Source organism: Theobroma cacao, chromosome 8, assembly GCF_053813885.1.
Source record: "Theobroma cacao isolate CCN51 chromosome 8, ASM5381388v1, whole genome shotgun sequence".
Lineage (NCBI taxonomy): Eukaryota > Viridiplantae > Streptophyta > Magnoliopsida > Malvales > Malvaceae > Theobroma > Theobroma cacao.
Window position 1 is genome coordinate 29,406,558 of NC_142646.1, and position 72,089 is coordinate 29,478,646.

At 32.2% G+C, this 72,089-nt stretch overlaps 3 protein-coding genes, 2 long non-coding RNA genes and 1 pseudogene across 8 annotated transcripts in view; 4 read left to right on the plus strand and 2 right to left on the minus strand.

Moving 5' to 3' along the window:
- Positions 1–12,398: 12,398 nt before the first annotated feature.
- Positions 12,399–13,005, plus strand: LOC148761331 (uncharacterized). The gene is made up of 2 exons (XR_016028064.1): positions 12,399–12,531; positions 12,607–13,005. It is a non-coding gene; the product is annotated as an uncharacterized LOC148761331 (long non-coding RNA).
- A 3,196-nt stretch (positions 13,006–16,201) lies between these two features.
- On the minus strand, positions 16,202–17,772 carry LOC148761332 (uncharacterized). Its single transcript, XR_016028069.1, has 3 exons — positions 17,673–17,772; positions 16,955–17,030; positions 16,202–16,563 (listed from the first exon to the last, which is right to left on the minus strand). It is a non-coding gene; the product is annotated as an uncharacterized LOC148761332 (long non-coding RNA).
- A 2,397-nt stretch (positions 17,773–20,169) lies between these two features.
- Positions 20,170–20,892, plus strand: LOC148761333 (uncharacterized). Its single transcript, XM_088809290.1, has 2 exons — positions 20,170–20,541; positions 20,686–20,892. Exons 1-2 carry the CDS (start codon positions 20,170–20,172, stop codon positions 20,890–20,892), a joined length of 579 nt encoding a protein of 192 aa, XP_088665416.1.
- Positions 20,893–26,608: 5,716 nt separating this feature from the next.
- Positions 26,609–28,482, plus strand: LOC148761334 (receptor-like kinase TMK2). The gene is made up of 2 exons (XM_088809331.1): positions 26,609–28,026; positions 28,106–28,482. The coding sequence occupies exons 1-2, from the start codon at positions 26,691–26,693 to the stop codon at positions 28,189–28,191; spliced, it is 1,422 nt and encodes a 473-aa protein (XP_088665457.1). The 5' UTR covers positions 26,609–26,690; the 3' UTR covers positions 28,192–28,482.
- Positions 28,483–34,153: 5,671 nt separating this feature from the next.
- Positions 34,154–35,155, minus strand: LOC148761335 (uncharacterized; annotated as a pseudogene).
- A 31,583-nt stretch (positions 35,156–66,738) lies between these two features.
- Positions 66,739–72,089, plus strand: part of LOC18593061 (pre-mRNA-splicing factor ATP-dependent RNA helicase DEAH7-like) — a 6,325-nt gene continuing 974 nt past the window's right edge. Inside the window, exons 1-11 of one of the 4 annotated variants that reach the window (XM_007020095.3) lie at positions 66,739–66,965; positions 67,069–67,220; positions 67,504–67,598; positions 67,912–68,020; positions 69,241–69,418; positions 69,537–69,766; positions 69,861–70,037; positions 70,317–70,565; positions 70,840–70,901; positions 71,006–71,158; positions 71,249–72,089. The exon at positions 71,249–72,089 is cut by the window's right edge and continues 974 nt beyond it. In XM_007020095.3, coding sequence (XP_007020157.3) covers positions 66,836–66,965; positions 67,069–67,220; positions 67,504–67,598; positions 67,912–68,020; positions 69,241–69,418; positions 69,537–69,766; positions 69,861–70,037; positions 70,317–70,565; positions 70,840–70,901; positions 71,006–71,158; positions 71,249–72,089 — 2,376 coding nt within the window. In that variant the 5' untranslated portion in view covers positions 66,739–66,835. The remainder of the gene's footprint in view (positions 66,966–67,068; positions 67,221–67,503; positions 67,599–67,911; positions 68,021–69,240; positions 69,419–69,536; positions 69,767–69,860; positions 70,038–70,316; positions 70,566–70,839; positions 70,902–71,005; positions 71,159–71,248) is intronic. The other 3 variants (XM_007020096.3, XM_018126387.2, XM_007020097.3) reach the window with 3 other exon arrangements.

Genomic DNA, 72,089 nt, shown 5'->3' on the forward strand with positions numbered 1-72,089 from the left:
GTTTAATGAAATAATATTATTTTATTCATATTTTGAATATTTTATTAATTCATTTTTTTTTCTAGCCATCCACTTGTGCTACTTTTTCCACCATGCATTCCCTTTGACTTATCCAAGTCTTAAGTGAATTTTCAGATTTTTTCAAAGTTTTGGTGGAGCAAATTTTTCAAAATTACACTTTTGCCCCCGAACTTTTCAAAAATTACATATTTACCCCAAAAATTGAAAATTTACCCTAATGCATAATTTTCACTCCTCATACTCATTTCACACTCCAAATAATTAAATTTGATCAAAATCCTTTCAAAAATTAAAATTTTGATTTCGGGTGGTAAAATTACCATTTTACCTTTATACTCTAAAAAAACCGAAAACTCATATTTTTCACTGCTAAATCTTCCAATTGTACTTCAATACTCATATCATACTCAAACATGTCAAATAGGGCTAAGAAAATCTTTTCTAAAAATTTCCATTTTGTTCTCAAATTGCAAAATGACCATTTTGCCCCTAATCGGTCAATTTTTCGGATTGACTCCAAATCAGACCTCGAACTCCGAATTACCATTTTGAGTCATCCCTGGAATGTGAAATTCTCAATTTCATCTTTAAGATCTCGATTTTATCTTGTTCGATGTTTAATCGACTTAATTGTACTTCTAGGGACAATATCGTCTTTTGTAAATTTCTCGGGCTTTCTTAATATACAAACATTCTATCGAGTATGTGAATGACACCGTAATTACTTTATAGAGCAGGGTTTGATAGAATGATTAAAAAAGATATGAGTGAAAGCACAAGGTAGATCATTAGCTTTTTGAAAGAATATGAATGGCTTGCTCTAGATAGGTTTTTCTCTCTTTTTCTTCTCCTCCTTCATCTTATTTGATTCTTGATCAAATGATCTTTTTCTCAATTTTTCTCAACTTGAAAATGAGTTGGAGAAGCCCCTTTTATAGTTGAAGAAGCTTTAGAGCTGTTGGGGATGATTTGGTGGAGGAACTAGTCATTTTTCTTATCCTTTTCGTTTTTAATGGCTACTATTGGAGTTTGAGAATTGATTCTTCATTATTTAGGTGTTGGTTCTTCACGTTATTCCTAAAGTTCAGAACTCTCTGTTTCTTGAAAATCGATTCTTTATTCTTGAGATATCAATTCTTCTTGTCTTGAGAATCAATTCTTCATTCCTGAGATATTAGTTCTTATTGTCTTGAGAATCAATCCTTTGCTTTCCAAATATCAGTTCTTTTTGTGCCCATAAACCATCTCATTTTGTGTAGGTTGTTGCAACATGGGGTTAAAGATCACTTGGCCAATGTTGATGGATTTACCAGTAACGATGGCATAAATAAAGACTACTCTCTTTCGTGTAACGTCGCTGATATGTGTGGATGGAAACATCTTCACTGCTATAAAGTATAGCCAAACATTTATATCCCTTTTCATCGCATTGGCTTTAAAGGATATCAACTCACCTTTCAACAGCTTCCATTGTGCACCTTTTTTACAAAGCACTAAGATAATTTTGTTCAAATCTTGATGATCGCCTAGATATTGCCCATAACCGTCGTTCTTAATATTAAGAGCCTCGTAAAAGGCATTGATGGCGTGGCTATGAAAAGGTACCTATTTACCTCGCATAACGGCCACACCATCATTACGCTCAAACGCATTAGCATAGAATTCTCTTACTATGTGGATGACGGCGACTTCCGGTTAGGCACAGAATTTTTTCCATTGCCTTTTTTCAATACGGGCTTGTATCCCGAGGTGACGAATTAGAGCAATATCGAAACCCCCTTTCTTGAATTAGAACTTTGTTGATGAGGGAACTATTATGACATGCGACATCATCCATAAATACAAATTTGATTCAATTGAATGAGCTACTTGAACTAGCTCTTAATCTCTTTGGTGGCATTATCAACTTTTTTGCAATAAATCTCAAGAAACAACCAAAGCGAAGCAAAAACCAAACAAAGCAAAAATCTACAGCAACTATTTAATATCCAAAATCTAACAATCACACAATCACAATTATGAATTTCTCTAACTCTCAATCCTTTAACCAAATCACAAGAATAATATCTCTCAAATATTTTAATAATCAAGACAAGTAATCAACTCACAATTCAAGCCACAATTCATTCTAAAATCAAGTCACCCAAATAAAAATTCTCAACATTTTCACAATCAACTCAATAATCATGTACTTCCATCAAAAACTATCAACAAACTATTATAAACACAAATTCCTCAAAATTGCATAAAATCTTCCAAGAGAGATAAAGAGAACTTACTTGAAAAATTTGTAGCTTAAGGGTCATTTTCAATTATTTATCAATTATGTATCAAAAATACCCTTATAATCATTCAAGCTTTAAAGAAATCATGCACATCCAAAAAGAACAAGTCAAAAAATATTTTCATCATGATGCAAACTTGTTCAAATCATAAATCCCTATAAGCTCTAGGATGGCAAGCATTTTTCATATCAATTCAAGTAGTCAATTTATGTCAAGTTCATCATTAACCAATTGAACTATTCAAGGAAGTTCTACAATATGAATCAAGATTGTTCAACTGGTCAAATTATCGTAGACATAAGGAAATAAAAAAGTCAACTCTTTAAACTCAATTTTCCTTGTTTAGACTATAAGAATGCAAATCATCAAGTATGCTCATATTCCAACATATCATTAACATCAAATCTTTTATTTTAAAGATTGTGCTCAAAAATCATTTTTTTTCATAGAGATAATATGAAATCAAATTGTCAAAACAATTTTCACAATCAAACAAAAACAATAAAGAAAATGATGATATATTCAAGTTCAAGTATAAGTGCATAGTTTTAGTCTCACTGGTTCATGCTTTCTCCAACATCATGCAATTTGTAACACTTATCACATTTAAATCAATTTTGCAGAATCAAAATTTGTCAATAAAGCTAAAAGAAGAATTATGCACTCAATATTCAAGTAAGAATTGGCCAAGATTTTCAATCAAAGAATCAAACAACTTTTAGAAATCAATCTAAATCAAATAATCTCAAGTAAAATTCTTAAATTTGAAAGCATAAAGAGATTTTTGAAAAAGAAGTCACCCATTTTCATTTTGTGCATCTAGGAAGCAGTCAATCTTCAAGTTGTTCTTCCTTGTTCTAGCACACTTGATTTCTTTTCTCTTTTTGCCTCTTAGAGCTAACAAGGATCTCTACTCAAAGGCGGTTAGACCTACAAAATTGAAACCAAGCTCTAATACCAATTGTTAGAAATGTTAACTTAATGAATAAGTAGCAAAAATGTCCAAGAGGGGTGAATTGGATTTTTAAAAAAAATTTGGAGAATGAAAAACAAGTTGATATAGTCGATTATAATGATTCTCTAGACGACTATGGTTGTAATCTTGTTAGCCGACTAATTTCAATGCCTTTCAAACAATTTTGTAGTCGACTATAAACACTTGAGGATTGGTCTTAAACCAGAAAATTCATTTTGAAAACTTGTAAAAGATATTTTTAAGCAATTTGATAATTATACAAATCATAAGTTAGTATGCACAACCAAATATAAGCCAAATATCACTTTTGAAATACTTAAAACAATTTTCAAGTTTGAACCAACAAGACCAACTCAAAAACAATATTTCAAGAAGTTTTGTCAACAATAAATGAACAAGTCGTAATGGTTGAGAAAGATTTAACAATTAAGCAACTAATCAAATGGGTTTTCTTGAAATGAAATGAAGTGAAGCAAAATAACGAAATGAAGACACTAGGTAAATATCAAACTTTCTTCAAAATAAATTTCCTACTTGTGCCAAAAACAAAGTAAGTTAATTTTTTAAAATAGATTTTCAACAATAAATCATAAAGCATAAAAGTAAATCAAGACACAAGGATTTTATAGTGATTCGGTTTTTTCAAATGCCTACATCCACTCCCTTAGCTCACTATGGAATTTACAATCCACTAAAAATGATTCTTGTTTTTTAACAAGATGAAGCGATAACCCTCACAACGGCTTTTTCAAGAGATCAAGCAATAACCCATGGTTTTTAACGAGTTCAACTGCAAACCCATGGCTTTCAACAGTTCACCACAAACCCATGGTTTTTAATAGGCTCACCACAAACCCACACAATGATTTTTTTCCAAGATCAATCATAACCCTTACACTAACTTTTCAAGGCTAAGTTAGAACCTTTACAAAGATAGCAATAGTATCTCTAAAAGGTGGATTTTGCTGGTTTGGTACAATGGAGGAAGAATGCCTAACATTGGGTAGGAAGATAAGATATAAAGACGGAAGTAAAAGCATAAAGAAATTTTAGCTCAAGAAGGCTTGGTTTCTCTCATTTTCTTTCAAGACTTTGATCCTCAAGAGTTTGGCCTTTTTCTTTCTTCTTCCTTAACTTGAAATGCTTCCAAATGGTCATTTTTATAGTTGAAAGAGTGTTGGAGCCATTAGAGGTGATTGGAGCAAGAAACTAGTAGTTTTTCTTTTTAATTTTATGTTTAACGGTCATCTAAAGTCGAGTATAAAAGTTCTCTAGTTGATCCACTTCCAAAAAGCTTGTATTTTTTAAGTTTGGCTTCGTGTGGTCAACTATGGCTTCTTAATTCCTCAAATTTTGCAAGTTTGGCTTGGTGTAGTCGATTTTGGCTTCATCATGGTCGACTATGGCTTCTTAATTCTTCAAATTTTGCAATTGTTATGCCTCAGGGTCAACTATAGGGCTTATAGGGTCGACTATGGTTGTCTCTTTTCAAGTTTCTTTGTTCGTTCTTGCCCGTTTTTTCATAAGGTCGACTTGTTTTGCTCTAGGGTCAATTGGAGCTATGTTTTTTCAAGATTTCTTGACATTTTAACATATAGCTTTGGCCATATCGTCCCTATGATCAAATGTTGAGTTAAGATTGAACTTCATGACTTAAAAACAACCTTGGTGTTGTGAGGATCAACCATCTTTGAATGCTTTGAGATAAGCTTCAACACTTGTCAACCTATCTTGCAACTTCAGCATCTCAAAGATGAATATTAAAAGGACCATAAATAGAAATCTTTCAAGCAAATTTAACACTCATACAATTAAGTCATTCAAGCTTGTAGACATTTGTAGAACAAGTGTGTGATAATTCAATAGCTTAAAGAATTTACACAACTAAAACAATCAAGCTCATAATCATGTAAGAACAAGGTATGAAAGTTAAATCATTTCAAGAATTTGTCAAGGATCATTCAAATAATGTTCAAGCAAATTTGATCATTTTGTCATAATGAAAACTATAATTATTTTAAAGCTAACAATTAAAGGAAAGGAAAGATAAGAAATTAAGAGTAGGAACTCTTATAAACTCATAAATTTCCAATGCATTCATAGTTAAATTTAGTATTTCATGCATACATTTGTTGAGACTAACTCTCAAGGATCCAAAGCAATTTGGATACCAAATGTCAAGTGAAAATGATCTTTTTATGTGTGCAAGTACAAGGAGAAACAAGTCAAAAATTGAACACAAATTGAAAAAATGGGTGAAACCTACTTCCTTATTTCTTTTTAAATTTAAAGAATGTGTGATTGATTGTGAATTACTTACTTGAGCATTGAGTGTAGTTTACCTTGCATTTGTTTCAAAATATTCTTTTGAATTTTGCTTGCATAAAATTATTGGTTGCAATAAATGTGAGCATGAGATGCACTTAAACTTGAACATAAATCATTTGATGGGGATGATAAGATGATAATTTGAGCATAACAATATTTGACTACTTAAATTGATTTCATCAATATGAGCCTATAGGAGAAAAGTATTTGCCATGCTTGAGTTTATATTGATATATAGCTTGAGCAAGTTTATCACATGATAAAAATGCTTAAACTCGTTGATCCATTTGAATATTCATGTGCTTGCATTGAAATATCTTTCCTTACTAGTGAAATGTTCAAATGCTTAGTCTAGAAAAAATTCTTGAAAAATGCCTTATGTTCGTGCTTAAATGTTTATTTCAAGAATACCTCCTTTTTAAGCATATGAAATTGATTAAGATGAACTTTTTCAACTTCATGAGAAATATTCTTGGTTCATCTATCATTTTGGTCAAGTCACATGCTTACATGATATCTCATCTTACTTGACCTTAAGATTTGAAGTCTATAACTTGATTTGGGTTATGCTTTTGAATAAGAAATTTAAATTGTCAAGTTAGATTATGATATATATTATGTTGACATAGTTGAAGAATCTTTTGAATGTGCTTTTAAATGTTAACTATGTCCTTCATGAGCTTAAATGATTACATGATCTAAATACTTGTGTACATCCAACCTTAGCTTATAGGCTACCATGATGGACTTAGTTTAAGATGAAAAAAAATGGCCTATAGCTTGAGTTAGCAATGAATACCTAATGAGCCTAAATTAAATGTTTATTTCTTGAATCTTGACAATTGCTATTCATTGATGATTGGATGTTCACTTTAGATATATTCATGAGTTACGTGCCTAATTTTAAATATTTCATAATAATTGGTATCAGTCATGAATCATGGATCATTAAGAAATAGCATACATTAATGAAATTCAACGCTTGCATATTCTTGATAAATATATGTTCATTTTTTTGGAATTAAAATCTTCCTTGCATTTTAATAAACATAATTAAGATCATAATTAATGAAGATAGTCATATTATTACATGTGATCATGCTTGTGCCTACTTAATCATAATACCCTCATGTATGATAACAACAAGTGCATAATGCCTTGGCAATGCTTCATTGACCATGATATTATCTTGATGAGAAAACTTCTTATTGAGTTAATATTTTATACATATTTTGGAGAACACTCATTGAAATGCTTGCTTGAAAACTTTGTAGAAAATAGATTACCAAAAAAAACTTAATGATGATATTCTCATGATATGCCTTTGTTGAGAAAATCCCCTATTGAATTGTCATTCCTTATAATTTTGGGATTTTTTTAAATGTTGATTGACAGTGCTTGGACAATGCATGATTGAAAAAGATGCTTAATGAAAAATGATACCTTGGACAAGCATTGGAACTAATGTGCATACACTTATTGAAATAATGAGTGTTTGAAGCATATATTGAATATTTATTTAAATACTCATGCCTTACTAGTTCGTTGAATATATGAGTATGAGATCGATATGTTGAACATTCTATTTAAATACTCATTTCTCATATGATCATTGTTTATCCCCATATTTTTCCCATGATCCATCTAAGGGAAGTTAAGATTATGTTCTAACATGATTAACCATTTAATCTCTTCTCCTTGTTGGAATTGATCGAACAAATGTTTAAGGGGGAGTTGATCATTGACATTGTCCTATGATTCTTGAGTACTTGAAATCTTTAACTGGTAAAATCTCGACAAGTAGTGTTCATTTTTATTAATAATATCTCTTGAACACCATATTAACTTTGTGCTTAATAATGTCTCATATTTGTTCTTAAATGATGATAGCTGTACTCCTTACTACACTTAGTTGTGTCTAAATTTGTGAATACATTTGCATAATTGATTGTGTCTTTAAATTGCTTACTTGTTGATAACTTGCTTTCTTTTGTTACTTGATTATTTGTTTGAATGAATATGTGAACATATTAATATATAAAGTTGCACACATATCACTAAATCATGTTCACATTATATGAAGACTTATGAATGTTTCATACTTAATTATGCATGTCCAACTTGAACCTAAATGATAAAATACCTATACATTGCTTATAAATATATATCTACATACGGCATTCTTGATGATGACATATATTGTGCCTTGATTGCAATGATTGAATATATTTCTTCATATTTTAATTTAATATCTTGAAAAGAAATATAATATGACCTATTTATATATATTGCTCTTTGAGTATGTTAAACAAGTGTATTTCCCTATGCATTGCTTGATTATATATTGAATGGAAATATATATTGATTTAATGCTCTCATATTATGATGAAAGAATATATTTCTTGACCTCTTAATTGACTATCTTGCATGTAAATATATTTCATGACTTTGATTTGATGGTTAGAAATTATTAAACTTAATGCTTTTATATCCTTATTAATTATCACTAACCATTGTCTCTTGAGTTTAAGTGTTTAAATCTCACACTTCTATTCCTTTTTTATATAACAAAAAAGGAGAAAAGGTTTATGAACACATTGAAATGCTCTTATATTAGCTGAATTTTGTTTTTGAAAATATTTTTGAACTTCATGCATAAATTGAGGGAGAGAATTTTCAAAATTCATATTCATTTCTTATATCTTTCTCACTTACTCTTAAATCTTTTCAATAAGGGCATAGAGACTAATTAAGTTGGGGGAGGTTTCAAGAAATTTCAAATGCAATAAGCTTATTTTTTTGTCATATCAAAAAGGGAGAGATTATTAGCCTTGAGTTACATTTTGTTTTGATTTGAAAAAAATTAAATGTTATCTTGAACATAATGTCAAGCACTTGAAATTTCTCTAATATATTTTTAATCCCCTAAGATCACATAATTGCTTGAAAAGCCATGCATCATTAGAAAATATCATAAAAGCTTTCATACAACACATATTCAACTAAGAAAACAAAGAGCAAACATGCCTTTGAATTTTATTTGATTGTAGTAACAAGGCAATGAAGAAATAGCTGAAAAGAGGCGCCAAAAAGCTAACAAAACCTTAAGACTCAAGTCAAAAGTCGACCCTAGAGATGCTCAAGTAGATCCAAAAGGTAGAAAGAGTGAAAAACTTGAAGTATACAGAGCCATAGTTGACCTTGGAGTGGCTATAGTCGACCCTGATCCAGAAAGCTCAAAAATTGGAAAAAGGCACAACCATAGTTGACCATGGCATTATGGTGGTTAACCCTGGAATCTCTAATGCATGAAAATAAGGAAATGAAGAGACACAGTCAACCCTAATGCTTGTATAGTCAACCCTAACAGTTTAGATTTGCAACTTGCACGCTCTCGAGAATTAGATTGAGTCGAGAAAGGTTATACTTTATTATAGAACCTTAATTTGAGAAATTTGAAGAACATAGTCAACCCTGGGAACATTATAGTTGACCCTCAAGCTTCAACAATGATCAAATTTGGTTCAAACTTGCGTATAACAGCTCCAAACTTTTCACCAGCTATAAAAAGCCGCACTTGAGTCATTTGGAAGTAAGAGAAAACTTGAGATAAAGTTTCAAACTCTAGAGAGACCTCCAAAAAGCTTATCATCACTCTCTAGTTTCATTTTAGTCTTCTACCATGCTTAGAAAAGTTCTAAACTTGCTTTACTTGAGCTAATAAGTCTTCTCTCACTATACTCAAGCTTAAACATTTAGCATCTAGCCCTTGTAGAAGCATTTTCTTGCTAAACATTGTACTCCTCTTGTGAAGGTTTTAGCTTAATCTTGAAAAGCTATTTGTAAGTTTGTGGTTGAGGTTGTGAAAAACTATTGTTGAAGGGTTTTGCTTGATACTGTGAAAAAGCTTTGTAAGGGTTTCACTTGATCCTGTGAAAAAGCTATTGTAAGGGTTTCACTTGATCTTATGAAAAAGCTATTGTGAGGGTTTCACTTGATCTCGTAAGAAGCTCATTTCCTTTCGTGGATTTGAAATTTCTCAGTGTTTTGAGGGAGCGGATATAAGCACTAGAGAAAGTTGAATCACTATAAAATCTTGTGCCTTGCTTTTAATTTTTCCGCATTGTGATTTATTGATTGCATTTAGCTTAGGAAAATATTTTACCTGGATTCATTATTTATGTTTTGCTTGCATTTGACTTAGAAAAATATTTTACCTTGATTTATTATTTTTCTTTTCCATTTATTATTGAAAACTTGCTTAGTAAAATCACACACTTTGTTTTTAACACAAGAAGAAATTTTTGGTTGCAAAAGTCTTGATTTTTATACTTAGTTTTCAAAAGAATTTTTAAATACCAATTCACCTTGCCTTTCCCCTCTTGGTATATTGCTTATTAAGACTTCTACATTAACACCTAGAGCTTTGATACCAATTTTGTCACATTCTGTTTATGGTGGGACATGATTGGCGCATGGACCCAGATGGGTATAGCTCACTAAGACCAAGCAAACCTCTTTACATTCATTCATTCATAAATAAGCCCATTAACCATATTCATCATACATATAGCATACAATATCAAACATATGCATGCTTCCATAGGCAACTATACACAGTTATGGAACTTCTCAACATTAGCAATGTAAAAGCAAACATTTCATACATTATTAGAGTGCCATAAACATATGCACTGTACCATATAACATTCATCAACACCCTCGGGTGCCCATATAGGCTCTAGAGCTAGCTTTACACATTTATCCTTAACATTTATAAAATAAAATGCTAACATTGGCTACATCATCCTAAACATGTTCAATATCCGTAAACATAACATAAAGTAAGGACCGACTCATCAGTGTAACATGACTCAACCTCTAAGCTGCAACTGGCTGCAAAATCACCTACCAAAAGGGGAACAGATCACGCCTTTGTGACACTGGCTACTAGCAAGAAAGTGTTATCACTGATTTACAACTAAAATAGTGAAGGAAAACAATGTGTGAGTCACAAAGACTCTGTGAGAGGATACGGTGAAGGGGACAAGCCAAAGGGGAGAGCTTTTCATAACCATGCACTTGTGAACACAAATGATTTGTAAATCTTTCTTCATTTCCATTATGATCATGAAACATTACATTTAATCTCAATTTAAATAGAACTACATGCAAATCAAGTTTGCATAAACTATTGGAAACCATTTAATTTTGGAAAACCTTTGAAAAGCACTTGAAAACTTATTTCTGGAAAGAATCTACCAATACATTTTACATAGAATGCCTTCTCTCGTATTTTGTCCAAAATGTATCGATTCATGTTTTTCATGTATTGATACATCAAGCATATAACCCACTTTTCTAGGTAAAATTTTGCATAAAACCATTCCTTATGTCCCTTTAACTCACAGGACTATCTTCTAGGCTAGATTTAAGTAAATCAAGCATTCATTCATCACTTTCTCACATACATTATATCATCAATAAACATTCAATCATAAACATAGACTGATAAGCATTAATCTATAGAACCTTTCTATTAGATCATCACATTCTCTACTTATGAGTGGTCTTCACCCCATTCATGTGAGTAATGATTTAATCCTCCCTACTTGGGATTCCTATTGCACTTTTGTGAGTGGCACATCGACCTTACCTACAATTTTTGAGTGGTCCCACCCTACTTGGGCAAATAATGATTGATCACCACTAACATTATCTATGAGTGGCGTATCAGCCTCACCCACAATCTTTAAGTGTTCTCACTTCACTCAAGTGGATAGTGATCAATTCTCACTTTCGTCATAGGATTCCTCAAGTATAGGATCGTTCTCATCCATAACTTGTATCATAAAGTAAAAGTCATTTTTCTTAATATCTTTGGCATATTTAGTGATAACTCTATTAAATAGAGTTATCTTGCCACATATTGAGTACTAAAATAGCTAAATCCTTGAGTTTTAGGTGTAGCTTTAGGTAGTTTTCATTGTTTTTCTTTAATGTGTTAAACTCCTTCAAGCTGGTAGCCAGCCAGAGCTTGCACTGCGAGTATTTTGCAAAATTGTTTCTGTGATACAATTTCTATGTTTCTGGCTAGTAGTCAGAATGCTGTTGATTGCAATGTTAAGCTAATCTCTTTTGCATGCTTTCTTGGTAGACATATGAGATTGGAGTTGTTGGAAGGGGTAGTGGCATATCATATTGGTCGGTTGATGAATTTAGAAAAATTCTTACTGGTTAGTCAATTATAGTCCAAAGCAGTTAGCTCTTTTCAGATATCTGGTTCCAGTTGTTCCATCTTTCTTCTATACTAAAGAAAGAGGAGAATTTGTCACTTATTTTCCTGAGTTGATCTGGTCAGTCTTGGGATACCGCCGCTGCTTCTCTTTCTGAATAACCTATAGACCCTCATCAGCATAGAACAGCTATCTCTTGAACACAGGTTTAAGTTTGGCTTCAATGAGATAATAAAATGGAGCACCTACTGACTTATCTAACAGACCAAGAATTATGAGACTGGATTTATTTTGCTGTATTATTGCAACTTTTATTTACCGAAAAGATATTGGTTAAATTTAATAGAAATAAAATATATCAATAGGTTAAAAAGGTTCAAATACATTGAGATATTATTAAAACTTACTAGCAATTAATTGTGGTTAACCCAAATTTATTGTTGCTCATCTTTTGCTTCCATCTGTCGCATTCAGTTCCTTTTCTTTTATTGTGCCTTTTTTTTTTTGTTTGTTTTTGCCACCTCTATCAACATTATGCTTGGGCTTCGAGGAGGGTGATGCAAGGAGGGCATTGCGATTGAACAATCAAGATATTGGGAGTGCTGTTGATTTTCCTTTTGATGAAAAGACAAAAAGAGCAGTAAAGCGGGAGGATGAGATCCGACGTAGAATGGAAATCGTCTCGGTATAATATACTTAATGTCTCTTTATACTGCCGTATTCCTGTTATGTACAAATAAATAACCCAACAAATTTTCAGGGAGCAAAAATAACATGGAGTGACGCTGTTGAAGAAGGCCGTGAATCTTGAGAAATTGGAAGAATTAGTCATGATTGGGTGAGAAGGTCACTCCCATCTTCTTGTTTGTCTTTTTTGATCTTCATATTAATAATGATATGATAGCTATCATTTTGGTTTATGCTTGTGGGCTGGAAGTTTGGGTTGAAAGTTCTGAGTTTTTCAATCATTGCTTCATTGTCATGAAAGTAAAATGAAAACAAGAACTGTTTGTTAAGGAAACTGTCCCAAACTGCTGTAATGGGTTTTCGCAGTTATTTTTCTCTTTATCATATAGACTCCATTGTTGCATCTACAATCTGGGTTATTTAAGCTTGATTGATCTTTCTCATAATAATCTTTCTGGTATTATTCTCAAAATCATATCTACTCTCACAAGGGAAGAACCCTTACATATCTGTCTGGAATATATCTCTTTTACGGTAAGTTGATTGATGAGATTCCCCACTAAGTCAAAAACTTCCTACAGATCCTTGTTTTGAACCTAGCTCTCAACATAAAAACTAGAAAAGAAATTGAAGGCATATTTTGATAGTTAATTGTCGATTAAGTAAAACTAACTAATTTTAAAAATGCTTACCATGTACATGGAAGGCAAAAACAGTTGGAATTCATTTTAAGAAATTCATGAAATTCTCAATTAAAAATGATTAATTAAAAAATTTGAAATAAAAACCGATAAATTAATAAAACTTATATAATGTATTATACATATAAAAAACAAGGAATATTAATAATAAGTTTTAATGTCTTTTAATGATATCCTTAATCAAAATTATAATAAAATTTTCAATTGTTCATAGCTATATCAGTAAGATTTTCCATATAACTTTGTGAGGAGTTTCTTTGGTAGAGTTTCTTTAGTTAAGTTCTTCAAAAAGATAACCTCATTACTGATATAATTTTGATTTTATTGTTAATAAACACAACCTCAATAAAAAAGAACTCTACCAAAGAAAGTCTTCACAAACTGACTGATTTTCCATATAATTAGATGGCATCAATTTATTGACTTTAATTCTAATTCTAATTTATATTTAAAATTTTTAATTAAAAATTTCACAAACTTTACTTAATACTTTCATTAAGTATGTTTGGTATGAGGGAAAGAGGAAGGAAGGAAGATAGTGAAAGAAAAATAATATGTTTTTAAGAAAAATAATATGTTTTTCCATTCTTTCCTTTGTTTAGTGAGAGAAAAATAAAACAGAAGAAAATAAATAAATTTGTACATTTCTTTTCCGTTCAACTCTAAATCTTTTCAAAAATTAGAGAAAATAACTCTTTCCTGTGAATCAAATATCTTATTTATAATTTAACACTTAGAGTTACAAACTACGCTCTTTCGTTTAAATATGCGATAATCCGTATGATGTTTAAGTGGATGCTTCCACGCAAGCTAACCAATAACTCGTTTATATCTGAATAAACATCAATAATAATTAAAAATTAGATTAAGGCAACGTATATCAAAATCATGGGATATACCGAATGCTATAAACGTAACCACTTGGGTCACATAAAGAAAAATATTTTATTAATATTGAAATGAGTACAAACGGACTAAGACACCCCATCGTCTGGTCATAGGGGTAGCTCTAGATGATTTGTAACAAACATACCTTTACTAGTAAGGCAGTCCAATAATCCACCAACTGCTTACTCCTATAAAGAAATTATGAAGTTTTATAAGTATTTCACCAATAGCCATTACAATGTTTGAAAGGAGACATTTTCCTTGTGAGTACTTAAGACTTAATCTCCTATGCAATTCTATCCCGTCAAAGTCCAATACAAGGTTAGCTCATGACACTTGAACTCTTTCTTTTACTTTATTTTCTATTCTTCACACTTATAAACTTTATTTTCCATTCTTCATACCCAATATAAGGAAAGAAAAATAACTTTTCTTTCTCTTCTTTTATTTTCTCTTCAACTTTTTCTTTTCTGTATTTTCCATCAGCTATAGTGTAAATCTCTAAATGTGGCACTATCATGCATTCATATACGTCCAAACTTATACATAGGGTTAGAATGGAATATTGATGCCAATTTTGTCAAGGTCTCTGCTCAATTTTTCTTGGTCAAAAAGGTGTTGTCAAGTGTAAGCCTTTTGTTTTCCAAGACCATATTAATAATAAAAGCTAATAATACAACTTTGAGGTACCCACACGCATTCGCAGTTGAGAAAAGAAATCAGGTTAGCATTTTCTATCAATCAGGGGCGTCGCTTGGCATCGTTTTTTCTCCGAGAATTTTTTTAAATTTTAATTTTTTGTTAAAAAATTGGTGTGATAACGGAAGGAAAAGCATTCCAATAAATATTTTTGTCATTTCTAAATCCATTTAGTTACTTTATCATTCATCTTAAACGTTTTATGATTTCCTTTTATAAGATCACTAATAATTATATAGATTTTGGAAGGCTGTCATTAAAATTAAACAAATCCTTTGAGTTAAGTGATAATTATTTTGACATTTACATTGCATCATCCTCGTTTGACCTTTCATCTTTAAGAGTAGATTGCAAACAGATTCAGGAAAAAAATCTTGCAATCAATGGTAAAGTTGATATTTTATCTATGTAATATTTTGTATCATAAGATTAGGTTGAATTAAATAAATTGTTGTGAAGATATAAAATAAAAGTATAATATACAAATAAACTTCTAAACTATTTAAAAAAATTCAAATAAACCTTTATACTTTTATTACGTTCAATCAAATTTTTATATTTTTCTTTTAAGTTAAATAAGTCCTTATACTTTTATTTTGAGTCAAATAAGTTCTTATAACTAATAATTAACTTAGTCAAAATGTCACAACCCGGTACTCCCTTCGAGTCCGTGACATCCCCCGCGATGTCTCGATAGACATTCATTACCCGGAATGTCAACCGAAACCTCGCAAGGCTCTCGCATCAATTTTACATCTCCCCTGTGAGCAATAGTTACTAAATATCATTTTTTAAGGGAATATAAATTATTTTTAAATCAAAACAAACAAAAAAAGTAATTTCTATCGTACAGGGGTATTTTGATCATTTTTACTCAAAAATTTTGAAACTTGGTAAAAATACAGCATACGATCGAAAAATATACATTTATTATCTAAATATAATTTTAGTAATCTAAATCATTCATTTAAAATGAAATTATGGCTTATCAAACTAAATAAAAATATTAAATAAAATATTTTATTTTCTTATAAACAATATTTATAGAATCTTGCATAAATAATTTTTGTAGCGTAAGAGTGAAATAAATTCATATATAAATTCATATATATAATAGCACACTAAACCAGATATACAAAAATATTCTACAATGACATATGGGCCTCGATATAACTGAAAATATGCAAGACTGTAGACGTTCGAATTCTAAGGATGCAAATCCAAAAGCAATCCTCGACAAAATCAGCTGTCTACAGACTGTCCTGAGCCTAAAATGGGTGAAAAGAATGGGTGAGTTTTTATAAACCCAGTGAGTAAGCAAAATTCATCTATAACATCTAAAGCCGAGTAAATGGAGACAATTAAATCATCACATCATAATATAATTCATAACATTCAAAACTCATTTCAATTCATATAAAATAATTACATTTCATCAAAAATAATCAGCAAGGCTTATGACTCTCTTAAAACTTGGCTTGTGCCAAAACTCATACTCGGTGACACCTTGGTCTGGGCATCCAACCGAGTCCGCCAAGACTGTTAAAACGATATATACACATAAAACATGTTTTTACGTTTAAAATTGTAGTCGTTCCTTAACGTTGACTGAGTTTCACCCTCACGTGGTGGTTCGGCGTGAAGTGAACTCTAAATATAGGAGATACCCTCTGCGCCTCTCATACTAAGGTAAAATATAACGGGGTTTACCGTGCCCCTCTAATAAGCTGGTCCACGAAAACCTGCCCATTGCAGTAAGCTAATCAATTATCCCACCAAATCAATAAAAATTTCGGCAATATGACATGGCTAATATGATATTACCTAGCCTATGTCACGGGAAAACAAAACAGTTTATATATTCCACACAAAACACAAATCTAGTCATTCATGCCATCACATTGTCATAAGCCACCAATTCAAACCATATATCAAAACACGAGTATATAGTCTCTACTTACTCAATTTCCAAAACCAGTATTCAATTTCAAAACAAGTTATAAAACTCATTTCATTTAACCAACACTTCAATTTTAAAACATAATAATTTACTATTTAAACTCATTATTCTTTAAAATATAAAAACGAGTAGAAACAACTTTAGATAGTTAAGATAAAAAGTCTATTACTCACCATAGCGGGAGTTTGGAGTATTCCTATTCTTGGTCCTCAGGTATGATATCTTTACCCTTATTAGAGGGCTCACCACCTATACATAATACACGACACGTAATTCAATATATTTGTGCCAAACTGTTATAAAAATATTTCAAGCTCTATATGAATGCATGAAATTGAATGAGAATTATCCAAATAATCACTTAAAGACGGTGTTCTACGTGGGTTCAATTATGATCAGACTGAATTTGTATTTGACCTAACTCGAACTATACACTATTGAATTAACCAAAACATCCTATTCAACTTCAAATATATTCATTTCACTTCCAATATTCCAAATACACCTAAGTACCTCAATGAGCTTAATTATGACTTAATTCACCGTAACCGAAATTCATTCCGATTTCGATATCCGATACCATAAATCATCAATTACGAGTTAAATAACATGAAATACAACAAAATTCATCATCAACATGTCATCTATAAAATTCGGCCAAAGAGGTTTGTTGAAAGGCATGTGATTTTCTTGCTTGTTTTTCATGTCAATCATCATCAAACAACTAAAAACACTAAGATATCATGAAATCTAGCAAAATTCATCACCAAAACCTCTCTCCCTAAGTTTGGCCAGCATGTATTCCCTCATGGAAACTTGTGTTTCATCCATAGAAAATGAAAAAGAAAGCATGGGTAAGGTAGATCTTAAGCTAAAATTGAAAAATCTTACCTTTGATTGTTTTGTTCCTTGAAATTCAACAAATTTCTCTTGGATTTTCTTCTCTAGGGTTTGCTTTTATTCTTTTCTCTTTGTTCTTTTCTTTGGCCAGCCATGAAGAATGAAATGGGAGAGTTTAAGTTGAGCTTATAAAGGCAATTATAAAAATATTAAAACTTGACATGTGTCACCATGTGATTGGTCCATGCTTAAAAACTTAACAATTAAGCATTTGCTCACCACCACATATAATTTCTTAATTATCCAAAGTATAAAATGATAATAGGTGAAATTCATGGGCTTGACAAGTGTTATAGTGGTGTAAAATTTTAAAAATTCTGATTACGTCCTTATGGGCACGTAAAATAACTGTTTTGCCCTTATGCTCAAAATTGAAAATTTTCACTTCTAAAATTCAAATCATGCTCCAATTAGTCAAACTTGGTCAAAAATTTAGTCCAACATTCTAATTTTGCCCTCGGGTGGCAAAATGACCATTTTGCCCTTTCGTTATGAAAATTCCTAATTTGACTCCAAGTTAATCCTCAAACTCTGAATCATCATATTAAAATATTCTAAGGTTCAATAACTCTCAAATACATCCTAAATCTCTATTCAAACTAGTTCGAGATTTTAATCGACTTAATTGTACCACTAGGTACAATACTGACTTTTAACGATCCTCCGAGGCATCCAAGTATGTAAACATGCTATCAAATACATGAATGACATGGCAAGTATATAATAGAGTTGGGCTTGACACAAAATGTTATCGGTTATTCTATATAACTTGACATTGACATGAAATACTAAAATATCATAATTGATGATGATATGACATGTTGGCATATCATGACATGTTAATTTAGCACTATAACATGATCACGTGACATTTTTCACAATCCACATCAATGCCATGTTAGTGTCATGTAAATATAAAATGACAAATGTCATTTTTACTAATGGCAATTAGTCAATCATTAGTTATAAAGACTTATTTGATCCAAATTAAAAGTATTGGGCCTTAATTAAATGCAATAAAAGAATAAGGACTTATTTAAATATTTTTAAATAGTTTAGAGATTTATTTGAGTATTATGCCTAAAATAAACAATTATACTAAAACTTTGTTATAATTAATTGGCAGTAGGCATATATATATAGGTTACATATGTTGGTCCCGATAATATGTGCTAGAGGAGGGGTGAATAACATAATTTGGCCCTTAACAATATTGAAAACTAATTTTTAGAACTTAAGAAAATAAAAACAGAGTATAAGATGCACAGCAATTTAGAGTGGTTCGATCCAAGACCTACATCCACTACCTTGATTGTCCAACCAAGGATTTTCCCACAAATTTACTAAAGACCGGTGAAATTCACAAGCTTTACAATCGCTTTTAACAGGCTCAGCCAAAACTTTTTACACTAGTTTTTCACGAGCTCAACTAAAACCCCAAAGTGGTTTTCCAAGGCTCAACCACAACCTAGAACAATCAAGTTATCCCAAGCTTGAATAACCCTTTAGAGTAACTTCCTCACTCTAAGAATACGAAAAAAGTAGTAAAAAAAAGTACCTATGATCACTAGTTGATCTGAGTGGTACAAGATTGAGTGCTAAATACAAATGCAAAGAGTAGGCATTTAAGTGCAAACAAGTGCAGTGAAGCTTTTTTGATTTTTCTACTTTCTATAGCTCAAATCTCATTCAAGGCTTCTCAAAACTTGTTTCTCATTATTGGAAGACCCTTTTATACTTAGAGATGCAACTCTGATGGTAGTTTTACAATTTATGGCCATCGAAAACAGTTAAGGATGAGTTTTAGTCATTTATCTGTCTTGTAGTGCTTTGGTTCAAATTACAGACAGAGAGCTCTTAGTCGACTGACTTGGTCGACTAAGTTGATTTTGTTTCTGGTTTGTAGATCTTGGCAGAAAGCACTTAGTCGACTGACTTGGTCGACTAAGTTGGTTCTGTTTCTCAAACTCTTCAACCTGTCATTTCTCCAATTTGAAACTTGGTTAACCAATATTCTTCTTTGCTTCACCAATAGGCTTCCTCCTTGTTAGACAGTTACATCTTGTTATTTTTATCCTTCTTTTTCTTTTGACATACTCTTTGAAAAGTTAATTAATTAATTTCATATATTAATTTTCCTACACACTCAAGTAAAAGTATTAGACACAAATAAATTGGAGTGTTTTATTATCATCAAAAACTAATAGAGCCATCAACATATGAAAAAGATGTATTTGAATGTCATGTCAAAAATTATTGGAGGATCTTTAATTTCCATTCTCATACAAACAATTTTAGGGATTATTTTCTATGTAATCTTTCCTTATTAACTTTTACTTTACTTACACTCCAAGGAATTTTAAATATATATATATATATATATGTCTTTATCTTATTAATAAAAAGTAGGGTTTTTTGATTCCATTCTTTTGAGATATTTTATTTTTCATGGTATGAGAGTAGATTACAAAACCCAGATTTTTTTTTAATGGCTGGAGATAATGCAAACAATGACAAAGGGAAAAGTACTGAAGAATTGGTGGCGAGTGCGAGTGCTAGTCAAAGCAAGGCCATTGATACCTCTTTTTCGTACTACTTGCATTTGTCTGATCATCCAAGCCTAATTTTTATGACGCACCCTTTCAGTGAAAGTGGAGATAGCTATTTCACATGGAAGCATAGCTTTATGAACAAGCTCTATTCCAAAAACAAAGCATGTTTTGTGGATGGAACGATAAAAAAATCAGATGTTGATTTCTCGGATTTACAATCATGGATAAAATGTAATGCAGTAGTTCTTTCATGGCTTACAAATGCACTTGTTAAGGAGCTTCAAGGCAGTGCTGCTCCTATTGAAACTGTGAGAGAAATATGTGAAGATTTGGAAGAAAGATTTACTTAAAGAGTGGCGCCAAGAGTCTACAAGTTGAAGCATGCCATAGCCTCTTTACAACAAGAGAAATCTTCGATCTCATGCTATTATGGTAAATTAAAAATCATTTAGGGCGAGTTACAGGGTCTTAATCCTATCTCGTTGTGCAATTGTGGATGTATCTGTGGTGCGGAAAAAAGAATGCAGTTTATGCATGAAGAAGAAAAGGTTTTTAATTTCTTGATGGGACTTGATGAAGAATATTCAACTGTACGATCACAAATATTGAGTGTTGATCCATTGCCAATTCTTGGAAGAGCTTACGCTAGTGTAGCATAAAAAGAGAAGCAACGTTCGATCGCTACAACTCTTGCACCCATCATTAAAGCTACTGCCTTGCTAACTAAGGAAAATGAATTGTGATAAAAGAAGAACAATTATAGGAGTTGTGGCCAATTTCCATCTTGTATCCATTGTGTGAGGTCGAACCATGGTAAAGAGAATTGTTACAAGATGATTGGTTATCTATCACATTGGTGCAAATTTGGAAGGAAAAGTGGCAAACAAACTAGTGGTGATCAATTGTGTACCCACAGAACTCAATGGGATGGTGGCATTGTTATAAACATGTCTTCTAAAGTTACTTTTGCCGCCATTGTGGATGAAGTTGGATCACCAATCCCAAGTTTGACTTCTGCGCAACATCAGCAATTACTAGCTTTACTAGGTAGTTAAGAAACACCAACGGGTAACCCATCTGCAAACATAACGGCCTCTAATTTTTTTGGTAAGAAACAAATGAATGGGTTGTTGATACAGAAGCCACATATCATATAACCCACAATATAGACTCTTTATTAAATGTGGTATCTCGACCCAATATACCATCAGTGCAAATTCCTAATGGTGAAATAATAGAGGTTTATGCCTTGGGCCAAGTTATCCTTGGAAAAAGATTAATCCTTAAGTGAGTCTTTGGGATTGCCAATTCTTGTTTTAATTTATTGTCTGTTAGTAAATTGACGCGTGATTTACATTGTACAGTAACTTTTTGACCATATTTTTTTGTGATTCAGAACTTACCCTTAAGGAAACTAATTGAAATGCATAGAGAGCGAAATGGTCTTAATTACTTGAAGCCGATGAGAAGGGAAAAGGCATTGATAGCTAGCAATTCGATTAATTCAAGTTTATGGCATCAATATTTAGGGATTTACCAGTAAATCGCATTCCTCTGGTTCCTAATTTATCTATTTCTTTTGATCGCAAGAAGATTTTATTTTGTGATGCTTGTTGTAATGCAAAACAAATGCGATTATCTTTTCCCATCAGTACAAATAAGACTATGCATGCCTTTGACTCAGTACATTGTGATATTTGGGGCTTGTACAGAACAAAATCATTCTCTGGATCTCATTATTTCCTAACTATAGTGGATGATTTTAGTCGAGCAACATGGGTTTTCCTCATGAAATACAAGTCAAAAATCAAAACATATCTACTGCAATTTTTCAATTGGGTTTATACACTGTTTAACTTGCAAGTTAAAATTCTACATATGGACAATTGATTAGAGTTTACTCATGAGGATTAAATGACTTATTATTTTGATCATGGCATGGAACGTCAATCTAGCTGTACAGACACACCATAACAAAATAAAGTTGTTGAGCGAAAGCATAGGCATCTTTTAGAAGTTGCACGAGCATTACGATTTCAAGCACTTCTTTTTATTTCATGTAAGGTGAATGTGTTCTTACTACCGCATACTTGATCAATTGTATGCCACTTTCTGTTTTACAAAATAAAACTTTATATGAGGTTTTGCTTGGAAAGAGTCCTACATATGACCATTTGATAAGCTTTGGATGTATTTGTTACAAGCTTTTAAATAGCAAGTCGCGCGAAAAGTTTACCCCACGTGCTAAATTAGTTGTTTTTGTTAGGTATCCTAGCGAGCAAAAAAGATATAGAATTTATGATCTTACAAATAAGAAGATTTATGTTTTGGGGGATGTTCATTTTTTGGAATAAATACTTTCATTTGCAAATTCCTCAGCAGCAAAAATTGTATAGCCACTTGATTTGGGTCACACTACTACATTGGATAACCGTTCAACCATGTAGTGCCCAATGTCACCGATCTTGGGCATAGTGAGTCATCTATAAGCATCAACCCATCTACTAACCTAATAGGGCCTGTGTCTCATAACAACAGGCTTATAATAGATGAACCCACATTGCCAACAGCTACACATGGGTCTGCTACGACTGGGTCCACCTTCTTCACCGATCCACATGAATCTTTTTCACTTGCTAGTAGTGGGTTTGAGTCAATTAGATCTGATTTGTCAACCACAATAGCCTCTTCATCTTACCCAATTGATTCTAACTTGGTCAATGAATTCGAAAATATTATTTCAGAAGCTCCCATTATTTTAAGCAAACGACAACAGCAAGTTTCACGCTTTTTGTCTGGTTATGATTATGTTTTGCACCCTTTTCTCACTCTTTCAAGCATCAAGCCACTTTCATCTCCTCCTTCGGCCAACTTAACGATACATCCTCTTTCACAATTTATTTCTTATTCTAAATTTTCTATCAATCACACTGCCTTCTTAGCAGCCTTTTCGTTCACAAACAAGCCAAACTCATTTTTTCAAGCATTCAAACATGCGCATTCGAGAGAAGCCATGGCGAAGGAAATTTTCGCTTTAGAAGCAAATAATACTTGGACTTTACAACCCTTACCCCTTAGTAAACGGATTATCAATTCAAAATGGGTTTACAAAGTCAAATATCAACTAAATGGAAGTATTGAACGCTACAAAGCACGTATTATTGCTAAAGGTTACACTCAAATTGAGGGTGTTGATCTTCATGAAACATTTGCTCCTCTTGCCAAATTGGTCACTGTGTGCTGTTTATTGGCACTTGCTTCGATTAAGCATTGGGAATTACATCAACTAGATGTGAATAATACCTTTTTACATGATGACTTGGAGGAAAAAGTCTATATGAAGATTTCACAAGGGTTTGCTAAACAGGGAGAGCAACGGGTTTGTTGTTTTCAGAAATCTATATATAGACTCCATTAAGCATCTCAAAATTGGCATCACAAGTTTACCACTTCTCTTCTTGCCATTAGTTTTCAGCAGTCAGATGCAAATCACTCTTTGTTCATCTTCTCTCATAATCGAAGATCTTTTATTGCAATTCTCATATATTTTGATGATCTCATCATCACAAGAACAGATTTCGATCACATTTCTAAGCTAAAACATTATTTGGGTGCAAAGTTTCACACCAAGGATCTTGGCAAACTTAAATACTTTCTTGGAATTGAAGTGGCATGATCTCCAGCAAGTATTGCATTAAGCCAACGCAAGTATGTACTTGATATCTTAGTCGAGAGTGGTTTCACAGGCTGTAAGCTAGCCAACTTTCCCATAAAGCAACAGCACAAGCTTTCACTCGACTCTAGTGAGATTTGCATTGATCCGGGCAATATCGTCAACTAGTAGGTCATTTACTTCATCTTACCATCACTCGTCTAGATATTAAATATGTAGTACATATTTTAAGCCAATTTCTGCATGCCCCACGACAACCATATCTTGATGTTGCTCATAGGGTGTTGCATTATCTCAAAGGAACCCCAAGACGAGGTTTCTTGCTTCCTTCAAATGGTTCGTTGTCTTTGCGAGCATATTGTTATGCAGATTGGGTAGGATGTCCCATAACAGCAGATCTACTATTGGCTATATTATTTTTCTTGGGTCTTCTCCCATCTCATGGTGATCCAAAAAACAAATTGTGGTTTCCCGTTCTTCCATTGAGGCTGAATACCAAGCCATGGCCACCACCATTAATGAGATCATTCGACTAATACAACTCTTGCGAGATCTTAGAGTGACACACATTACTCCAATTCCCTTGTTCTGTGACAACCAATATGTTATTTGCATCAAAGCCAATCTAGTCTTCCACGAACAAACAAAGCACATAGATAGCACATTTAGTCACAGACTGTTGTTACTCGGCTTTTTTTTCACAGAACCAATTGGTTAATATATTCACTAATGCACTCAAGTACAATTAGTTCCATAAACTGTTGGTCAAGTTGGGCATTTTTACCTTTCTTACTTCAACTTGAGGGGGAGTATTGGAAGATCTTTTATTTTCATTCTCATACACACAATTATAAGGATTATTTTCTGTGGAATCTTTCCTTATTAACTTTTACTTTACTTACACTTCAAAGAAGTTTAATATTAAAATACTTCCTTTTGTGATATTTACTTTTCTTGCACTGCAAGTAAACCTTGTATATATATATATATATGTCTTCATTTTGTTAATAAAATGTAGGGTTTTTTGAATTCATTCTTTTGAGATGTTTTAATTTTCAAAAATACTCACCCATTTTTAATGAAATATGATAGTTACATTTTTATAATTTACTTTTACTTAGACCAATATTTGAATTGTAAGCAAATTGCAAATAATTTCAAAAATTGGTATTTGGAATCAGCGTGAGGGGAATATAAAAAAATAAAGGCACATACACCCATTCACCAACTAACAACCAAATGGATCTCGAATAAAAAATTAATAAAGGATAGCCATTGAAATCTAGAGGGACCTAAATGCACTCCAACACCGAAAATAAAATGGAAAAAATTAATGAGAATCGATTTCATGGTTGACGCCTAAGTCAAGGTCTCCTCAATAATGTAGTCTATTACACAAAAGTCTAGACATCAACTGATCATGAAAATAACATATATTTATATTCCACACTTTCCTCGAAAACTTGATACTCGATATGAAAGCTACAATGGAGCTTAATTTCTCCCTTAATTAATTGTGGTATATTGGTATGAAATTTAAAAATAACTCTAGCGTGGCTGGTAAAGCAAAAATAATAATAATGGAAATACTCATCCCGTTCTTATGAAAATTGAGGCGGTTAACAACAAAACAAAAGCTTTGATTAGGAAAAGAGAAAAAAATAAATATTTTTGTCGATATTGTTACCATTTTTAAATTTTAAAATTTTAATATAAGATTTAATTTAAAATAAATATTTAATTATAAATAAGGAAATTATTATTATATTTTTATGCAAAATGAAATTTATTTTTATTATATTGTACTCGAAGTTATGAAATTATCGTTGATATGGACTGATCTTTGTAGGCAAAGTCCCTGCACACTTTTCCACAAAGAAACATCGCATGAAGATTGACAAGTACTTTCCTGGTAGAATTGTGAAATGATATGGAATTTGACAAGTGCGCAAGTGGAATGCAATTTATCCAAACTCCATTTTTGAGGCCAAACAACTCATTAGGTGTTAATTTTTAAATTAATCTTTTTTTTCAAAACATTGTATATTTTTATATTTTAAATGTTATATTCCTCTAAAAGTTTATTATTTTTCTTATCTAAATATATTTTTTGCTTTATGAAACAAAAGTGTAATTAGCAAATGTACCAACTAAACGGAATCTTAATTTTCTTTATATATGCATGAGAGGATCGATTTCGTGGTTGACGCCTAAGTCAAGGTAATGCATTATGGTAGACAAAAGTCTAGACATCAATTGATTATGATAATAACATATATTTATGAAAGTGTTTCTAATTATCAATGAAAGTTCATGAATGCTTTTATAAAAAAATATATTTTTATATTCCACACATTCGTCTAAAATTTGATTCTGGATAGAAAAGCTACAATCGGGTCTAATCTCTCCCTTAATTAGTTGTGGAGTATTGGTATGAAAATTTGAAAATAACCCTAACATGGTTGCTAAATCAAAAATAACAATAAGAGAAATACTCATCCATTTTTTGTGAAAAATAAAGTGGTTAAAGACAAAACAAAAAGCTTTGATTAGGAAAAGGTAAAGAGTAAGCATTTTTGTTGGTGCCGCTATTATTAACATTCAATTTAAAATTAAATATTCTTCAAAAAATTAAAATTAAATAATAAGTATTACACTTATGTGCAAAATTTATCTACAAATTCCCGTAATAAATAACAACTCTTTAAAAAAAATGCGTTACAATACGTCTCAAGCCTCTCTCTTCTCTTCTAATTCCGTTTTTTAACATTTTCGATCTCTGATATGTCAACCTCCTTGTCTTACCTACAAATCGTTCTGTCTTTATGTCTCTTGTTCTGTTTTTCCTTACCCTTCTGCGTGAAATCTGATGAACTCCAAATATTGCTGAACCTGAAATCTGCTCTTAATAAATCAAGCACCCCCAATGTTCTTGATTCATGGGAGGCTGCCAATTCTGTTTGCAGCTTTAATGGGATAACTTGCAACGCGGAGGGGTCAGTTAAGAAAATTGAGCTTTCAAGTCAAAAGCTGAGGGGGGTTCTTCCTTTGGATTCGATATGCCAGCTTCAATCCTTGGATAAGCTTTCCTTGGGGTACAATTTACTGTATGGTGCAATCACAAAAGACTTGAGTAATTGTGTAAAGCTTCAATATCTGGATCTTGGAAACAATCTTTTTACGGGTTCTTTTCCGGATATATCTGCTCTCAGCGAATTGCAGTACCTTCATTTGAATGGCAGCGGATTTTCTGGTACTTTTCCATGGAAATCACTTGAAAACATGACCAATCTTGTTGTTCTGAGCCTTGGGGACAATCCTTTCGACCGAACTCCCTTTCCTGATGAGATTCTGAAGTTGAAGAAGCTAAATTGGCTTTATTTGGCGAATTGCAGCATTGAAGGGAAGATTCCACCGGCAATTGGAGATCTTACTGATCTTATAGATTTAGAGCTCCAAGACAATTATTTATCTGGAGAAATTCCGGTCGAGATTGGAAAGCTTCACAAACTCTGGCAGCTTGAGCTTTACCGCAATTTATTGACAGGAAAACTTCCTGTTGGATTCAGAAATCTGACAAACCTGGAATATTTTGATGCCTCTGAAAACGATCTCGAAGGAGATATCTCAGAAGTGGGGTATTTGTCCAACCTGGTAAGTCTGCAACTCTTTGAAAACCAGTTCACAGGTGAAGTACCGGCGGAGTTGGGTGAATTCAAAAAACTGGTGAATCTGTCTTTATACACCAACATGTTGACTGGTCCTCTGCCTCAAAAGATAGGTTCTTGGGCTGAATTCGACTTCATCGATGTATCACAAAATTTCTTGACCGGTCCAATTCCTCCAGACATGTGCAAGAAAGGAACCATGAGAGGGCTTTTCATGCTTCAGAACAGGTTCACTGGTGAAATTCCGGCGACTTACGCTAGCTGTACCACTTTAAAGTGGTTTAGCGTCAGTAACAACTCGCTTTCAGGCACAGTGCCGACTGGAATATGGGGATTACCAAAAGTTACTATGATTGACATATCTCTCAATCAATTTGAAGGTCCAATTACATCTGATATCAAGAACGCAAAAGCTATAGACAAACTGTTGGCAGACCACAATATGTTATCGGGTGAGTTGCCAGAAGAGATTTCAGAAGTTTTATCTTTGGATGTATTGTTTTTTGATCTTTGGAAGTAATTGGATTTCAGGGAAAATTCCTCAGGAAATTTGGGAACTGAAAAGCTTGAGCATTCTTAATTTGGGGCACAACGGGTTATCTGGTTCTATATTTTGAGGTTTGAAATTACCTATGGTACTCTAGGCGGCAAAAGCATGAAAACTTTTTAAAGGTTATAGTTTCATCGTGAAGCATCATAAGGACTGTCTTAAATTTCTTGTAGCAGATGAAGGAATGGTGCATAAAAGTTTTTTTGGTAATCATTTTTACTTGTGTCTATTAAAGCCTTGATTTAGGAAAAAAAGGTGTATTAGTTTATATATTTTATTTACCTGCTACTTGTAGCCATCATATTTTATTTTAGGACAATTTAAAGGAAAGATTAAAATAATCTGAGTATTTATTTCATTATTTGATGTATGATTTTTTTATTTAAAGAGTAGAGTTTGAATTTTTTTTTTAATATTAATTTAAGTTTATAGGATAAAAATACAAAAAATTGTAAAATAAAAAAAGTAGAAAAAGTAAAAAGCAGAAGAAAACAAAAAGAAAAAAAGGGAGGTAAGCCAAATGCCGTGGCAGTTGCTTTTTTACGTCTCCTGTTTTCTACCACTTTTGAGCCCTTGGCTACAGCCACTTATCACGGGGCGCGGTTCAGACCCGTGACACACTCCCCTAGTCTCTCTTCGGTCCGCTCCTAGCGCAAAAAATGACACAACGAAGGAGAATAGCCAAAAAAAAAAAAAAAGACAAACCATTCGTTAAGAAACAGCTAACACAAAAAATGAGCACCCAAAAACGCCATATGAAACTAAAAAAAAAAAAACACAACAACCACGATCCATGTACCAAAAAAATAAAAAAAAATTATAAAAATATAAAAGATATTCAAGATGTAAGTAAAGAACTAAACTACTTGATTAAAAATAATTTGTCAGAGTGTAACAAATTCTAAATAAAAAATAAAAAACTATGAAAATCAAGAAGATAAAAAAGAAAAGAGGAAAGATAAATATAAAAGATAAGATATGTTTATACTAATCCTGCTTCTAGATCAAGTCTTAAAAAGAGATTAAGATGGAATCGAAACTCAAAAACCAATTCAAGTAGAAGTGCAACACATTGGCTAGAAATATAGCCAAGCCTCATATTTTTTACGGTGGAAAAAAAAAAGAAAAAAAAACGAGTTTTTGGAGTTTTGAAATTTTCGATTTTTCTAGATCTAGGAAAATCGGCTAGTTTCTAAAGAAACTATTTCGATTAAACGGACGAGAGCACTGAGAGAATTTTTCTGAGAAAATTTGGTAAAATTCCGTCGCCGGTGAATGGCTGCCGATGACGGTGGACGGCGGTGACCGGTGTCTGGAATCTGGGAAGATTAAAGGTTTCTTTTCTTTAGAGGGAGAAGCTCTCAAGTAGAGAGAGAAGAAGAAGTGGGAAATAAAAGAAAAGAAGGGAAAAGGAGCTTTTAGACTATAAGCAAAACGACGTAGTTTTGTGTTAACTATAAAGAAGAAGTTTGTGGGTTAAATGTCATTGACCCGGCCCACTCTTGTTATTTTGGCTCACTTTAATTTATTTGGGGTGACTTTTGACCGAATAGCTTGATTTTCATTTTAGGTTTCTTAACCCAATTAGGTGAGTTCTTGTAATTTTTTTTATTTTATTGTTTTTTTTAAATATCTTGAATTATTTTTTTTATGATTTATACTTATTTATTTATTTATTTATTTTGTCTTTCAAAATTAGGAGTTAATACATAATTGATATAAGTTTTCCAATAATGAAATCTCAAGAAAATTAAAAGTGGCTTCTTGAGAATTTCTAGGTGAGAGAATTTTTCAAAATTTTACCATGAGCATTTGGGAAATTTTGGAAAATTTTCAATATCAAGGATTTTTATTTTGAAAAACCAATAAAATAAAAATAAGAAAAAGAAATAAATTAAAAGATAAAATTATAGAATTAAATAAATAAATTTTTTAATGATGAAATATCAAGAAAACCAAAAGTGGCTTTTTGAAAATTTTTAAGTGAGATAATTTTCTAAAATTTTACCATGAGCGTTTGGGCTATTTTGGTAAATTTTAAATATCAAGAATTTTTTATTTATTTTGAAAAACTAATAAATTACCAACAAGAAAGGGAAATAGAATTAAAACATTGGACTAGATTTTATTTAATAAGGCTTAAAGGGCACATAATTGACAGGGTACTAATTGAATGGGTGTTGTGGGGTGCTAATACCTTCCCTACATGTAAAGGACTTCCGAACCCAATTTGCTTCGTAAAATAGAACCTATCATTAGTGAGCTTAAGTCAAGCCTAGGACTTTATAAAAAAATAGATTCGCCTAGGTGGTCAATCACACCTAAACCAAAAAGATTGATGGCGACTCCAAGTCAAACTATTGAGTTCTAAGACTCACCATATTATAACATTTATAATAGCCAACTAAACTTAAATCTACTTGGTGTGCAAGTAAAGTAATTATACTAGCCAACAAACCTAATCCTACTTGGTGTGCAAGTAAAAAAATAGTAAATAAGGACGTATTATAACCCTAGATTTTCTTAGAGTACAAGCAAAGTAAAAAGAAAATAGAAAAATATTCTCCCTAAGATATTCCTAGAATTAATAATTACAGCTTACTGATACTCCCCCTCAAGTTGGAGCATAGATATCAATAATGTCCAACTTGTCAATTACACCATGGAACACTTTCCCTGAAACTACTTTCGTAAGAATATTAGCTAACTGACCTTTAGACTGGACAAATGGATATTATATAATTTTTTGATTGAGGTTTTCCTTAATGAAATGTCTATCAATTTCAACATGCTTGGTGAGACCATGTTATATTTTGTGCAATTTCCAATGGTTGTCTTATTATCACAATAAAGATTCATAGGTTTTGCATATTCAATTCCCAACTCTTTCAGAATACTCCTAATCCACAATAATTCGCATACACTATGAGCCATACCTCGAAATTCAGCTTCTGTGCTTGATCTTGCCACAACCTTCTGCTTCTTACTTTTCCAAGTCACAAAATTACCTTCCACGAAAATAAAATAACTAGATGTGGATCTTCTGGTTGCTTGATCACCTACCCAATCAAAATTTTTAAATCCTTCAATGTCAGAGATCATTTTTTGAGAACAACAAACCTTTGCTCGGAGCACTCTTCAAGTATCCTAAGATTCAATATACTGCATTCATATGTTCTTCACTTAGTGCATACATAAATTGACTTACGATTATAGCATAAGCTATATCCGATCTATGTGTGACAAATAAATTAATCTCTCAACCAACCGCTGATAACGATCCTTATCTGTTGGAATTTGATTTGAAAAAATTCCAAGCTTGTGATTCATTTCTATGGGCGTGTCTACTGATTTGCAAGTAAGTAATCCAATTTCGGTTAAGAGATCTAGCACATATTTTCATTGTGAAAGGAAAATTTTTTCGATCTTGCAACCTTAATCCCTAAGAAATATTTAAGTTGCCTTAAATCCTTTATTTCAAATTTAGCAGCCAAATATTCCCCATAATGCTTTCATTTCGCATGGGTCATCTCCCATCAAGACCATATCATCAACATACATGATTAAAGCTATTACCTTATCCTCTTTATGTTTTACAAACAGAATATGGTCAGAGTTACTTTACTTATAACCAAATGCTTTCATTATAGAAGAAAACCTCCCAAACCAAGCTCTAGGTGATTGTTTCAGCCCATATAATGACTTCTTCAGTTTAGAAACTTTCCTTTTACACAAAGAACTGTGTTTAATTCTTGGTGGTAACTCTATGTAGACCTCTTCCTCTAAGTCTCCATTAAGGAAAGCATTTTTAACATCAAATTGTTATAAAGGCCAATCTCGATTTGCTGCTATAGATATGAGAATGTGAATTGTTTGATCTTGGCTGCTGGTGCAAAAGTCTCTTGATAATCCACCCCATACCTCTGCGTATACCCCTTTGTAACTAACCTTGCTTTATACCTGTCAATGTTGCCATCTACTTTGAGTTTCACTGTAAATACCCATCTACATCCAATCATCTTCTTGCCTTCGGGTCAGGGAACCAGTTCCCAAGTAGCATCCTTTTGTAAAGCCTCCATTTCTTCATTCATCGCCTTGATCTGTTTAAGATCTTTTAATGCATCTTACAAACTACTAGGAATAAATATAGTGGATAATTGATTAATAGTGAGTACATATGATTCAGACAATCTATGAGAGGACACGTAGTTGCTAATTGGATATTTGACCTTGGTTTTAAGATCAGGTTCATATTGTTTCTTTGTAACTGCTTTATTTGATCTTTTTGGATATTTAGGAACTATTCTTTCTATGGGAACATGTGTTTCATGGGACTCATCAAATATAGGATTCTAAATTTCATGGGACTCATTAGATATGGGATTCGAAATTACCTTATTAGATATGGGATCTGGGATTGCCAAAGGGAGAACATTCTAGGTCGATTCTTCAATTAATGGTGTAGGCGTAGGCATGGGCAATTCTGACGACTCTATAATGAAAGCACCTAATTCATTTGCATGAACAACTAACTCACTCTCAATTTTAGGAATACTATCACAACATTGTTGAACACTTTTCCCAAAACGTTCATTTACTTCCTCCCCTCCACCACTTTGTTGTAATGCATTCTCTTCACTAGAGCTCTCCCCCTGAAGAGATGGTCTAAAAACTCCCCCTAAATAATAAGGCTCTAATTCACGAAAAAAAATATAAGGTTACATGTAATTTACGGGTTTGAAGGTCATAGCACTTATACCCTTTTTAAAATTCAAAATAGCTAACAAAGACACATCGTTTTGCACATGGATCAAGTTTATTTCGCAAGTTTTTGGGAGTGTGAACATATACAGTGCAACCAAAAACTAGTGGTTCAAGATTAGGGAGGTGGGGAATTGAAAGTAAAGATCTCATTTTTTGTTAGGGGGTTTGAAAGTCTATTACTCGAAAAGGCATTTAGTTAATAAAGTAGGTAACGGATTTTACAGTAGCTTCTCCTCAATAAAACTGAGGCATGTTCATGCCAAAGAAAGAGGCATGAACCACTTCCAATATCTGTCTATTCTTCCTCTCCACCAATTCATTTTGCTGTGGATTATAAGTACAAGAAGTTAGATGACGAATCCCATGAAGGCTCAAAAATTCGTTAAGAAATCCATTATACTTAGTACCATTGTTCGTTTCTAGAGCACGAATTTGCTTTTGGTGTTGAGTGCCTACCACAGTATAAAATTTCTGAAAATGTTGTGCATATATCACTTTTATTTTAAAACAGAGATACCCAATTCATTCTAGTGCATTCATCAATAAATGTAACAAAGTAATGAGCTTTAGAAATAGAAGAAATTTTTGCAAGACCCCAAATATTAGAGTGAATTAACACGAAAGGTTTTGAACTTTTATTTAAACTTGGTGGATAAGAAATACGATGGCTCTTAGGTAGTTCAAAAATGTCACAATGAAAATCCAAATCATTCAAACTTGAAAATAGATGTGGTTGTAACTTCTTAAGATAATTGAAAGAAAGATGTCCCAATCTTCGGTGCCATAACCATATAGTTGCTCAAGCCTCGTCTTTACTACTAGTTAGATTTGCCTTGTTGAATTTCAGTCTCCCATATTCTGTTAACTCCAAATAGTAGAGTTTGCCCCGCCTAACACCATAACTAAGAATCTTCTGATTCAGACTGTCTTGAAAAATGCAAAATGAAGACTAAAAAGTTACAGTGCAATTAAGAGTTAAGGAAATTTGGCTAATAGACAAAAGATTACATTAAGGGATGGAACAACAAGAATTGTATTCAATGTAAGAGTATTAGATAAGATCATTGTCCGATAACAAAACATGTACTACTATCAGTTGTGGAGATAATAGATTAAGAAGAAAGGAGGACTGATTGCAACTGACTAAAGTCCTTTGTGATATGGTCAGCTGCACCTGTATCAATAATCCATTTATTATTCTTAGAAGTTGCAGAGAATACGGATGCCTTACCACCTATACTTGAGTGGGCAATGTTTATCATAGGCTACGATTTGTCTATAAAGTTTGCCATAAACTTTGATTGGTTTTCTTTTATGGATGTCACCATGGCTTTTCCGACAATCTTCTTTCTAGGTTTCTTTGTGAAGTCCCACCACTTACGATAGCCAATGATTTCATAACATCTCTGTTTCAACTGACTTGTTTGACCACAATGAGTACATACCAAAATGTCAAATTTTCTGGTTGATTGATTGCTTCGATTCTTTAGGGAGTTAGACGATGGTCCTTGCTAAGTTCGATTGGCTAGCATAGTAGTGCTTTCAGGATTCAACGAGAGCCTCCCATTGTCTGTGTTTACTGATATTCTTTCTTGACATATGCATATGTGCTTTCCAAATCAAGTTTTGGATCTTTTGTAAGATTTCTCCACAAACCTGATCAAATTCAGAATCCAGTTCGCTTAGAAAAATATGGACTCGAAGCCTAGCCATCACAGAATGCAATTGGACTACACCTTTAACTGTTTCTTCCTACAAAATAGTCATATGATCAATTTTCTAAAAGATAACCACAAGTTCATTATAGTATGTTGATACTGGTCAGCCATTTTGTTTGGTAGAGAAAATCTTTGGTTTAATTCAAAAACACAGGTCTTGTCTAATCCATCATAGAAGGTTTTCGATACAGCTTCCCATATCTCCTTGGCTGTGGGAAAACAAATATATCGTTGCATTGGTGGTGGACTCATTGAGTAAATAAGCTAGCTTTTCACTTTGTGATCTTCAATAATCCATGTTCCAAGATTAGGATCTTTGAGTATAGGTTTTTTTGCTTCGCCGGTGAGATATCTAGCTTTATTGTGAATGCTAATACACATCTCCATGAGTTGAGACCATAATGAGTAATTTGTCTCATCTAGTGTAATATTGGTAGGAAACACAAAATTATATTGGTGGATAATAATTGGTGGTGTTGGGTTGCCTAGTACAATTGGAACCATGAAATTGCTTAGTTCAGTTGGAACAATGGAATTGGTTTCTACCATGTAGTTTTAGATGAACAGTAGAAAAAAATGTGATGGTGATTTTTGAGTACGAGCTTCAAAAAACAAAATTCGTGTTAGAGAGTTCTTTTCAGATTAAAACTGCTCGGATACCACGTAAAAAATATTCAAGATCTAAGCAAAGAACTAAACTACATGATAAAAAATAAAGAACTATATAAGGAGTTATTTATAATAGCCAACTAAACCTAAACCTACTTGATGTACAAGTAAAGAAAATAGTAAATAAAGAAGTATTCTAACCCTAAACTTCCTTGGAGTATAAGTGAAGTAAAAAGAAAATAGGAAAATATTCTTCCCAAAGATATTTCTAGAATTAATAATTACAGTTCATGTTGACAAAAACCCAAAAATAAAAACTAGATTTAATTTAGAGAAAATTGTTAGAAATGGTCATCCTCATAAGTCCATTTCAAAAATAGCCTTCAATATAAAGTTAATTGTTGTCACCCAATTTTAGCCATGAGATGACAAAAATACCCTTAAAACCATTTCAAACAACTTAAATGCTCTCAATTTTTCTCTCGCCACTCAACTGTTGTGCTCATTTTTTTCTCACCATCCAACTCTTTTTAATCTTACCACCATCACTATCTCTCTTAGTTTATCTCTCATTATCTTACCATATCGTCATTGATCTATTGACCAAAGAGCATGACACGGAAGATAACAACATATTCTTGGGTTTATTAGTTTACATTCACAAAACCCTTTATCGTCGATGTATAGGTCAAAAAGCATGGCATTATGAGTAACAACAGGTTCTTAGGTTTATTGGTGTTGAGTATTTTGGTGATCCAAGTCAGGTAGAACATGCCTTGGTGTGTAACAAAGTGATTCATGCCTTGGCATGTAACATCAGTAGGAAGAAGGAAGTTTTGACGTGTAACATCTGGTGCTGAAGCTTTGGCCTGGACATGTAACATCTAGTGTTGAATCCTTGACCTTAACGTCTAATATCTACTGCTGAAGTTTTGGTGTGCATTGTTGTTTTGTTTTTCTTTTCTGTCATTAAACATGGTGTGTAACTTGCTCCTTTGTATTTCACCGCAATATAAACTGTTGGAGTTAAAACATGTAACAACTCTTTTTTTGAACTGTAACAATATTTTTTTGAATATAGTATGTAATAATAATATTTTTAAACATAATGTGTAACTTGTTCTCTATCTTTGTATTTCACTGGGATATAAACTCTTGGAATTAAACTTTTTCACAATAAAGATAAAGTTTAAAATAAAAAAGGAATTTGACATGAAAATGAAGATGTATTGAACAATTATTCAATGTCAACGTTATTGTTGGGATGAAATGGATTTTGACCAAAAGATATTATCCAAAACCTTCTAATTTGCATAATTAGCTTTGGGGTTATTTTATTTGTTAGTTTCCTGTAATAAAAAAAAATGCCCTTCTAATTTGGATAATTAGCTTTGGGGTTATTTTATTTGTTAGTTTCCTGTAATAAAAAAAAAAATGCCATGCAACAATTTCTTTTTCAACTCATGAACTTGAATATGAGAAGGTTTCATTAAGGGCAATTTTTTCTAAAAATCTTTTTACTTAGCTAAAAATGGTTAAAAGTAAAAGAAGGTTATTTTCGAAAATAGCTTATCTTTGGGGGTAAAAAAATTGTCTCTTTAATTTATTATATGTACTCAAAAGATATATCTTCATTTTAATCAACATGGAATTAAGTCATACATACAACAATCTTGTCAAGAAATAAATCAAGCAAACTAATTAATCAAAATCCAACTTATCCTTTTGGTTTCATTGAAATTTAATTAATCAGAATCTTAATCAATTGACAATGGGTGGCCATAGACATTATTTCAATAAAATAATTCTATTTAGTACGTAATTTTTTTGGGATTTTATTAACTGTGTATCATATATACTTTGATATCTTATATCATATAGGAATAAACTCTCACTAACCAAAAATATATATCATGTGGGTATAATGTTAATATGTTATCTCCTAACAAGATTATTATAAAACAGTTTAATATCTTATATCAAATAGGCATAAACTCCCACTAACTAAAAATATATATTAAGTAGATATAAATCTAACATGCTATCTCATAACAAGATTATTATAACTACTATAGTTAATAAAGCACAATCACATGCTATAATCAACGAAATATATAAAAACTATAACTATATCACAAGCTAACACCCTTTGTTCATTCATATAATACCATTAAGTTAATTATCATCACATGTAAGCCAACAGGAGATTTTAATTCATGAATGATGGCCATACAATTTAATTTGGTTAAAATCTTGCACCCAATAAAACTTTGGCACAAGGTTATCATGCAAATAAATTAAGCAGAATTCTTATGCACCTAAAGTAGCTAGCCAATCAAATATTCACTTCCATTTGGCTTTTAATATAATCATAACTTTTAAGGCATCTTACAATTGCATAAAAAAAGTCAAAATCAATATGGCAACAAAAATTGGCCTTTTGTTTGAAAACAATAATTATAACAATTCTTTTCACTTTTTTGGTCATTAATCATTCAAGATATTAATAATCAAGGAGATCAACAAAGAATTGATTATCAACATAATCATCTCCAAAAATCAAAAGATCTATATTTTATAGATGGCTTGACTCTGATATTACTGATAGTTTCTCTCTTTACAATAAATACGATATTTTTATTTATAATGCAATAACAATTGTCATCTAATATAAAAGCAAGGGATCTATCACGTGAAAATTATAGATCAACATACATGTACCTCAAAAGCGATTCAAGTACCTCGCCTCCAAAAGGATTCACGCTTTTTCTTTTTCTAATGTTGTTTTATTTTTCTGAAAATCTGTTGCTAATTAATTCAATAGCCAACTAAGTAATAACCCTTGCTTTTATAGATATACTAATGGAGTTGGATCCGTTAGACCCAATCATAGTCCAACAAGGCTTATATATAAAACCCAAAGAAAATATGTGTGGGATCCTTAGAGATCTCTTTAAAGCAATGGGCCCAAGTCCATTTCATTTCATGACTAATATTTTACTTGAAATTTCATTTAATCTAATATTATCAATTAGTTTCTTAAATTAATTAAGAAACTTTATTTACCCATTAATTGCAATAATGTTCATCAACACATTACGACTAACCTTTGCAAAGAAAAAAATTATCAGTGAGGTCCATTTCATTACAATCATTATTAATTAGTCCCTTCACCATATCATATTGCTCATGGGCTTTATGTATAAATAATTTTCACTGTCACATCCAACCCATGTAATACCAATTCATGATTTTCATTCTTATTGAACTTTGAAAAATATTTTCTTCCAAAGCACAAATATATAATATTAATATTACTATTAATAATATAATTCTAAAACACTTTTTAGAAAACGTACTGGCTGAATTTCATGAGTCCAATAATTATGAAAATCGCTTGAATATCTATCTCAATAAAGAATGGTGAATCCTTTATTGAGCATCCAATATAATTTATTTAACATGTACATAACCCAATGTATTAGGGTATAGCTTAGAAATTCAACATCATCTATTAGTAACATCGAAGTCATATAGATAATAAATTATATTGACCTCTCAAGTCTATGGTTAATTAATAAATTGTAATAGAGCTCCTTTTAAATATTGAGTGACAGGCTTTCATGGAGCTCTTTAATTAGATTTTGTTCAATGTATGTATCTCATACACTACATCCACTTAATTGTTTCAGGGTTATTACCGCAATTGTGGAGTTAAAACATTCCATCCTTTTTGATAGAGGCATAACAAGTGTAGCCTTTAAATAGTTTGTCATATGTATTTAGCCTAAAAGAATTTTGGCAAAAAAGGAACTGAAGAACTATAACTCCTGCTTAATAGTTCATCAATTATTAGCATAGTTTTCTACAATGTTACCAAATAATTTATGATCATATCATAGATGTCATAAATAAAATATCCATTAAAATATAATATATATATATATATATATATGAAATCAATAATTGATGCAACAATTATTTTATTTAATAAATAAATAATAAAATTGGTCTTTAAAAGAATATGTCTAACAAAGTTCTATCCATTTTTCAATTAGAAAATATCAAAATAAGAGACAAAATTTATTAGATTGAACCTACAGTCAATTTGATTAGTTGAGGCTTAGATCCAATCATGCAACCATATCATTCATGACGAATAGTTAGAGGTTTCCTTCATCAGTAAGACAATGATTGTAAGTCTATTGGATGAAGTCCATGAGATTAATATACCTTGTAAGGGAATTGTAAAGTGTTATAATTATGAGATTCCTATGCATCAAAGCATAATTTCTAAATGTTCCTGGTTGATGTATCATTGAGACTAGACATTAATTATGCTTTGAGACTAGTACATTATATGTTCTTTACTTGAAAAGTAAGCAACCGATCTCATACGTTGAAGTGTGAAGATACTTGGAACTAGAATGAAAGTAATTGTTCTTGAAACAAGTTCATTGAACAAGAATCGACATGAGAAATGCATTTGGTATCTCACTCTAGTGTCTATGCAAATATTTCTATGATAGTTATGTAAATACTCCTTAAACTTGAGACACCAAGTTGTCTTTTACATGTAGTGCTATATTTTTTATCATATCTTTATGAGACCTACCAAGGATACCAAAATAGGATATGGTTGAGTATAGCATGAAGCATGTGAAGGCAAATGAGTGGTCAAGAGAGGAATCATCACCCTAAGTAATTTAAGGGGCATATCCTAGTAGTTCTTAGTTGATATTAGCTTATTGAAGTCCTTGACCAAGGTGACTTAGAGATTATGAAAGGAGTTTCATAAGTCTCTATAGAGCTAATGATATAACTTTAAGAACAAATAATGAGCTCCATAAAAGTAGACATTGCATCATACTCTTGTCATCTTCGGGATATATGATGAGGGAATGAATTACAGTAAAAGGCCGATCACTAAAAGGTTGAGTCAAACCATCTTGACTTTTCTAACATTTGGGTGGCCATGATGAATTGCTAGATCTTGCTCTTGGTCTATGAACTTTAGATAGTTAATTTGATTAATGATAAATTTAAAGTAGTTTAAATTTATCTAATCTTAAGTTTAACTTAAGGATTATATCGTAAGTTCATTGCCAACATGTTAGAAGCTTAATGGGTCACACACCTAAAATGAATATTGAAAATAAAATGGGAGAAGGTAATTAAGTTGGACTTAATCAAATTAGAGTTATAAGCTTCATAAGGTTTTAATTAAATAGTTTAATTAAATTATTGGTTTAATTGACAATTACATAAAAATTATGTAATTGACTTAATTAGGGTTAAATTAATTCAAGGTATAAATACCTTGCTATAGCCTCCCAACACAAAAAAGAAAAAAGTCTATGCACTTGAAAAACACTCTTACCTTAGTTTCCCCTTGTGAAGAGAAAATCGTTTTCTTTCACTTAGTGTTGTGTGTGTTCGGCCTTAAGGTTGTTTTGTGTGGGATTTGAGTTTATGAAACTCATCTTTGTTAGCACATAGACACAACATAACACTCTCAATTCTTTGAAAAGGATTTTTTTATTCATTGGTGTGGATTATAGTTAGGAGCTATACAAGGATTCCTTGGACAGCTTTGGTTTGTAACAACCAAGCTAAGGTGGTTGAGCCTTTTTTAAGGCTGTTTTGGTGGTTTAACAAAGGTTTAACAACCTCTTTTATTTAGGTGATATGATCTGATTATGTGCTTTATTTATTAATTATTTTTGTAGTCAATTCGACATGGAAGGGATCCTAGGAGGATGAGGCGTAATTTTATTCGTTTTTATTTTTCGTTGTATTTCCATATGTATTTCCATATGTATTTGATGCATGACCAGCCCTCACCCAACAGTGGTATCAAAGAATCTTTCATGCCATTTGAGTGCTTATTCCCATCTGATGGATGCTTGATTAACAAATAGTTGTTTAGCATTTTGATTTGGTGAGATTTTGTTAAAATCGATTTTTTTCAAAAAATTTGTTTTTTCAATTCCATTTTAATTTTGTCCAGCAATGTTTTTAGCCTCTTTTGATCTTATTTTAATTTATTTGAATCATGTTTAAAGACTTACCTAATGTTTGTTTTACATTGTTCAAAGGACAAACAAGAAAAAGAACACCAAGAGGGATGGATTTGGAGGCTGTCTTACAAGGCAGCACACACGATTTTAGGCGCAGAATTTTGCTTCTGTTTTTGCTTTATTTTCAGCAAAGAAAATGTGAAACCATTTCACATTAATTGTTTCAAAGTGGACAGGAAATAATTATGAAAAGTTCATGATTTAAAAGGCTGAAATTGAGCAAGAAAGAAGTCAAAAATGAAAGCTGTCCTGTTATGATTCAGCAGAATATGCACGATTTAGATGGAATGTTTGATTCCGTTTTATGCTTAATTTCCAGCAAATAAAATGTGTATTCGTTACACATTTATTTCTGGATATTTGGGTAGCAAAATTATGAAATTTTTATGATTTAAGAGGTTGAATTTGAGCATAAACAAAGCACAGCCAAATTTGCTTGCTGAAGAATTACAACATGTGTTTCAATTTTTCATTGTAGATTGTTTTTGCATTAGTTTTGAAAATTTTCAGAATTAATTTCACCATGAATTGTTCATGTGTGAGGTTGGAATAAGGCTGAGAATCAATTTCAAAGGCTGCTGAAAATTGCTTCAATTTGGAAGTTTTTTTCACCTAATGCCACGGCTGCCAAAGAGTAATGGCTGCTCCAAGGGCCGCTGCACATGTTGGCTTGAATTGCCATTGGCGTGGCAACCACCAGCCATTGGATGGATGGCAAGTTGCCACGTAAGGCAACATTCAATGGTCAGTAAAGATTCTTTCCTTGGCTGATTATTGAATCTGTAAATGTTAGGGATGCGCACCTAAAATCATGGATAGCTGATTTGCTTGAAATCACCTAAATCCAAGGATATGATTCTTGATTCATTTCAATTAATAATTTGATTGATGTCAAATCTCCAAATCAATTAAGTCTTCCTCATTTAATGAGAACTCCCTAAATTAAGGAATTATGATTTAAATTGGTCAATATCTAATTAAATTGGATAAGCTTAATTAAAATTACAAGTCAACTTGTGAAGATGACATCCTAATTCGATTAAGAAAGCTTTTTAATTAAGGAAAATTTACTAATGAACTAAGACTTCTAATAATGATTAAAACTCTAAAAATTAGTAAATGGATAATGCAAGATTGTAAAGTGGATAAGGACCTTCCTAAAAGGTTTAGAATGAGTTTTTGAATTTAAAAAGTTTCCTAAAGTGTTTAGGCTAGATATGGAAAGTTTTCTAAAACGTTTAGGACGTATTTAGAAGTTTCCTAAAATGTTTAGGATATATGATTAAGATCATGAAACCTTCCTAAATGGTTTAGCATAGATACTCAAATTAGGAAGTTTCTTAAAATGGTTTAGGTTTCTAATTAAAGAAGTTTAATTAGAAAGAACTTACTAATTGAGTTAATATAAATATGATTTGAACTAGCTAAAGGCCTTGATATGATCAATTCCTTGACTAAGTAATTATGAGAAATTATTTTTCTATAATTACTAAATCTTTTCAAACCTAAGCACCAAAATGATTTGAACTATGATCCTCAATGGTTAAGAGACATTTTTCAAATGAAATGCAAGATCATCATCATATTAAGCATGTTTACTTTATATGTTCATAATTAGATTATGGCTATATGAGGATGGTTATGGACTATAGACCCAATATGATTGTGGATGTTTGGTTAAATTGCTATTTATGGAAATTTTTTGAAAAAGGGTTTACACACCTTGCCTTATCTCTTACTTTCTAGATTTATAAAATTCTCTCATCTTACTCCCTTTGAATGCAACTTGAAGTTTCTACATTCAATAGTAATTAGTAATAGTGTTAGATTAGGAAATGAATTTTGTAAATCTAAATATGGAGATCCAAGGCGCCATGAAAAGCAAAAGAGGATGCAAGCTAAGGCTTGTATTGAATGATAAATGCTATCCCTTAGGATTTGGCCAACTAGTTTCCTTTAGTGGCTCAAGGAAACTAGAATAGAAAAGTCCATAACCATCCCAGTAGAAGAGCACGTGATAGATTTAATTTTATGTGATATATTAAATGCTATGCATGCTATCCCATAAAATATTGAGTTATATGCCACACATGATTAAGATGCCTTTCACCTTCATAGTAAAAACCAGAGTTCTTCACAATGGAGGCCTATTGAGCAAACTCAAAGACAAACTTTATTACGAATATGTTTACACCATGAAAGGTGGGTCTCACTCAACTAGTTTCGTAAAATCCGAATGCTTAGAAACTTGATTATTATGAAACTAGAGGCAATAGTTAGGTGAAATATATACTATATACCTAGACAATGAGTTATCACCTAACTAAATCGAAGGAGTCACATAAGCGATGTGATTGATAAACTAAGTTTTATACCTAATTGTTTTCGATTTTGCATATACAAGTATACGTATCGAACAATTAATATACATAGTAAGTCCAGATTATTGTTCCCACAAGGATTTGTTTCTAAAGTTTCACTAAATACTAAAATTATATAACAAATTAATCTTATTTAAGCAATTTGAAAAGTGAAAAGCTAATCAAAGGCAAAATTTAAAAGAAAAACTAAATTAACCAACAAAAATAAATATATTGAGAAAGCAATAGATTAAAGACCTAGGATCATGGGTTCATTCAATACTTCATCTAATATCAACTTTTCTTGTTATTCAACTTTTCTATGTTGTTTTACTAACTTAGAATTTAAAACTATGGACAAATCTCCATCGAGATGATTGTTAAAATACCTAACTTAATTAGTTCACTATATGTCAAGGAATCAATTAAATTAAGTTCAATAAGCAAGTGTCCTAATTTGGTAATGCATGGCAATTGGTGTATGTCTACTTGAATCACGAATTAGATCACCTAAGTGTCGTGAACATACACTATTCGAATCTTAGTCCAACCTAAAATCTCTCTATCAAGTTTCAATTAGATTCACAAATCAATTAATTGTTTATCAAGCAATTAAAGGCATTAAGAACATATTTGAATAAGTAAAACAATATCCCTTCATAATAATTACAAAAAAACAAGGATTTAGATTACATGTTGAAATCCACCATAATCCTAGCTGAGCAAATTAGTTCATAATATCTAAATAAAACACTATCCAAACAAATTTAGCCAGGAATTCAAAACAAGAAATAAGAATAACACAAAAGGAGAGAAATAAACTAATGTCGAAGCCTGGTTGATCGAGAATCTCTCTCAATTGCTCTTGAATTCTTGCTTGATTCTTAGCTTCAATTCTCCAGAAAAACTGCTGCCGTCTATCCCCTCTGAATGCTCTCAAAAGGTTCCTAAATATGTGCAAGATGCCCTACTTTCCAATTTCCCATTAGAATTTTTAATTTTGGAAACCAGGTTGGTGTCGCGGTGTAGTGACAAGCCTTGGTAGAGCCACAATGCACTTTTTCTGGTGCTACGGTGGTCTACTCTCTGCCGTTTGTATGGTGCATCCTTCCAGCTCAGCGCCACAGCCATGATTCTCCTAGTGTTGCGACAGTAGTTCCTTCAGCGCTACGGCTTCAGTCGCCATGCTACCTTGTGTGCAGAACTACATCTATCTATCATTTTGGATGTGATTTTCACCTCTATCTATGCTGAACTGGGAATAGTGGTAAACATGAAAGTTGTAGCCCATTCTCCTAGCTTTCCAATGAATCCAAAATCACATTAATTGAACTTGTGCAGCTCAAGTTATCTTTAAATTACTGCAATATGTGTGAGTGACACCTTCACCATACTTATGCTATCATAACTCAAATTCACCTTGCTCATCACATATCCTACAAAAAGCCATGAGAGAAATTGACATTAACTCTTCTTAAAGTAAATTAAAACAAAATAAAGAAAAATTAAACTAAAACAACTTAATTTAACTATTCAAAATTTAATTTAACTTACATTGGAAAAATACCTAAATTGCTAAAATCCGAACCTAAAAGCTCAAAGATCTAGCTACTTAAGCCCCTAAATGTGTTAAAAATAACTCTATATAATAGAATTGTCACACCACAAACTTAAGATTTTGCTCGTCCTCGAGCAAAACAAAGAACCAAATGCAATAACTTAAACATGAAAACATTGTACTAGAGTTCAATTGCACAATTTCCATTAATCACCTTTAATATCCTCAAAAGTTACTCTATGTTCATAACTCTAAGCCACATGCAAATCCTATTCAAGTTCATATTTCAATTCACATGCAAGCTTATCATTAAGTGAATTTTCGTGTATGTATGCCATCTTTTCACCTAGACATTGTACAATCCGGACAAGTTTGTATTCATGCAAAATTCAAATTAGTCATTAAATTCCATAAGTTTGCGTTCATCTCTCTCTCCACTAATGTAGACTAACACTAAATCAAAAATCAATAAGACTTCAATTAGTTTGTAATGTATGGGTAAAGTCAAGGGGAGATATGGGAATGGCTTAAATCACCCTAAGCACATAGTCACTCTAGGACCTATTAAGGGCTTTATTTTTTTAACCTAATATACCCTTTTCATCAAGACTTTTCTTTTGTTTATCACTTCATCATTTTTCTTCTTCTTTCTTTTCCTTTTTTTTTTTTTTTTGCAATTTCACACCCTCAAACTTATTTCTTTTATTGTGTAGTGTGATTAATACAATCATATTTTGAACTTTTCTTCATTTTCTCTTTCACTATTTAGCTCATACCATCCTTAAATTGACTTATGTACTTAGGAATGAGGGTTGCAAAAATTATGAAAATATCTATAAAAAGGTCTGCGTTGAAAATTAAGTGTTCACACAAAAAAAAAAGTGTCATCAGGCTCAAAGGGGGAAAATAAAGATAAATTCTGTAAAGGAAGGCCAAAAAGGCTCAATCGGTCCAAAAATGGCCTAAATCATCTCTTTAACTAAGTATAGCCTAAGATTTCACCTTGAGAGAGAATCAAACAAATTCTAGAAGTTAACACATAATTCAAAATTTTCACATTCACATAAACCTTCTCTAAATTCGTACAATGAATCTAAACAAAAGATCTAGTGCTCGAAATGTAAAAATTTCAACCTAACAATAAAGCATAAGAATTTACATAACATTTAAACCATATTCACATGTTTCAAAGAATCAAGATATGAAGATAACCAAGTTCTCATCATTGGATGGGTAAATTAAATGAACTGGCACAATTAAATCTAGTTTAAATGTAAATGCACATGCATCAATTGAAATTAAAAATTACTACATGACCGCTAAACTTAAAATCCCCCCTCCAAATTCAAAATCAACATTCTCTTCAATGCAAAAAAAAAAATTATGGGAAAGGAATACTCCCCTGGCTGGTAGGTCAACTTTAAATTGCCTCGTCTTCATCATCATCGTACAAGTCCTTCATTGTGGGATCATTTGGGAGCGTAGGAAAAGAGGTCATATCCATACCAACATGTTCAGCATAGGCACGCATCATTTGCTCCATGGACTGCATACAGGCCACCTGATGATCCATTCGAAGTTTCAGCATTTCCATCCGCAAGACATGAAAAGATGTTGAGATTGCATTCGAGGTGGTGGATGGCGTGGGACCAAAGATGAACTTCCTTTGACAATTGTCAACTCTCGAGCATAAAATCCATTCATAATTCCAACATCCAACATAGCTTTAGGCTACAAAATTTCTTCATTCTTATCCCAATTGACGCCTACTTTCTTACACAAGGCGATGATCAATGAGGGATACCATAGTCCATCCTAAGGTGAGCAGGCAGCTTGAACAATATTGTTGAATATCACTTAGCCCACATTGATTGACATGCCAAAAATAATCACATATAACAAAATAACTTGATCCCTTATCACACCACTAATATGTTTCACAAAAAGCAGCCTCATAGCCAAAAATTGATACCAAAAATTATGAATTGTCTTCATGGCACTGGCCTTAAAAGACATAGGTATGCCTTTAGTCATTTTCCATCCCACCCCTTCATCACAAAGTACACCAAGAACCCCATCCAAATCAATGTTACTCGTCAAGAATTGGCCATAGTCATCATTTTCAATATCATGTAAGTTATAAAATTGATTGATGATTACACTATTAAAACGAACCTAACATCTCTGCACAAACACTTGGCCATGGTCGTGTTCAGTGACATTGGCGTAGAATTCTTGAACCATTGCTAAGGCAATGCCTTACATTGTTCACAAAATTACTCCCATTGCGCTTAATGATGGCCTTGTGAACAAAACTATATAGCTCAAGATGGAGATCAATGCCACATTTCGGAATAGGTACTTTGTGCACTAATGATTGAGTATGTCATAATATATGCCTCACGACAATTAAAGAGGCATGAACAAAATCACCCTACGCACGATCTAAAGATGGTAACAATCATATTTGCCTTAAAGATTTAGAAACATTATTTGTATGGAGAGACCTACGAAATATATATAGACCATAAGAGCTTAAAGTATATATTTTAGCAGAGGGATTTGAATTTAACACAGCATAGGTGGTTAGAGTTATTGAAAGATTATGACTGCACCATACTTTACCATCCCAGCAAAGTGAATGCAGTAGCTGATGCTTTGAGCATGAAGTCAATAGTGAGTTTGGCACATGTGACTGTGGAAAGACTATCTTTGGTGCAGAGTTTGTATGATCTAGGCAATATGGGAGTGCATTTAAAGATTAATCACTTGAATGCCTTGTTGGGGCACTTTAGAGTTCGACCAATGATATTAGATCAGATTAAGAATGCCCAAGATCAGGATGAATATATGATAAAAATATTTAGAAATATGAGTGAAGATAAAGCTCAAGACTTTGTATACAGCACAAATGGTTTAATGAGATATCAATCACGAATATATGTGCCAAATATGGATAATTTGAGAAATGAGATTTTGTCAGAGGCGTATATGGCAGGCTATGTGATACGCCGTGGACCCACCAAGATGTATCATGATTTGAAGTCTGTGTATTGGTGGCCAAGATTAAAGAGAAATGTGGTTGAGTATGTTTTGAAGTGCTTAACTCACCAGCAAGTGAAAGCTAAGCATCAGAGACTTTCAAGACTACTACAACTATTACTGTGTAGTACCCCGTATTTTGATTCGATGGCTAACAAAGTTTACGGATACCAATTGAGGTTGATTACTGAGTTAAAAGGGTAATTCAAAAGTGAATCTGTGAAATCTCGATCTCCACAGACACAAAACTAGAAGTAAACGCGATAATGCAGACTAGGGGTAATTTCGTAATTTCTCTTGGTGAGCTCTTACAAGTGGGTTTTTTTTATGCTATTAAGGTCTAAATAGGCCTAAGGAATGAATAAATGATGTTTATGATGGTAAATAAACGAAGAAGATAAAAATAATGATAATTTCCACGATAGGGGCAAAATGGTCATTTTGCATCTCGGGTCTAAATTTTTATGTTTTCATGAACTCGAGTAATTTTAGACTATTATGGACCTTGCCCTAGTGTCAAAAGAGTAAAAGGTTGCACAATGGATGAGAGGAAGACAAAGTCACCATGTTAAGGGCATTTTGGTAATTTAAGTGAGAAATGGATAAACTTTAGATATAAATATCTAAAGCTCCAGCAATTTCCAGCAGTTTCCAGCCATTTCTTCTTCCTTCCCATCTCGCGTTTCTTCATCTCCATGGGAGTCTCCCATAAAGCTTCCATAACTTTCTCTCTCTAGCTTTAATTTCATGCTTTAATTTCATACTTTTGAGCACTTCTTCATGGAACCTTTTATTCTCTTTCACTCTCTCACCTTAAAACCCTTAAAAAGTCTTTGTTCAGTACTTTCTCTCACTAACCAAAAATTTTAGAGAGAGAGAAAGAGACTTTCCATGATAGCTTGAGTAGTCTTGAGAAGGAATTCAACTACAAATCCACCAAGGTGAGTAATGAATGAGGATTGATTTTAGGTTGTTGATAATGGCTAGTAATTGGAGTTGTGAGTTATTTTATTGTTGAGGTTTGTTTATTTATTTCTAGTGATGCTAGAGTAGAGAGAATAGATAGCTATTCAAAAAGGTAATTGGAAGCTAGTTAGGAATAACAAGTAGAGCTTGATTTAAGAAATAGCTTTTAGAAATGTATTTATACAAATTAGGTTGGTAGTGATGTTGTGTGTGTGTGATAGGTTCCAACGAGGCCTTACATGTCCGTTTGAAGCAATAATCGAAGTTAGAATCAATTAAAGAATCAACAAGACCGATGAGTGAACTTGCATTTCAAAATTATTTTGGGAATGTGAATGTATTTGCACAAAACATTTGAATGATTTTAACCAACTTTTCTTTAAAAATGTGTGCCAGGGAACAAGCCCTTTATAAAATGTTTTGATGTTGCTAAAATGTGAAATGTGCAAAAAGATGAATCCATGTGCTCCTATATTATGTTGGTATGTATATATATATATATGTATATATATATATATATATATATATATGAATATATGTTGTGCATTGATGAATAATGTTGTGTGATGATGTTGACCCGGCTATGTGCGAGTAAGGAGTGCGCATAAGCCGATGATGATGATGACTCAGTTATGTGCGAGTAGGGAGTGCGCATAAGTCGATGATGATGATGATGATGATGACCCGACTATGTGCGAGTAGGGAGTGCGCATAAGCCGATGATGATGATGACCCGGCTATGACGATGAATGAAGTGGGGTGGTGTACTTGTTGATATATGTTTATATCTGTATATGTGATAGCAAGTTTATGATTATAATATGTGATTGTTTTGAATGTTGATAACTTGATTATTGTCAATCTGTTCACTTTGATATGCAATATAGTAAGAATGGATTGTGTGGCATGTGAAAATCCATTAATTGTCATTTCCCATGAATCTCGCTGCGGTAAGAATGCACTCTCACTGCAGCGAGAAACTCTCGGGTGGTGGGGGCATAAACCAGCCCTGTTTTTTGCTGCAGCGAGAAAATTTCGCTGCAGCGAAAATAAATCTATCTGTAGCGAGAAACTCTCGGGCTCTGATGCAGTGCTTTCACTTTGATGAAGATTTTGACCACCTTCCCATCCGAATTGGAAAAGTGGTAAACATAAAAGTTGTAGCCCTGCCTTTTATCTTTCTAATGGTCTAAAAATTAGGTCAATTGGACTTTTTTAACGGGAGATATACTAGAAAAACTAAAACACATGCAAACTGACACTATTTCTTGCTGCAACGAGAAACTTTTTGTTTTGACCGCCCAAATCTCGTTGCAACGAGAATGAACTTTGCCGCAGAGAGAAACTTGCAGCCATGCTTGCTACCTTGCTTGATTTTGACCTATTTTTCACCCATTTAAGTTCATGGATTGATCATGGGTTTGTGAAACACTATGAGGGTATTAATCAAAGTTTGAAATGAGGGTTTTTTAGTAAGAAATTAAATCAAGTGCATTACTTTTGAAACAAGTGTATCATGATTTCCAAATTCTTCCTATCTATTGCTTGTTCCCTTCCTATGTTCGCTCACTGAGTTTATACTCACGTTTTTAAACTTCATGTTTTCAGATTCAAAGGCAGTTGGGACTTAGATTGAGTCGCACACATATACTCGCCTTCTTGGTAGGTACTATGGCATCTCAGTAGCTATACCTTCACCCACGGTCACTCAGTTGACGGTCAAGAGTCTTATGCTTATGTACATGTATAAGTAATGAAGACCACTAAGATTCATGTTAAAAATCAAATATGTATATTTGATTACTGATGCCACTGTAAGGTGGCAAATGAGTGATACTATGTTAGCATAATACAAATGTGAACATTGGATTGCCATAAAACGTTACTGAAATATTTAAAAGTGAGAATTGAAATATGTGGCTTTAGAAATGATGGTTGAGAATGATGATTGGGATTGCATAAAAAGGCTTGCTTGGGCTTAGTGGGCTATACCCATTGGGCCCATGCGCAGGTCATAGCCTGGAATTTGGGCTGTGACATACTGATACCTGAATGAAAATGGGAACATGTAGCAATGGATTTTTTAACAAGTTTACCATGAGCTAGAGATGGCTATGACGCTATTTGGGTGATAATTGATTAGTTAACTAAGTGAGCTCACTTTTTGTCTATCAAGACGAAGTATGGAGCAACTCGATATGCCCAAATTTACATTAATGAGATTATAAAGCTACATGGTGTTCCGGTAATGATAATGTCCGATAGAGGACCGTAGTTCACGAGCTAATTTTGGAGGAATTTTAAGAGGCCTTAGGCATCATATTGGATTTTAGTACGACCTTCCACCCATAAATGGATAGCCCATCCGAACGCACAATTCAGATGCTCAAGGATATGTTAAGAGCAATTGTGCTCGATTTTGGGGTCTCATGGAATCATTATTTGCCTTTGGCCAAGTTTGCATATAACAATAGTTATCAAGCCACAATTGATATGGCTCTTTATGAGGCTTTGTATGGACGAAGATGTAGATCGTCAATTGGTTGGTTTAAAGTTTGGGAACGAAAGCTTTTAGAGCCAGAGATGGTCCAAGAAGCGAAACTATCCATCCGAGTGATACGAAAAAGGATGCTTGCAGCTAAAAGTCGCCAAAAGTCTTATGTTAATAATATGCGAAAACCTTTAGAGTTTGAAGTTGGCGACTATGTGTTTTTGAAAATCTCACCAACCAAAGGGGTTAAGAGATTTGGGAAGAAGGGGAAATTGAGCCCTAGGTATATCGGACCCTTTGAAGTACTAAGGCCTATGGGCGCAGTTGCTTATCATTTGGCGTTACCGCCTAATTTGTCTAATGTTCATCCAATTTTCCATATATTCATTCTTAGGAAGTATGTTCATGATCATTCGCACGTGATATGATATGATGAAATCCAGTTGCAAGATGAACTTAGTTACAATAAGAAACCCGTAGCCATATTGGATCGGCAATTGAAACGACTTCGCTCTGAGGACATTGCTATGGTGAAAGTATTGTGGCAAAGCCATGCGGTTGAGGAAGACACATAAGAACTTGAAGAGGAAAAGTGAAAGAAATATCACCACTCATTTGAGGATTAATAACTATAACTTATTAAGTATGATTTGAAATTCGAGGACGAATTTCTTAAAGAGGGGAGAATGTAACACCCTCTCTTTTTAATGAAAGTTAAGTTAATTGAGAATGAATTATGAAATATATGGTACTTTGAGGACTTTGATGATATGTCATGTATGCCAAGTGTTTGAGAGTGTACATATATATTGACAATTAGGCAAAGTTTTGAGGAAATATGTGATAAATCCCATAGTTTAAGGTTTTAATCTAAGTTTGATGTTATGTTTGTGAATTTATGTGTATAAGATTAAGTTAAATGAATGATCTGAAGTGTGATACTAACAGAGAATGATTTTGGGGTGTTAAACTTGGATTTTTGGAAGTTTTGAAAGCTTAAAATTGCCTACGAGGGAAAATATATCGATACATCCCTTCATGTATCGATACATTCTTAGCAGGAAAAACAATATGAGGTGTTTTGGAGGAATTCTATTGATACATTTAAGGACGTATCGATAGATTTGAAAATTTGATGAACATGTATCGATACATTGCCCCAAATATCGATACTTTTGAAGCAGAGAGCTACTAAGACCATTTTGCTTAAAATGTATCAATACAGTTACTCTAAATTAGGGCAAATGTATCAATACATTGCTAAATGTGTCGATATATCACCAATGTATCGATACATCACTGAGGAAAGGCAAAAATAAAAAAAGGTTTTAGGTCATTTTCGCCCCATTTCACTCTCAACTCTTTCTCTTTCTTTGTTTCTCTAGAAAACTTGAAGCCCTAACCCCCAAATTGATTTTTAAGGCCCTTTAAGGCTATTTGGAGCTTGGGAAACCATCCTAAAGGTAAAATTTAACGTTTTTACCAATTACTTTTTGATTTAATCAGTTAATAACTTTAAAATTCAATTTTCTCCAAATTTAGTAATTTTCCCTCTTTGGCTTGGATTGGAGAATTTGGAGCTAAGACTCATGCAATCTAGCTTCTAAGGTATGGGTTTAGCTTGTTAATAGAGAATTTGAGCTTGAATAGTTGGATTGTTAAGATTTGGTTAATTGTGGGAAAGCTGACATTTTTCGAAAGCCAAGAGTAATTAATATTTTGATGTTCTGATGTGTTTGAAGGAGGAAACAGAGTTAGATCAATTCGTTGGCAAGCTAGACGACGATTGGAGGCTAAGGATCGAAGCTTGGCTACAAGTGCTTCCAATTTGTCATTGTGAGTGGGTTTGAATTAAAATGCATGTGATGCATGATGCCCTGATGAAGGTGCTGCCATGGTATTAAAATGTGTGTGTATGTATATATATGTATATATGCCTAGATGTAAGTGCCTAGGCTAGAAAACCAAACTGTGAAATGGGTGTTTGTGTGTTGTGATGTGAGCCACATGAATGGTCTATGTTGTGTGTGCTTAGACTAGAATGTCTAAATGCCATAATGAACCCTAGGAGTAGATTTCCCTAAGCAAAAGTTATGTTAAGAAAATTTGATCTAATGATGCCTTGGAGATTTAGAGAGACTTAGAACTTAATCGAGTTTAAAGACGATTGAAGCTCGATAAATGTGAATTGAGGATCGATAAAGAAAAATGTGAACAATAAAGGCATGATGGCCTTATTTGTGGATTTGTATTTCTATTCGTGGGATGAATTTCAGACGTTAATCTGATTTGTGGATGAATGGAGCTCCGATCCCCTTATGATTATGTGTGCTTGTAAGGATGGTGGTAAGTAGAGACGATGGTATTAGTCCTGCTTGTGATTCTCGCCTGTAGTGCTTTAATGCCACCTGTCTAAGATTACTCTTAGTGACACCGACGTCAGGAGATTTCTTCAGTTGATGATTTGATTCTTTGCCAGCTGCTTCAGCACAATACGTGATTTGTTCTCTGCCCGTTGCTTCGGCATAGCATGATTTGTTTCTTCGTCAGTGGCTTTGGCCTGAACGTGATTTGATTCTCCGTCGATCGACCACTGAGCATGATTTAATTGTTTCTAGGGGAGGACCACTCATTGATTTGATTTGCATATGACATTAGATAACCATGAGAAGCTTAAATAAACATGATATGATTCAAATGTGATACTCCAATGACTAGAGTGTGCCGTGGAGAGTAATTTGGTTAACTTTGATTGGTTTCGAGAGTAAGTCTGATGATGATTGTGAAAATCTTTAGAGACATTGAGGATAATGATATGCCCTCATATTGGAGACTTAGGAAGAATGATATACCCTATGTTTGGAGGTGTTTGTTAGATTATATGATTGCACTGATAGTGCAATATTTATTATGTGTTTATATATATATATCTTATTATATTTATCTACACCACTTACTGAGTATTTGAGTACTGATCCATTTATGTTCCATGTGCAGATAAATTGGCTTCAGAGTTGTGTGGTAAAGGACATCCAATGATAGATCAGTTTTGGCATCCGGTAGGTCTCCCACCATTGTGTCACTCCGCTGAGTTTGTGTGGGCCTTTTGCCTTCCAATTTGGTTAGTTTGTAAAATATGTTAGCCATGATGTGCCATTTGAATTGTATAAGGGTTGTTATGTATGAACCCGATTTGATGGCTAATGTATGGACTTATGAATATTTGTATGGATTGTCCACCAGGGATAATGTATTTATGTTATGAATATTTGATTATTGAATCTTTTGGCTTTATGTTAGGTGAATTTGGACTCTGAGGCTTGTTCTGGTCTAGGGGGCTTGCCTGTTGGAGTCGTGCGCCGATCACAGACCCCCAAGCTGGGCCGTGACTGTTACTCTCACAGAGGATCTTGGATTTAGTGGGAGCATGATGGCACTAAAAAAAAAAGGTTTCTTTAGTATTACTTTGATACATTGGAACTAATACTTAAGATTTTGCATAAAGATGCATATTTAATAGACTTTATATGTATGAGAACTCTATGGATTTAGTAGTTTACATTGTGGATGTATTATTCATATTAGATGAATCTACTAAATATAAGTTTTTGTCAGAGTTTTACACTTCAAAAGGGATCCAAAAAAGTTAGATTTGATAGAATGTATAAGTGTATTTATCTCATACATATAAGTAGGTTAGTGGGAGTGAATCTAATCCTTTAGTGATATAATTGCATTGGATGCAATAGGTATATAGAGAAATTACAAAATTTAAAAAAGGGAAAATGAGACAACGCGAATTGACATATGCATAACATGCAAGCAACATAGTCCAATTGGAACGGTTCCAAGGTGAAAAGGGGATTATACTTGTATATAAAGTCATATAAATCTTATAGTAAAAGGTTCCAATATGATGATATTTAGATCATTACTTCACAAGAATAATAAAAGGTTCTAAACATTGTTAATGTAACAATAGAGCCATATTAACAGCACTATGGTCTCATTGGATCTAAATGTAGTAATACGACAAAGATGCTCATACATCACATAAACGGATAAAAATCTATTAATCACATTGAATGGCATAAGAAAGTCTCCATAAAGACACGATTGCTAGATGGATTAGATCTACATATGATGACCTAGTAATTGGCTTTGTGCTAGAGGGAGAATGTTGGATTTAACGTTACAGCCAATTATATTAGTCAAGGTTTAGATCCAATAATGCAACCACATCATTTGTGATAAATGATTAGAGGTTTTCCTTCATGAATAAGACAATGATTATAAGTCTATTGAATGAAGTTCATGAGATTAACATGCCTCGCAAAGAAATTATAAAGTGTTATAATTATGAGATCTTTATGCAGCAAGTAAAATCTCTAAATGTTCCTGGTCGATGTATCATTGAAACTGGATATTAATAATGCTTTAAGATAGGTAAATTATATGTTCCTTACTTGAAAAGTAAGCAACTAATTTCATATACTGAAGTGTGGAAATACTTTGGACTAAAATAAAATGAAGCTTCTCACCTATTTGGAAAGCCAAAAAGACCCTAAAAAGATCTCCACACTCGACAAAAGCTTCAAGCACATTTATTCACTTCTCATAAAGCATTTAAGTCTTTTTTCAAGCATTCATTAAGTTGATTTTCTATTATCTGCGTACCCATTTTACTCGCACTTAAACACTTGTAGATCATCAAGCTTTAAGAGGCATTTTTAGATCTTCACTCCTCATTTATTGTACACTCTTAAGGTTATACCTTAGCTATTAAAGGTAGTGTTGTGTGGTTATACCTTAACCAAAGCAAAAGGTAGAGAGGTTATAGTCTCATATTTGAAAAAATAATTATAAAGGTTATGCTTGAAGATTAAAAAGGTATTTTCATAGTGGATTTCAAATTCGTCTGTGAGTTAAGGGAGAGGATGTGGACAAGGAGGTTGAACCTTTATAAAAACATTTTGTTCTTGTTTTTCATCTTCTTAATTTTTAGTGCTTCAATATTGTTTCTGAAAGAAAATTTATTTTCCACCAAAACTTGCAAAGAATTTTCAAAGAAACCAATTTACCCCTTCTTAGACTTCTATATTTGAGCTTATTGCATTAACACTTTATATCATTGTGGTGTTGATGTTTGGGTATTTTTATACCCAATGTGTTTGATTCCTTTTTTAACTTGATTTTTTTTTTGGATTTTGGTTTAATTTAACTTATTATTTTTTAGTTATTGAATTAGAATTAGTTTCCACTAATCCTTATCCCATTTTTTTTGTTTTCCTTTTCCAAATCAAAATTTCGTCTTTTTTTCTCTTGTAATTTCATGTACCTTTTAGGTGTTTTCTTTTTTTTTTTTTGAATTTTTATATTTTTCTAGTAAACATCCTAGACAAAATGAAATATGTACAGTGTCAATGTTCTACTTATATATAAAAAAAAAAGTGTCAAATGCTCTATTAACATGATTGTCATTTCATAAGGAATGGCACAATGCTAACTGATCATGATAGGTTCTGCAAAGGTACTATTTAAATCAAATTCTTGCATTTGAAGAACAAAAAAATGAAAAATTTTCATACAATCTAATATAGACTAATGATGGATTCAACTAGTTGTTCATGGTTTCCTTTTCATTGCCCAATATTTAGTACCATTCAATTCAAGAACAAAGTAATGCCCATGTATAATTTCATATAGTCAATAGAGTCAAACACAAAATATTTGAATCAATCCAAATCATGTACAAGTAAATTGAACAGACCATCCAACCAAAAACATAGTAAGCTATATATATGTGTATATGTGTGTGTGTGTGTGTGTGTGTGTGTGTGTGTGTGTGTGGTGCGAGTGACATAAATATTTGAACAAACCTAAATTATGTACTAAGTAAATTAAGCCAAACATCTAATGAAAAACAAAGTAAACTATGTGTGTGTGTGTGTGCATGCATGCGTGTGTTGTGCGTTGTGTGTGCGTGACTTTTTGCTAGTATGAGCTACATACTCAAGTATATCCTTTGAGACAAACAATCCACCACTGCCATTTTTCACCTCAGGCTCCAAGGTTTCCATAGTCTTATTTATATCAAATAGTTATTTAGAATCATGCACACATGCATGCACGCACGAAGCACGATGCATGCATATATATATATATAACTTGCACATCATTCTAGTTTAGTTTTAATGTCGGTACTCACTTAAGAAAATTTACCTGGGAATGTGACATTTTGTATTCACGATGAAAATTCCATCATTAATCTAACTTGAATAAATTCATTTTTATCATTCTTTTGTTTATATATTATTTATTATTTTTATATCTATTATTATACACTATGCTATATATATTTTTAACAAATTTTATTAGTTTTATTTTTTATTTATCTTAATTATTTGAATTACATTGGATTATTAAAATCGGTACCTCCCAAGGGATCCCAATTTATTTGGAATTGATGATTTTTCATCATCCCAAACTAATTAAATAAATAAGAATATTTTAATTTTTATATTTGTATATTTGTATATTAATTATTATCATAAACATATATATTTTATACTATTTATTTACTATTATAGAATTCTAAATTATTATATTGTATTTATCATGTATAATATATGTACATTTTAATATCTAATCTTAAAGAATAAATTCTTAAATATAATTCTATAATTCTATAAATTATAATTTATTTTACTTATTATTTTTTATATTTTTTTAAATTTATTCTTACCTCTCAAACTCTCTAATCTTTGTCGTTCTTTCTCCCTCGACGCCTCTCGCCTCTATCGCCACATAAAAGCCCTCAAACAATCTCTCTTTTCTCTCTGTTGGCTTCAAGGCCTTACAAACCTTGAAATCTAAAAAACAAAACCCTAAACTTTCCTCTTTAACCAAAGCTTGTAGCTTTGATCAAGCCTCATCTTTTTTTGTTGATGTTTTAAATTTTTTGTCTTTGTTGATGGCTTCGACTGCTAGTTCATAGGAATTTTTTTATTTCTTTTGATTTTCTGCCTAAGGTTTCTTTCTAAGGTTCTATCTGCAACTTAAAGTTTTTTTTTCTCTTACTCAAAGGCTCTTTTTTGTTTTTGAGAGAGAAAAGGGTTTTATTATCTTTCATTTATTTTTATTTATTTAAAGGCTTGTACCTCTTATATGGTGTCTACAATATTCACATATTGTGACTACAAATAACATGATCAAAATGTTAGAGTCTGAGGTGAGTAATGACAGCGACAGATTTTATACCCTAAAAGATAAACCTAAGTACTTAACTCTTGTTGGTAAAAGGTCTATCTTAGGTATGCTTTGCATAAACATGGCACTACTCTGATTCTAAGAATTGTTTAAAATTGTTAGAGCACGATTTTCGTAAAAGTGTGAAGGTTATTAGCATATTTGGTGATTTTAATGATGAATACATCTTTTACTAGTAATTGTTTTAACAAGCTTTTGAGGCTATCTTCTTTGAGAAGGGACATGTGTTTTTATAGTGTTGATGTATTCTTTTATTTCCTTCTTAAAGGTATAGGTCTCATTATCCAATTATATTTTATTGTTCGTATATTGCAGAAAGTATATTTACTGTAGAAAGACAAAGCAATAATGAACATAAAAGTTCAGATGTAAGTGAAAATTTTGATGTCATTATTATTATAGCTATTGTTCTTTTTATTTACTTTACATTAGCCAAATATGTGCGCTTAATTTTACTTTCAATTGAAGGTTCAAACTTCATCTAGTTGGAATGGGTTTTCTTAAAGCCTAAGGCATGAAAGAGATGAACGTGGTAAAGAGAAAACAGGTTGTAGTGATGATTCTATAAATAAAAACAAGAATGTAAGAAAAAGACACTATTATGACGATAGAAAAGACACTCATGGTGGATATGAAGAAATATTATGGAAAAAGTGGCAGTAAATATGAAAAGACACTCAGTATGTGATACTACATATTGTACTTGTGTATGTTTGGATTTTTTATCTCAGAATTGATATTGTTAACATTTGGTTTTTAATGAAAAAACTTTTATAATGTGCATGTTTTTTAGGCTGGTTGGAATGGGAAAAATGGAGTATGTATCCAGGAATTAAGATATAGTTGAATTTGAATAAGATCTTGATAACATATAAATTCATTCATTCTATACAATTTGTACTGTGTTAAATTTATGATTTGCTATCTTTTGGCATCTTTGCTGAAATGCACTAATAAATAAGCACAAGGCACGCACGCACACATGTGTGCATGTGTGTATGTGGTTGCGTGCATGCATCGTGCGTCATGCGTCATACGTGCATTGTTTGTCATGTGTGCATCTATATGTGTGTGTAATTCTAAACAACATTTGATGTGAATAAATTGAAACCTTGAAGCCTGAGGTGAGAAATGATAGCAGTGGATTATTTGTTCTAAAGGATAAAGCTACGTATGTAGCTCTTGTTGGGAAAAAATTTGTTTTAGGTATGCTTTGCGTAAACATGGCATTATTATTCTTTTTTACGTTTTAAATTATAATACATTAGAACGTTTGTTTAAATCATGTACAGTATGATTGTGGAATAAAGTGTGAAGGTTAATTATCAGCATTGACGTAATTGTTTATTTTATATTTATAACTTTTAACACTTTTATTTATAAATTTATTCTTATTACATCTTCTTTATTAAGGTTGTTGATATTGAATAGAATATGGTTGGTTTCTTACATCTTAAGGAATAAAATATATAAATTAACTATTAGTGTTGTTTCTAATTGTTTTATTTGAGAATAAATTTAAAAAACCTAACAATCTTGTCTATTCATTTGTAAAATCTAGTGCATTTAGAAATATCATGTTTATGACTTGGTGATAAAATTTAAAGGACTTGAATATTTTGATTTGTTTCTACTTATTAATGTTGTTTTCTACAGCTTTAGATAGTGATTTATCTTTTAAGTCTTTTGTAGAGTGTAGCTAATGCTTTTGGTAGCTTTGTTCTTGAGAATACTTTGATCTCTCTAGTTTTCTTTCTATCTTAATATGATTTTAGCAAATTCTCTCTTTGGCTGAATTTAATTGTTTGAACATGTTTTAATATGGATGATCATGTTCTTGAACTTAAAGAAATATCTTTTAACTTTCTCAAAGGTCTTTTGTTTTAAAAATTAAATGTGTCAACCTAAGAATCAAGTTTTCAAAAGAAATGACTTGATTCTTAAATGAAAAAGAAGCAAAATCTATTTCTTTAATTGTAAGAAGAATGGACTATAGAGAAGAAGAAATTAGTTCTCAAGCAAAGATCAACAGTGAACAATCGTTTTCGAGAAAAGAAAGAATCGATTCTTGGATGACAAAAGTTTTAGAATTTATGAAGAACTGGCACCTTAGAGATAAAGAATCAATTCTGGAAAGACAGAATGCAAAAAAGAGAAAAGCAAGGAAGAAAGAATCGATTCTACATGGAAAGGAAGTTGGTTTTTAAAGCACCAAAAGTACAATTCAAAAACTTGGTGACCAAAAAAGACACGGAACAACTGGACAAAAGTTAAGCTTGAATTCAAATTTTTGGCACTAAACCATATTGAAGAATCGACACCTTGAGGCAAAAGAATCGATTCTCCAAGATTACAAAGGTGCCACCTTTATGCCTAGTTGTAGAAGAACCGACACCTCGTATTAGAAGAATCAATACTTCAGATATAAAAAACTATCGACTTCAGGAAGAACTGGCAACTCAACAACAAAAAATTGATTCGACAAATGCGACAGAATTTTGCAAGGTAGCTGAAACATACAAAAAGTTATTCAAATCTCACTCCAACAAACAGAAAATCTTAAAGACTATAAATATCTATCTTGAGGATGTTAAAGATAGAAAAGAAGAGGATTTTGAAAGATTTTGAATCATCTTTTAAGAAGAAAAGAGCGAAAAACAAGACAAAGAGTTATGAGTAGAAAGTTCCCATCTTTAATCAAGCAAAGAGCTTAAGGTTAATATCTTTATTCTGTAACTAAACCTTCTTGACCTTAAACCTTCCTTAATCATTCTTATTTTTGTGAAAGCTCTCATCTTTCTGAACTAAAACTTCTTTATGAACCTTTCTAAAGGTTTTTAATTGGCAATTCACTTGAATCCACTATTGTATTGGTTATACCTCTGAGGAAAAGGTAAAGGGGTTTTGCTTGATCCTTTAAAAAGCTCCATCTTATATAAAAGTTGTGCTTTAACCTAAATGGTAATGTCTTAGTAGAGGTTATAGCTGATCTTGTAAAATGCATGTTGTAAAGGTTACGCCTAAAGCTGATCTTGTAAAATGCATGTTGTAAAGGTTACGCCTAATCTTGCAAAAAGCATGTTGTAAAGGTTACACCTTGAAAAGATAAGTCGATAGTGGATTCAAACTCCTTGTGCTATCAAGGTAAATGACGAAGGCATTGGAAAGCCAAACCTTTATAAAAATCTTGTTGAGTCTTTTTTACTTTACTGCTCTTTACTCATTAAGTTTGTACTCCATTTTATTGTTTCATTCTTTCATACTTGAACTGATTTTAAAAAAAAAAATGGGAAATTTTTACTTAACAACCAATTCACCCTCTTTTAGTAGTTTTACTTTAAGCTTATCTTTCTAACGTACCTAATTGGAGATTCAATCTCTAGCTCCAATCACAACTTTTCTTTGGTGAATTTCCTTAGAGTTTTCAATCATTCCTCGTATACAACAAACATCACAATCATTATCTAGACTAGTAATTTTGTACTAGTCACTTCCAACACTTTCGAAACTATTCCGATTCAACTAAAATTAATTTTCTAGCTTAAATCCATTGCTACATTAATTAAATAATGCTTAGAAACCAATGAATCTTTCATCCTTACCTTAGGTTAGCTTAGATAGTTCGAAAAATCACAAAACCGTGAGCTTTACTAATCAACAGAAAAATTTGGACACATAAACAATATTTTTAATACTAAAAAAATCAAGATTCACGGATTTAAAAGTTAAAAATGTCATCTTTTCCATAAAAACTCAAAACCAAGCTTTTAAATCATCAAAAATGGTGTTTGGACTAAAATTGGGTTGAGAGAGCATTAGAGTTTAAGAAAAACAGCTGAAGGCTACTAACCCTATGAAAATGTACCTATTTATAGTTTGAAGTGTGAAAATGCAATTTTGCCCTTTTATTTTTCAAAAAATAATGAAATGTATCAATACATTGGACTAATATATCATTACATTGGTTTCTGGAAAATTTCTATCTATACATTTAGCCATGTATCGATGAATATTCATCAAAACTCTAAGTCTATCGATATATTTGACCATATATCTATACATGTTCTTTAAATCTACTTTTAAAAGCCTTCTAAACTAAATCTATCGATACATGAGGGTCATGTATCAATACATTTATTCTAGTATGTAAGAATACACTTAAAAACTTGTCCAATTGGACTCTTTTTCAACATCTAACCTTGTCAAACATCAAAGTATTCCAAAACATCAATTTTTCTAAGGTTTAAAACCAAATGTAATATTTCAAACAAAAATTTTCATACGCTCAACTAAAGATTTCTTAACTTATCTTTTTACTTCGAGTGAGATTTCACAGTTTTGGATGTGTGATTTTTCTGATAAATTTCATTGTTTTTTTTTTTTTTGCAAGTTGTGCTCTTTTTTATATTGCTTTAGGTTTTCGTATTTGATTTCTTTTGTTTTGATCAGCAAGTTTTTGTATTGTTCTCTTATTGTATTTGGTTGTGTTGTTTTTCTTTTGTTTCATATGTTTAACGCATTGCTCTCTTTTTTATATTTTGTTGGGTCATGCGCTTCTTTAGTTCTTTATAAATGAGTTCAAACATGGTCATATGAGTTGATACGATCACTATGCATAGAAAGATATCATTTAAGAACTTATAGCTTGATTTAAGGATTTGTAGAATTCTTTGGTGGACCTACTTGGTCATAACTTAGTAATCTCACCTTTCATTAGATGCAAATGTAGTAAGTGTTCTGTTATATATTATGATTGTTAATGGAACTTTTCCAAATCCATACTTTGTTGGATTAGATGCGATGTTGTAGAAAATATTCAAGATCTAAGTAAAGAACTGAATTACTTGATGAAAAATAAAGAACTACATAGGAGGCTATTTATAATAGTCAAGTAAACCTAAATCTACTTGGTGTGAAAGCAAAGTATTTATAATAGCCAACTAGACCTAAACCTACTTTATGTGTAAGTAAAGTAAATAGTAAATAAAAAAGTATTCTAATCTTAGACTTTCTTGGAATATAAGTAAAGTAACCCTAGACTTCCTTGGAATACATACAAGTAAAGTAAAAAAAAAGGGTAATATTTCCTTTGAGATATTTCTAGAATTAATAATTACAGTTCATGCTGATCAATGTTACTATTCCTAATCTAGATAATGACATAACTGTTCAAAAGAAAGTGAACCAACAACAAATTAGGTGTCTAAATACTATCAATTAAATTGGATTAGTTCTTCAATCCTTACGGTGTATTTGTTTATGTGATATTTGAACTTTCCTTGCACCAAGTATACAGTAAGATATAAATTTTAATTTTTCTTATTTGAATTTTATTTGTTATGAATTGTAGAAATTTTCGTTATAGTAGAGGTTTGCTTCTCTTTTTAAGTATTATCTTTTACTGATTAGCAATGAATGTTATAGTGTGTTTTTTATTATTTGTGATTAAACAAAGCTAATAATTAGTGTAATTTTTTTAGCTTAAGAAAATATATATAAAGTTAGTTTGAGCATGATTATATATGAAATTTAAACTCAGGAAACAATGTTAAACAAAGATAAGCGTTTCAAAAATATTTTTAATTTTTTTAGCTATGCTTGCTTTAGCTATGTCAACATGTTATGAAATTGGTTTATGTGTATTTGCAAATCTGTCCATGGTTATGTATATTATCAAATCATACTTTGTTTAACATGCTCGCAAATCTATCCACATCATCAAATTCATTCATGATCATTCGTGATAAAATTGATTGATAAATCATTCCCAATGAAATATTCCTATTTATATTTTTTAATATAGTTTTCTTTTGATTGAATTTTATGATTTTCGCATAATAGTTTATGTCCATTACTGTCATTTCCTTGTTATTAATTCACCGCTGACAATTTCATTTATTTAAAACAGTTAAAATAACAAGTATTAGTATATTTAACTAATTTTAAACAGACATTGAAATTGTAAAAAATAAAATAAAAAATCAGCTAGACTCATTGACGCATTTGTATTATTAATCAATTAAGAGATTTGATTTAAAATATTGCTTTTCGAATTAATTTATTAAGACATTTATATTAGACATTCATTTTTATTGTTTTGTACAAGGTTTAGTTTTGCTTTCCTCCCATTATTTGTTTTCTTTTTTTTTGCTAGCCTCTTTGATTGTTTTTTATGCAATTTATTATTATTTTCATGATAATTTCTTCTTCAATAGTAATAAGTTTGTTGCAAACAAAACAGATACAATAAAATAAAAATATTGTAAACTAAAACATTAACCAATATATATAAAAAAAAAAAAGTATTTCTTACTCACTTATTGGATTATGCTTCAAGGCTGGCAATTTATCGATAACCTAGAAACTTCTTTGATTGGCTTTAGCTATTAACCTAGGGATATAATAAATTATAGGGAAGTAATAAATTGTTGAGAGAAAGCAAATTTTGACATTTCTGCACGCTTTGGATCCCAACAAAATGGACAACTTATTTTAACTCATACATAGCAGAGTATCTATTACTTTAGTATTTATGCATTTAATTTCTTAAATCTGCAAATCGACTGTCTCATATTATACTTCATATTTGGAATTTTTCTCTTTGCACATTGAGTGAGATGTTGGCAATTTTCTATTAATTTTCTTTGCTTGCAACTCAAAACCTTTAATTTTACTGTGACTTTCAGTAGGGGATTTTCTAGACATTTATTATTGTACACCTTATGAACTTCAATATTAAAATTTTATACTCAAACTTTTGTATGTTAGGACCTTAATGCGCTTTGGTTATATGTTAATATCCTTTTTAGAATCACATATTATGATAGTGTTATATACACTTTATTACTTTTGCAATTTATTCTATATATTTGGTGTTGATTTTCAGTTGTCTAAAATTAATTGTAATAAATAGGAATGGTAATGAATACCCGCGATTATATAAGGTTAGAGTATCCTATAATCGAGTTTAAGACAGATTTAAGTAGCAATTTCACTATCCGTGTCACGATCGGATACCACCCTTTGGGTACTCATTACCCAAACCTGATTATGTTTTTTTTTAATTTAATGTAATTAAAGATAAATTCATTTTGTTAATTCAATTAATTCATGAAATTATTATTATTAATTAACTTGTAAAGTTTTTTAATATATATACTCTATATATTGTGTTAATTTATGAGGAATATAATTACTATTATATAAATATACTTTTAGCATATATACTTTAAACATAAACATATTGCTTTCTATTTTATCTTAAAGTTGCAAAAATTATAACTTATAAAATCATTAATTATAAAATATATAACTTTGTTTATATAACCACATAATATATATACCTAAATTTATTAATTATAAAATATTTTATATTATAATTATTAATAAATTTTATTTAATTTATAAATAAAAATAATAATTATATTAAATGATTTCATTAAAAAAATTTTAAATTTTAATAATATTGAATAATTTAAATATTAATCATTTAAATTAAAATTTTTTAAAGTTAAATATTAATATTTTTTAATATCTTAAGTTAAATATTAGTAATATTCATCAAACTTATTATATTTTTTAAACTTATTAGTATATTTATTATATTCAATAAATAGACTCTTTATTTAATTTAGTTTTCCTAATTTTAATTGGTTTAGAATTTAATTTGCGATTGTTTTCCTAATTTTATTAGGATTTTAGTATAGGTGTCTATTTAGAATTTACCTTTCTCCTGCCTAACCGACTATAAATACGTGATCCTTCAGGTAATCCGGTTTATTATTAATTTTAAATTTTTTATTCAAGCGGTTTGCATGGTTCCAATTACCGTCAACCCCGTTCAAATCCTAATCGATGAGTTCTAATCGGCCTAAATACATCAAACCTTCTCCATCTTCAATGTTTGTTGGGGCTTCACCTGATGCTAGATTAGTTTCTCCATGGATGGGAGATCGTACTCCTCGTTCGGCTGGTATGTTATTCGGTACGTAAAAGGCAATCTATTTATTGACTGTTTCTGCCTTCTTTAATTGCTTTATCTCTGAATGAAGAGAGCAAACAGTTTTTTAACATCATGCTGAAATTAGGTACAGCTAGTGGTGCTTCTCCTTGGGACTATGCGTCTCCGTCTCCAGTTCCAATACGAGCCTCTGGAGCATCAATAAAATCTTCAAGCTCTAGATATGGTCGGACATCTCATCAAGCTAGCTTTTCAAGGGAAAGTTCAGAATCATTTGAGGTAGCATACGGCATTGTCCTATTTCCTTTCCTTTTCTTTTCCTCTCCATTTTCCCCTTTTATGTACTTCTCTTCAGAGTCGGAGTGAAGGAGTGATGTATTCTAAGTTAAATTTCTGGAAAACTAATCAACTATCAGTTGATAGTTTGTAATGGGAGTGATCTTTTCAGAGTGGTTACTTGAATAGATTTCTTTTCTTTTTCTATACGTTTTTCTCTTTATAGAAATCTTTTTATTTCTGTCAGTGTTAATTTTGGGTCTTTATTGTTATGTTTACTGTTTAGGATGAAGGAGATAAGACGGGTCTTGCAGAAGAACACAATTACGAGATTACAGAAAGTATGCGCTTGGAGATGGAGTACAATTCAGACCGTGCATGGTAAATTATGTATCCAATTCATGTTAGGATTTCTTTCTTCATATGGGAATAAACTTTGTGGTACTTATATAATGAAAATGGAAATATTACTGAAGTTACTATCTTAGGAAAAAATTTTCAAACATTAGCTCTATATGTCATTTTCCTTGGCTGAAAACAAATTGTCGGAGTTGTGATAAGGTCCTATTATTTGGCCTCACTTTGGTGGCTTTTGACCCTCCATTTGATTAGTGATTCTGTGATTCATATGTTGTCTATATCCATTCTGTTTCAAAGTTGGTTTAGCTTTCCTTGTTGGAATATCCTTGTGTAGGTATGATAGAGAAGAAGGAAACACCATGTTAGATGCGGATAGTTCATCATTTTTCCTCGGGGATGAAGCTTCATTCCAAAAGAAAGAAGTAGATTTGGCCAAAAGACTGGTATTGTTCTAATCCCTTTATACATATATATGTTCTAACCCCTTTATATATATATATATATATATATATGTTCTAATCCCTTTATATATATATATATATATAGTATGATGTTAAATGTATGTATCATGTCTCATGGTTATGTACTATATGGTAAACATGGTGGATGCATGATCTTACCGCAGTTTGTTCATTTAACTATCTTTTGTGCTTGTGCAGATTCTGATATGAATTTTGTTTAGCTTTTTCATTGAAATAAATAAACATATCACTTTAAGAGACATTTATTAAAGATAATGATAAAATAAATTGTTATGTTCCTAGTTTCATATGACTTTGACTTCTGAATAAAAGCTAAAAGATGCTGTGGTAAGAGAAAAGTGATATTTGATCTCTTTTCTTCTTCATCTCTTCTTTTTCACCTTTTGTTTATTTATTTCAAGCCAGTTTGCTTGGGGTCAAATGTTTTGCAAAGATTTAAAACTGGAGCAGCTGTTCTCATTGTTTTATGTCCCTCCTAATTTTGATATTGGAATAAGTGGAATGATAAACTTTTATCTAATTTACTTTTATTTTCTTGGCTTCAGTTGTCTTAGTTTGAATATGCTAATTTTTTTAATCTTCTTGCAAGTTATTGCTGCTTTCTCTGTTCTACTTTGGGTCTGGAATTACAGTATACTGTTGCAAATTGAGTAACTGAACACCAGCTAGTTTTTCTAGCGGATAACTGTTGTCCTTGAGAACAAAGGTGAAGCTGGTTTTAATTCAGAGGCTTGTAGGTGCAATAGGCGAGCATTAGATGAAATTACTCACAGATGTGTTCCTTAGATGCGGGCATGTTTTACTATTTGCATGCTTCTTAGGGTTAAATTGAAGCCACTTGCCCTTAGTGATGACTGGTCATAATAACTGTTCTTTTTCGCAAGTTACATTCAGTTGCTGTACTTTAGGGGTAGAGAGTGACTAATAACCAGTTATTCATCTAACTTTGGTTTATTTGTGAATGGGCTGAGTGCTCACATAAACCATGTGAAGTGTGCTTTTGTTTGTCTGTGATGTTTCCATGCATGATTGCCTTTTGGTGAAAATAGTTTCCCCCTTACCGCTTTTCTAGGCATTGAGATGAGTTGATTATTTTTACATTCTTGGGCTCCTTTTAAATCTATTAGTTGTCTTTTGCAGAACATAATGGTTTCTAAACATTCGTGTCATCTCCTAAACAGGTTCGAAGAGATGGGACTAGAATGTCGCTTGCTCAGAGCAAAAAGTTATCTCAGCTTACTGCTGATAATGCTCAGTGGGAAGATCGGCAGCTGTTGAGATCTGGAGCTGTTAGAGGTACTAAGGTGCAAACTGAGTTTGTGTATGAGGATGAACGCAAGGTGATTCTTCTTGTACATGGTAAGTAAATATCATAATCTTACTATTAATTTGTGAAACTACTTTTTATCTGATGTGAGTCCAGGATGTCTGATTTGTACTTATAGCTAAAAGTTGTCTATTTCTTTTGTTGTCATAGATACAAAACCTCCATTCTTGGATGGCAGAATTGTTTTCACCAAACAAGCAGAGCCAATCATGCCCATAAAAGATCATACATCGGACATGGCTATAATTTCGCGCAAAGGATCTACACTAGTTAGGGAAATTCATGAGAAGCAAAGCATGAATAAGTCACGCCAACGATTTTGGGAGCTTGCAGGCTCTAAGCTTGGTGATATCCTTGGAGTTGAGAAAACAGCAGAACAGGTATGGTTTATAAATGCAATTTTTTGACCTTTTCTTTTTCTAAGAAAATGATAACGTAGTTCATTGACTAATTCATCTCTACATTGGATGCTAGGTTGACGCTGACACTACGGAAGTAGGCGAACATGGTGAAATTGATTTTAAGGAAGATGCCAAATTTGCACAGCATTTGAAGAAGGGGGAAGCTGCAAGTGAATTTGCGAAGTCCAAAAGCATAGCAGAGCAGCGACAATACTTGCCCATATATTCAGTGCGAGATGAGTTACTGCAGGTTTGACATTTCTCTGTTAGTATATGTTGGTCTAATTTTGAACTAGATAACAACTCTAGCATGCCACTTACTCTCTGAGGCATGGGGGATTAGCCACCTTGCACATGCAAGGATAAACTGTAGCTTTCTAAAAGGAATATAAGGGTTTCCCCTTACAATTTTTGGATGTTTTCCTTTTTGACTTTCAAAGCTACATTCTATCCTGTGACTATGCTTTTTTAAAATATCAAGTGTTTATTGACCATCTCTTTATTCTGTTTTTAATTATATGTTTGACAGGTGATTCGAGAAAATCAGATAGTTGTTGTTGTGGGTGAAACTGGCTCTGGAAAAACAACTCAACTTACACAGTATCTTCATGAAGATGGATACACTAAAAATGGTGTAGTTGGTTGCACCCAACCTAGGCGTGTGGCTGCCATGAGTGTTGCAAAAAGAGTTAGTGAAGAGATGGAGACTGAGTTGGGTGATAAAGTTGGCTATGCCATACGTTTTGAAGATGTGACTGGGCCAAACACCATAATTAAGGTGAGTGGCTCTGTTTACATTAGAAAAAAAATTTCAAAATCTCTATACACTTAAACATAATCTTTATTGCTTAAACTGTTATCTTTTGGGATGGAGGAGAGCACTAAGTTTTGTGTTTAATATTCATGCAGTTTGCCCATCTTTCGATTATCTTGGTCTAAAATTGATTAGCTGCCCCAATTTATTGTTGGGAGCAATGTCCCATGTTTCTGTATCTTTGCCGTGCTTTAGTTCTGATATGACATGCTAAACATTTTTATTTCTGACTTTACAGTATATGACTGATGGAGTTCTCCTTCGTGAAACATTGAAGGATGCTGATCTTGACAAGTATCGGTAAGGAGAAAATAAATCTTAATTTTTCTTGTCATTCCGAATTGAAACTACTGAATTAATGATAAGAGCTATGTTATTTACTTTCAGTTTTGCAATTATTGCAGTGTTATTGTAATGGATGAAGCACATGAGAGATCACTGAGCACAGATGTGCTTTTTGGAATACTGAAAAAGGTGGCTGCCCAGCGCCGTGATTTCAAGCTTATTGTGACATCTGCAACTTTAAATGCACAGAAATTTTCAAATTTCTTTGGAAGGTAAGTCTCATAGTTTTATAGCAGCATGTGCCGGCATCTTCTGCATCTAATCAATTTAACTGAAATAATTTATCTTTTCAAATTTTGTAGTGTGCCAATATTTCACATCCCTGGTAGAACATTTCCTGTCAATATTTTGTACAGTAAGACTCCTTGTGAGGATTATGTTGAAGCTGCTGTGAAGCAGGCCATGACTATTCACATCACCAGCCCCCCAGGTGACATCCTCATCTTCATGACTGGCCAAGATGAGATTGAGGCAGCTTGTTATGCCCTTGCAGAACGAATAGAACAGCTCATCTCCTCCACTAGGAAAGGGGTGTCTAAACTTCTGATACTCCCAATATACTCCCAGTTGCCTGCTGATTTGCAAGCAAAGATATTCCAGAAGGCTGAAGATGGAACTCGCAAATGCATTGTTGCCACCAACATTGCTGAGACATCCTTGACTGTAGATGGAATCTTTTATGTTATTGACACTGGTTATGGTAAAATGAAAGTCTATAACTCTAAGATGGGTATGGATGCTCTTCAAGTTTTCCCTGTCAGTCGTGCTGCTGCTGACCAGCGTGCAGGACGTGGTGGTAGAACTGGGCCAGGCCAATGTTTTAGGTTGTATACAGAGAGCGCTTACTTAAATGAGATGCTGCCTGCTCCTGTACCTGAGATACAGAGGACCAACCTTGGCAATGTGGTGTTGCTGCTCAAGTCTCTTAAAATTGAGAACTTGCTAGATTTTGATTTCATGGATCCACCACCGCAGGAAAATATCCTTAATTCTATGTACCAGTTATGGGTCCTGGGGGCACTTAACTTTGTTGGGGGCTTGACTGACATTGGATGGAAAATGGTAGAGTTCCCATTGGATCCCCCACTTGCCAAGATGCTGTTGACGGGTGAACGGCTACAATGCATAGACGAGGTTTTGACC

Excerpts from the sequence above, each read along its gene's own strand:
- LOC148761334 (XM_088809331.1), top strand. The coding sequence starts at position 26,691 with ATGTCAACCTCCTTGTCTTACCTACAAATCGTTCTGTCTTTATGTCTC. Across the intron at positions 28,027-28,105 it reads AGACCACAATATGTTATCGG|GGAAAATTCCTCAGGAAATT; the intron begins GTGAGTTGCCAG and ends ATTGGATTTCAG.
- LOC148761333 (XM_088809290.1), top strand. The coding sequence starts at position 20,170 with ATGGCTGGAGATAATGCAAACAATGACAAAGGGAAAAGTACTGAAGAA. Across the intron at positions 20,542-20,685 it reads GTGCTGCTCCTATTGAAACT|GGCGAGTTACAGGGTCTTAA; the intron begins GTGAGAGAAATA and ends AAAATCATTTAG.